The sequence below is a fragment of the Pleurodeles waltl genome, chromosome 8 (genome assembly GCF_031143425.1).
Source record: "Pleurodeles waltl isolate 20211129_DDA chromosome 8, aPleWal1.hap1.20221129, whole genome shotgun sequence".
NCBI classification, from domain to species: domain Eukaryota; kingdom Metazoa; phylum Chordata; class Amphibia; order Caudata; family Salamandridae; genus Pleurodeles; species Pleurodeles waltl.
Genome location: NC_090447.1, coordinates 1,080,475,940 through 1,080,548,028, shown reverse-complemented (window position 1 = coordinate 1,080,548,028; position 72,089 = coordinate 1,080,475,940).

Below are 72,089 nucleotides of genomic sequence, written 5' to 3'. Positions count from 1 at the left end.
TAACTTTGAGTTTTACTATAAATCCCTATATGAAAAACGTGCATTCAGTGGCCGAAATAAACAAAAAAACGACGATTACAGACCTCCCAGTCAAATCATTGCAACCCACAGAGCAGGCCAAGTTAGATTCACCTATAACAATGAAAGAAATCTGGGAGGTGTTGACAGGAATGCATTCTGGGGAAACATCGTGCCCCAATGACGTTCAGGGGGCATCTAAAAAAAAAAAAAGTGTCATCATTATTTAGTCTCTATCTGCACTGTTTGAGGCAATATCTTAAACATGCCTCAATAGCTGTCATTCCAAAGCCAGGGAACCCCCTGAGCAATGCTCATCACACCAGCCAATATTGTTTATTAACATGGAAATCAAAATCCTCAAAAAAATATTGTCAAACTGATTGGTGAAGGTGATAACCTCCCTGGTCTTTTGCAACCAGAATGTGCCAAGGCACAGTACCAGACATGGTCTCAAGGAACTGTATTTGGTCTTGGCCAAGAGACATATATCGGTTGGCCCCTACATTCTTTTCCTACTTGACTTGGAGAAGGCATTCAATTATAAACAGCTTGGCATTTTTGTTTCAGGTCCTCCAAAATGTCATCATAAGTTAGGTTCCTATTTTAGTCAGCATGGACACAAGTTAAAGTTAACTGAATTCTGTCAAACCCCTTTCTACTAGGGAGGAGCACCAGACGAGGGTGTGAGCTCCTAGCCAATGGATCAGGAAAGACATGTTAGTGGAAGCTTTTAGCACAAGGGGGCAACCGGAAGACTGTATCTCATTGCATGTGGACAACCTGCTTCTTTTCCCACACAACACCCTCACAATGAATACTTGCATAATTTAAATTCTAGATTTTTATGGGGACGCAGCAGGCCAGATGATTAACTGGAGTTAATCAATCCTAGTACCACTTTATGAAACATCTAAAGTGATGATTAGGTGACTAGGCCCAGACCCCCACTTACCTGTAATTGGTCCTATGACCACTTCAAGGCCCTCTTGGACTCACCTTTGCTGCCTCGAGGCACCAGCATCATTTCCTTCTGCTCTCTTTCACTCTCTCTCGCATCTTCCCTTTCTCTCATTCCTTGGTCATCTTTTCCCTTTTGCACTTCTCAGGTTTTTTTCAGACTCCTTTTTCAATTTAGCTTTTTTAAGCTTTCACCCTGTTTCTGCCTTCACTTTAGATCTTTGTAGCCCTTTGTGGTCTCTTGCTCAACTCCCTCTATTTAAGCCCATTTTTCATTATTCTGTAGCTCTTCTGCTTTCATCATGTTTTATGCTATTTTGCTTTAGCCCTTCTCAGTCAATTTTCTCTTCTGCTCAACCCTCTCTGTTTCAGACAGTTTCTACTTTTGCTGTAGTCTTTTCAGCCGTTTTGCTCTTTTACTCCTTCTCCCAGGTTTCTGCCTGTTTTGCTCTTTTTTTAAGCTCTTTTCTTCTTTCACCCCTTTATACTTTACTCCCATCTAAGTAATCTTAGTGCACCGCCATCCTCCTGTGCCTTTTTCCCAAGCCCTGACACACCCAATTTTTACCCACTTCATTTCTCCCACATCATCTTCCTAATCAGCTGCACAGCTCTGCCACTGCACCACGACCAGGACCTCATTAATAGTCGCCACTGCCTGTGGCCAGTGAGTAGATACCTATGCCCAACCCCTCCCCCAATTACCTGTGATCGGTCCTCCAACCAGTCAAAGGTCCTTTCTGACCCAGCTTTGCTGCCTCAAGGCTTTCTTGTCATCTCATTCACCTTTCTCTGCCCCTCTCTCTCTCCATCTTTCTCATCTCTTGACCAGCTTTTCCCTTTTGTACTTCTCAAGCTCTTTTCACATCAGCTCTTTTTGGCTTTCACCCATTTCTGCCTTTGCTTTAGCTCTTTGGAGCCTCTTTTGCTCTCTTGCCAAGCTCTCTCTATTTAAGCCTGTTTTTCCTTTTTACTTTAGCTCTTTTGCTTTCACCCCGTTTTCAGCTTTTTTGCTTTAGCTTTTTTCAGCCATTTTTCTCTTTTATTCCGCCTCCTCTGTTTCAGCCACTCTCTGCTTTTGCTTTAGGTCTTTTTAGCTGTTACATTCTTTCCATGGTTTTCTGCCCATTTTGCTATCTCAAGCTCTTTTTTGACTCTTCCGATCTCTTCGTCTGTGCAATCTTAGTCCCCCATGCCCTGCTGAGCCTTTTTCTGTGCTCCTGCTCCCCCACTCCATCCCTGATTCTTCTCTCCTGATTCTTCTTCTTGCTCTGCCATATAGACCTGCCCACTGCCTCTGCGCCCTTCTCAGGACCTACTAAATGGAGGCTACTGCATGTCCTCACAGCTGATGCACCTATGACACAGCAAAGGCAATTTGTTTTTGCTGTCTGTGCCTGGACAGTGCCCAGTGCCATAAATCCTAGCCCAACGACCCCCCCAGCGACACACTGCAGCACTCCTCTTTTTACTTGACCCAGGACACCTGTCCTCCCATTGCTGCCATGCTGCAGCACACCACAGTGGAAGCCTTCAGCTGCACTCAATGTTCTTTCACCGGCAGCAACGTACCCACAACCTCCACGCAAACACAAGCATGCACAACAACTCTCCCACCCAATACTTCACGCAACATCAAACCAGCACTCCAAAACTCACTCACATGCTTGCAACTCAACACCGCCTTGCTGAGCAAACACACAACAAAAATCGGAGACCTGCTGAGCAGTGACACACTGGCCTCCTCTTCCTCATGGAAACTTTCTCAACCCAACATCGGCACCCAACATCAAATCAAATTTGCACAACAGGACCACCATCAGAAGTCAGGAGAGGGACTGAAATCATCTACAAAGACGCAATAATTTGCTCAAGGGCCACAGAGAACACCACTCTGTTCATGGCTTCATGGCTCCAAAAACTTCACCCTAAATGGAGCCTTCATCTACTGGCCACCGGGACCCTGAGCTTCCTTCACAAATGTCATCACAGACTTCATCGCCCACACACCATTGACTCCAAAGCCTTCCTACTGCTCTGAGACCTCTATTTCCCATGGAAGACAGAACTGACCCTGTTCCACAACATTCTTAGAAAGCCTAAATAACATCCTACTAACCCAGCTCATCACACAATCTATATAGATCACTGAATACACACTGAACCCCATCTTCACCACCTTCAATGCCATCAACTTCAACTTAACCTCCCCGTCACATGGAACAACCACCTAATAATTGACTTCCTAATCAATACACTGCAGTCCAACACACTAACCAATGTCAGCCTCCCCAGCTTCAACTGGAGCAAAATCTCAGAAACAGAATGGCTCAACATCCTCCACATGGACCTACCCAACCCTGCGGACAACATCAACAAGGACATCGACAACTTTAACAACTGGATCAAGAACTGCGCAGACTCCCTCACACCCATCAAACTCATCATAAAGGAAAAGCCAGTTGGTACACAAAGGACACCTGGGGCATCAAAAAACAGTTTAAACAGTTAGAGAGAAAGTAGAAAGTCAGCCATGATGACACTGAGAAAACCACCTTCAAAGCTGCACTCAGTCAATACCACCAGCAACTAAGAGAAATGAAGAAAAGAGTGCTGGCTAAATGCATCGAAGGAAGCTCCAACAGCAACAAAGAAATCTTCTTAGTCACCAAAGATTTAACCACAGCCTCCGTCAGCAGCATCACCCCATCTCAAGAACTCTGCAATGAGCTATCCAACTTCTTCCATAGAAAAATCACAAACATCTACAGCAACGTCACATGCAAACAAGATCCCTGCAAACCCATCACCAACTTGCCTATCACCAATCAAGACAACCACCTGAACATCTGAAACAGCCACAATCATGAGAACCATCTACTCTGGGGCCCCGTCAAACCCTTTCCTCTGACCACATGTATAACATTGGTGCATTAACAGTCAGCACAGCACTCCCCTACATCCTGAACACCCCTACCCCCTCCATCACCTTCCTGGAATCCTGAAAGCATGCAGCAGTCAACACCATCCTCAATAAATCTTTGGTCAACCCAAGCTAACTGGCCAACTTCTAACCTTTTTCCCAGCTTAACTACTCAGCTAAAGTAATTGAAAAGGTCCTCAAAACACAAATCACAAACCACCTTTAGCTCCACTACTCATCGCAGCCACAGATGAGATCAGAACCAGCCACCCTCACTTTGCTCAACCTCTCCGAGTCATTTGACACAGTCTCCCACAATATACTCATTAGAAGACTCCACAAGTTGTGTATCCAAGGCCCAGTGCTCAACTGGATCTGCTCCTTCCTTACAGGAAGAACCCAAATAGTCAAACTGCAACCTTTCTCATCTGAAGCCAAGAAACCTGTATGCGGAGTCCCCCAGGGTTCAGCCCTCAGCCTGACTCCGTTCAATGTTTACATGGCTCCACTTGCCAACATCATCAGGTTTCAAGGCATCACCATCATCTCCTAAGAAAACAGCACCCAACTCATCCTCTTCCTGACCAACAAGACACCGACCACCAGAACAAACTTCAGCAGCTGCATGATGCTAGTAATAGAATGGATGAGAACAACCTTCTTGAAACTGAACTGCAACAAGACTGAAGTACTGATCTTTGGAAACAATAACTCCCCATGGGATGCCATCTGGTGGCCAACAGAACGTGAACCCACACCAACACTCACCGCCCACACCAGAAATCTGGGCATCATTCTAGGCAACAAGCTCAACATGACCGCACAAGTCAACGCAGTGGGCTCCGTCTGCTTCCACATCCTGTGATTGTTAGGAAAAATCTTCAACTGGTTTTCACAGTGCATCAGATGAACCACCACATAATCACTCAGCACAAGCCAACTCAACCATGCAATACACTGTACATTGGAACACCTAAGTAAACTCTGACCAGACTTCAGATATCTAGAATGCTGCGACAAGAATCATATTCAACCTTCCTTGCTGCACCCATACCTCACCTTATCTCAGTGAGCTTCACTAACTCCATATCCAGAAAAGCAGCCAATTTAAACTCCTCATGCACATCTAAAAAGCCCTACTCAACACTGGACCTGCATACCTCAACAGTTTCATACACTTTAACAACCCATCAAGATACCTACTCACTCTCACTATCACCCCACCACATTCACAAAAGCAGAGCACAAGGTCCTTGTTCTCTTACATGGCACCCAACACATGAAATGACCTGAGACAACACATCAGAGCCTCCTCGTTGCTACTTGAGTTTGCAAGAAGCTGAAGACCTGGCAATTTAAATAACTCTGTGGAATCTCACACCTACAAAGCATGCTCAATTGCCTGGATATCCTTGTGGTGCTCTCTACAAATCAACATAACATAACCTGGTCTCTACGTCCTTTCAAAAATCTTTATGTCTCTGGGGCTACACATAACATTGAATCAATAGCTAGAATGGGATCTTAACATACCTATCCTAATGATCAAGGCTAATTAAGAGTTATCTAAATGGGTGTCTCTTACGATAATTGCTAGGGTCAGACTGTCCAAGATGATTACCCTCTCCATATTTAAATGTGTTGCAACATTTCTTTCCCACCATTCCACAAAAATACTTTGAGAAATTAAAGGCCATGCTTAGGATGCACCTGTAGGCTGGCGAACATTCAAGAGTCTCCTTAGTCAAATGCACACAAATGTTTTTTGAGGGCGGACTAGACATGCCAGACATTCAACTCAATTACTATATGACCCACCTCATTAATATTAGTGACTGGGAGTTTTGAAGGGATAGAAGACCCACATGGACTAGAATTAGATATTTTTCAAGATGGAGGCCCCCTAAAATTCTTGTACCAGCTTATGATCCCCAAAACCCTTCCATGTGTCACAACACTGCCAATAACTGCCTGGCAGAAAGCACTGACTCATATTAGTTGGCACAAAAGAGCTCATGGAGGAAACACTCCTATGGATAGAAAACTGGCTTGCTTCTGCCACCAGGTTACTAAACTTTAAAGGTTAAGATTACATTTAAATCTCAAAACTGAGATATTTGGGACAGAGAGCAATGCAATATTAGAAAACTTATGTAGGAAATGCACAATGCAAATGTTTTAAAATTCCTTCATCTGAGACACATACTTATTCCACTCTGGGACCAATTGACAAAACTCCCAACGTTATCTCTGCAATATCTACTTTTCCCCAAAGAGGTTGTGGCAGACGGAAGCTAGGATCTCCCTAAAATGCACTAGATGTCAAGGTACTCTGATGCACATGATCTGGGATTGCCCCATCATCCAACTGCCCTGGAAGCAAGTATAGAAACCCTGATATGGCAATTGGAAACCCGGTACAACATACACCTAAAGTAGCCTTTTGAGAATCATGGACAAACTTGGTGGTAGTAAAGTAAGCCCTACATTTATCATTTTGGGCTACCCAATCGCCAGAAGGAACATAGAAAATAAATGGAGGGCCAAATCACCCCCACCAATATAAAAATGGGGCATGGCAAAAGTATGACATGATATGGAGGGCACATCGGAAAAAGTGTAGACTTCCAACAATCTACTATTTCATCACCCAATCAGGGGCCCGACCTACCCACCAGAAGCTTCCCTATCTACCTATGTGAAGGAGTTGCTCATTCTCCACTGCCTGGACAAATATCTGTGTAAGCCTGTGGACACAAAAATGTCAATGGGATTAGCTGAAATTATTTTATAATGTGTTTAAATGAAAGAGCAAGAGCTATGCCGTGTACTTTTACATTGTAAAAACGTTGTCTGCGTTTTCTGTTGCATGCTTGTAAAATGCAATGAACAGGTCCTGTAAAAAAGTGGTAGAATACTTTTTAAAATCTAGGCCAGTGAGATTATACGAACATAATCAGATACTTTTCAAAATGATAAAATTGTGTCTAACTGCAAACATCTTTTTACTGAAAAATTATATATTATATATATATATATAGACTATTAAAAGGAACAACTCTGGTTATCTATTTAGCATCCTTGTATGCAAATTTGTATATAGGCTCATGGGAGGAACAGGAGCTACAATTTAAATACCATAGATCATGGATCCTTTTAAGATGACCTCTTCACTATATGGAAAGGTACACAGGAATTTACATCTTTTTGTGAAGGGAATTAATATCAGTGATCTATACCTTAACCTTATGGGCACCATTAACAAAAAAGAAACTGTGTTTCTGGATGTGTGAATGAAAATCAGAAAGACAAAATAGAAATGTTCATTTTTTAGAAAAGAGACATCAGGGAATACCATCTTAAATGCTAACAGTTTCCATCTCCAAACTTTAAAACACAATATTCCATACCATTTGCTATTACAAGTTAAACACTTGCGCAGTAATTCAAAATCATACATAAAGAAGAGGGAACAGTAAGTAAAATACTCAGTGTAAGAGGCTACAACTGATTACTATACAAAGAGTGATACATATGACATATAGGGGGTTATTCTAACTTTGGAGGAGGTGTTAATCCGTCCCAAAAGTGACGGAAAAGTGACGGATTTACCACCAGCCGTATTACGAGTCCATTATATCCTATGGAACTCGTAATACGGCTGGTGGTATATCCGTCACTTTACCGTCACTTTTGGGACGGATTAACACTCCTCCAAAGTTAGAATAACCCCCATACTGTTAAAATGGAGGTTATGTTTTATGGCCAAAAAAAAGAAGTAGAAGGATGCTGATCATAGGGCGATATTGATCACTATATTTAGCACCCAACACAGTAGGGTCAGAAAGATTCTTAAAAAAAAAAAAAGTAATCTTATAACAGGTAATTCTATTATAGATGAGTTGGTATCAAAACTACTACCTATTAATTATAGGAAAGCCCAGTACATGGAAGATCAATCTCTTAGTAGCCCTTATAGAATATCTATAAGAGAATTAATAATGCCCAATAAAAGTTTCAAAGGATGCAAAAACTGTTTAGTAATTAAATATTGCCATCATTTTATACATTAAACATTCCTTCCCTAAAGCAACCAAGAATGATTAAACAAAATAATATGACTTTCAAAATCAAATGTGCAGCTTTCACGTTAACATCCCCCTACAATAAGGAAGATATTTGTAGCATGATTTTGAAAGCACACAAAAGGATATTACAACAGGTATTGGTCCTCAAAAATGTAGATAAGAATTATCTGCTTTTCATAAATATCACAAGATGAAATATTGAACAAAATAAATATTCTGTCATTGATTGTTTGGCAAAGCTGACAAGAGGGGGTGACAGAGAAAATGTATTAAGAAGATTAGAACGGAGATATAATATTTTACTAGATACCAAAGGACTCAAGGAATACATTTCAAAGAAGAAATGAATGTACACCTCTACTTGCTGCTAACTAAATCCTCTCAAGAGGGGACATAAACTGAGTGTATGTTTTTTATTTTTTTTTACATATGAGTGGATATCTCTCTCTCTGGAATATTTTTTCTCAGTAATTAGGCAATGCACATATTACATCCAATTTATTTTTTAGATTTGTGATATCGAAGAATTATAAAAAAGAGAAATTATGCTTGTTGAAAAATGGCATATCGAAACAATCATAAATAGAGATAGGATCCTTTTGATGTTTGCCCTACCTATAATCACATGGTTGTGTCACTTGATGTTATTTTTATATAGCACTGTGAAAACAAGGCATTTTACCATGAACAAGGCCTCAGTTAAGCTGAAATGCATAGGACTCTTTTTGGCAATTAAAAGCCCGAATTTATAATAAATGGCATAGCATCTAGTGAAGCACCACTTTTCTTGTACCTCTTAGCTCTTCCTAACGCCACAATGTGGCGCCACATTGAAAATACAGCGCACCGTAACAAGAGTCAGCGGGACTAGCGTCATAATTGTTTTACGCTAGTCTAGCACTTTCCAGGGCTAGCAGAAAACAATTATTACGCTAATCCTGCAAGGCGCCCACAGGCCCCTTGAACACAATGGGAGCCTCTTTTTAACGCCTGTACTTAACAGGCATTAAAAAATGCTAATAAAAATGCCGTAAAGGAATCTCATTGATTCCTTTGCAACATTTTTATGGCCCCACTAGCGCCAGAATGCTCAGGCTTAATGTGGCACAAGGAGTTACAAAGTAGTGCAATGCAATCATTGTGCCACTTTGTAAATATGGCACACTGTTTTTGCATGTCCAACGCCACATTAGCATCAAGAAAATAATGCTAATGTGGCGTTGGAAAGGCGATAGGCCACCATAAATCTGGGCCAAAGTTTTTCTGTGAAGCAACCCTTCTGCATGTGACCTTTTCTTCTGGAATACGGATATTTATCATATTTATCTAAATATGCACCCACGTAAATAGACGTATACAATGTGTGTTACATATGATGCCTTCATTGATGTGTATGGTCCTGATTTAGAATTCGAGGATGGGTAACTCCCTCGCAAGGGTCACGAACATCCTTTCCGTCGAAATCTAAATCCCATAGAGCATAATGTTATTTAGATTTCAGCAGTAGGAATATCCGTGACCATTGTGGTAGAATAACCCATCCGCCGAGTTTTAAGTCAAGGCCTGGGTATTTGTGTGCCTTATCACTGCAGTGCAGTGAATGTTTGGAGGGTATTCCACCTGAATACTATCTTTGTAATATTGCACTATTGGAATATCATGCCCAAAATATTGAGGACCATAATTTGGATCCTCTAATTTTTGCCCACAACATTCTGGTCGCATAATAATGAAATTGTATTCTGATACACAACTTTTTTGGAGCAATATGTGATCCTACATTTGAAGAATAATATTTCCATTTATAAACAGACATTGACATAGCATAAAATAATGAACAATTAAATACAAACTAGGAAATTGAGAGCGTATTTAAATGCTCTTATGATGATATTATTTATATTTTAAGTAGATGATATTGATACATTTAAAAACCCACTTTCATATGATAATTCATTACATGATGTTTCTGTCTGCCTATTTTTAGAAGAAGGCATCTGTAAAGCAATGCTATAAGAACTACAAAACAGAGATGGCAGTGCATCCAGGCCATTCCAACTAGCAGAAATGGCAGAAACAGTGGGTGATGCAAGCTGCAGTTTTATCTTTAGTGATACCTTGGGTCCTGGCACTTATTTATTGTTTAGAAATTAGGCAATGGCTTAAGTTAATGTTATGTAAAGCAAAAAAGAAAATACTTACTAACTGTTCCTTGTTAGTATGTGCAGAGGATTTCGTGCGTATACCATTTCATCATTAATATCTACTAATCCCTTTGCCAGTGACTTTGTCCCGTGTGGCATTCCTTTTGCAGAAAGTTAGCAAATATAAAATGGTTGTGGAACGCTGCTAAAAAAAATGGACGAATAAAATGACATAATCACCTTTTTAAAAATGCATAGTAAATCATTTTGACTCAAGTGTACCTAAGATTGGTTATTATTTATTTACCTACCTCTTTGAATAATGCGTTATCTGTTTTCAAAAATAATATATTATGCCCACACAGAAGCATAATATAGAATCATAACAGTACGCCTGGCTGTACATCCTACATTGTGGGGGTATATTTTATGTATCCTTAGACCTAATGGATTACAGTGCACGTAGAGCAATAAAGCCAAATGCCTAATACCCAACAGCAGATTTACGAGGTGAACAGCAAACAAAAACTTTCACCCTACATTTTTAAATAATGCTGCACTAATAGTTCTAATTTAGATTAGTACACACACACGCAGAGATTTGTCCATTACAATATAGGCAAGCATTTACAATGCAATAGGTTTGGTTTGTCCTTTATTAGGTATGCAGTAAATGTTAATTTTTTGAAGAATATGCTGTAGGAGAAGGATCTACTGATATATTTAGATTTAGCTGCACCTTATAGATGCCTATGTGTGAATACAGTAATAAAAGGGAATAGAAATAATAGAGCAGAATTGTAGGTCAATGAAAAGAAATTGACAACAAATTACGTTTTACTTTTTAATTTTTTTTTTTTTAATTTTAAAGATGGTTTTGCGCCATCTAATGCCACAATAGCGTAATTTTTGTTATGCTGATGTGGTGTTAGATTGCCAAAAATGCCATGCTATATCTAAAAAGTGATGCAATGCATGCATTGCGCCACAGTGCGCCCCTTTGCACCACATTATGCATGCACCATGCACAATGTATGCAAAGAAGGCGCTCCGGCACAAAGAGGCCCACCAAAAAATTGCAATGAAATCTACAAGATTTAATTGCGGCATTGTTTATGTCATTTTTAACACCTAGTGAAAGCAAGCGTTAAAAAGCACGCACCCATTGGAATCAATGGGCCTCCTTGCACTTTGCTCCATTAGCATCAGAATTTGTGATGCTAGTGGAGCAAAATGTTGACATTTTTGTCCCCAATACAGCCACTGTATGCCATAACCTAAATACGGTGCACACATGGTGGTGTTGGGGGGGTGCAAGAAAAGTGGCGCTTGACAATGTGAAGCGCCAGTTTTCTTAAATCTGGGCCTAAGTTTTACTTAAACATGTATTTGTTTAGTTAAGTTGTGCAAATCTGCATGTATGCTAATGAGGGTAGTGTGTTTGGTAGCTCTGACAAGCAGGAATGGTTGGTGTAGCAGGTATAGTTCGCAAGTATAGAAGGTAGGGATGGTAGAAAAGGCATGAATGATTAAATTAAATGGGTATGGTAAGTATGGTATGTAGATTAGTTTATAGGTATGGTACATACTGTTTACGTGGGGAGGTATGTTAGTTTAGGTGTGGTAGGCGTTCTGTCCATAATGCATTTATGGGATAAATTAAATGTGTGGTGACAGGGGTACTATTTTGATGTGATGTGGTTTCTCATGTACTGCAGTTGGAGGTGTAATAATAAATCCACACTGTTCCTTGATTGACATGAGAGGTATATATTCCTCTGGGGTGAAGCCAAAGCACAATCCATGTATATATTAAATTACTGGTAACAATGTGTCACTAATTAGTGAAAGCTTGTTAGCAAGACCTAAATATAAGCAGAGACTGTGGAAGAACAAAGTACAGAGTATATGATTCTCAAAGAACAAACGTTTTTATCTGCAGCTAGTTTGTTCTAAGATTAAGCTTTCAGATGATCTAAACAGCGAGGTGAGTGTATTTGCAGCGGATTTGTATGCCCACCTGTTAGAAATGGGGTCTTTGATTGGCAGTCAGGTTACCCCCCTGTCCAAGCAAGGAACCTCAGTCTGGTCAGGGTAAGTCAGACACAATCCAAATTATCCTGTGCCCACCCTCTGATACCTTGGCACTGAGCAGTCAGGCTTAACTTAGAAGGCAATGTGTAAAGTATTTGTGCAATAAGTCATACAATAACACAATATAGCACAACAAAAATCCACCATACAGTGTTTAGAAAAATATATAATATTTATCTGGATAAATGCAGGTCAAAACGATCAAAGATGCAATAAGTAATAGTAGAGATAACCCTGAAAAGTGATATAAAGTGTCTTAAGTCTTTTTTAAAGCAAACAAAGTCTCTTTCAAGCACAAAGTACCTGGTTTGCGTGAAAAATCTCCACAAAGAACTGCAGAGGAGAAGAAGCGTTGAAACTAAGGGGTGTGCATTGATTTTTTGGGCCGCACATGTCGATGCATCATTTAGTTTTCACGCAGGGACAGCTGTGCATTGATTTATGTCTCTTGGTCGTGGATCCTTTCGGGTCGCGGGGTTTACAGACATCCCGGGGACGATGCGTGGATTTCTTGCGCTGGTAGGACAAAGTCACAGGAGCTGCGTTGATCCGGTGGGCGTTGCGTCAAATTTTCTACCGCACGGCAGGCACTGCGTTGATTCCCCTCTGGAAGTTGGGCTGTGTCATTCCGGGTCAGCTGTGCATCGATCCAGTGGGTGGTGCATCAAATTTCTGGTCTCTGTGCTGGCACTGTGTCGATCTTCTCATGGCGAAGTCAGGCTGCCTTGTTCCGGTTCGGCATGCAGTGAAATTTTCACTGCGCTGCATGCTGTGCGTCATTTCTGGCAGGCTTTGTGTCGAAATGCACCACACATGGAGTCCTTCTTGAAGAGATGAAGTCTTTTTGGTCCTGAGACTTTAGGGAACAGGAGGCAAGCTCTAACCAAGCCCTTGGAGAGCAGTTCTTCACCTCAGCCAGGGAGCAGCAAGGCAGCAGGGCAACAGCAAGGCAGCAGTCCTTACCAGAAAGCAGTCAGGTGAGTCCTTTTAGCAGCCAGGCATTTCTTGGCAGGATGCAGGTTCTGGTTACAAGTTTCTTCTCCAGGAAGTGTCTGAGTTGATAGGGGCAGAGGCCCTGTGCCTCTGAAGTGGGGGAGACTTCAAAGAGTGGCTTAGAAGTGCACCAGGTCCCCTTTCAGTACAATCCTGTCTGCCAGGGTCCCAGTAGGGGGTGTGGCAGTCCTTTGTGTGAGAGCAGGCCCTCCACCCTACCAGCCCATGAAGACCCATTCAAAATGCAGATGAATGCAAGTGAGGTTGAGTATCCTGTGTTTGGGTTGTGTCTGAGTGAATGTACAAGGAACCATCAGCTAAAACCAGCCAGGCATGGATGGTAAGGCACAGAAAGACTTAAGTGCAGAGAAATGCTCACTTTCTAACTTTTTATTTTGTTTTGTGATGTCACTTTCTAAAAGTGGCATTTCTAAAATAGTAATATTAAATCCAACTTCACCAGTCAGCAGGACTTTATATTACCATTCTGGCCATGCTAAATATGACCTTCCTACTCCTTTCAGATCAGCAGCTACCACTCAATTAATGTATAAGGGCAGCCACAATGCTAGCCTATGAAGGGAGCAGGCCTCCCAATAGTATAAAAACTAATTTAGGGGTTTTACACTACCGGGACATGTAAACTACATAAGTACATGTCCTGACTTTTACCTACACAGCACCCTGCCCTATGGGTTACCTAGGGCTTACCTTAGGGGTGTCTTATATGTAGAAAATGGGGTGTTTTAGGCTTGGCAAGTACTTTTAAATGCCAAAGTCGAATTGGCAGTGAAACTGCACACCCAGGCCTTGCAATGGCAGGCCTGAGACAAAGTTAAGGGGCTACTGAAGTAGGTGGCACAAACAGTGCTGAAGGCCCACTAGTAGCATTTAATCTACAGGCCCTGGGCACATATAATGCATTGTACTAGGGACTTATTAGTACATTAAATAGTCCAGTTGGGTATGATCCAATGTTACCATGCTGAAAGAGAGAGAACATATGCACTTTAGCACTGGTTAGCAGTGGTAAAGTGTGCAGAGTCTAAAAACCAGCAAAAACAGTATCTAAAAAGTGGGGGAAGCAGGCAAAAACTTAGGGGTGACCACCCTAAGGCTGTCAGGTCTAAGAAAATATGAAGGTACAATGTGCTCCCAGCAGCAATGTAACCACCAGCCTTTAGTTAAGTTTGCACTGTTTGCAAAAGCAAATAATGTTTTAAAGCCACTCCTCAGTGCTGGCCCGCTACAGGTTTACACTCATTGAAATTATAGAAATAATGGTCAACATTGATGAAACTGTACTGATCCATATTGATGAAATTAAGATTTTTCTGGTGCAAATGTACAGTGACAGAATTCGTTTTTTTGTCAGTCTAACAAAAAGAATGAGACATTTATGATGTTTTCAGATGATATGACTGAAGTTCTAGCTGTCAAAATAGGATCACAGGATGCAGGAAAATCAACAGAAACCATTTTAAGAAATGTCCTGAAAGATTTAGATTTTGGTCTTAATGACAAATCTTGTGATGCCCCAGAGCTCCACAAATCATGGAAGTCAACAAGAATGCCTGATGTTGTCTCAGCATTTTTTACATCATTGTTTGATATCAGCAAAGCAAAACAGTTACAAACTAAAGTTCTTGAGTTCTGAACAGAAGCCAACAACATTGATGATGGGTTTGAAGATATAAACAAAGAAGTGGAATGCAATCCCATGAACCGACAGGCTTATGCTGTGCATATGTATTGTCTTTCCCAAATCATGTTTTATGAATTACATCACAGCAAAAAGAAAGCCCTGCTACACAGGATGACTGTCCACGCAATCTATGACAAGTGCAAAAGTAGAGAGGTAATCACTTCAATGAACATAACATAACAAGTTATAATGAAATAGTATGGGGCAGGAACTTGTAAGCAGCTGATGCAGTAAAATCTTGTGAATTCGACAGTTCACTACTTCCAAGGCACTTTATCAGAAAAGGATTTATGATTGCTGCTCTTGATAATTTTGATTTTGAAGTAAGCTCTTCTTTGTCTGGAGCATCCAACACACGGTTTGTCACTCTATGGGACATTTTACATTACGGGTGGCCACATTCCTCCATTCCCTAAAACCCCACAAAAAGCAAAAAAACTAGCAGCAGATGGGGCTTATCAGACTGACGTTGAAGAATGATAACTTCAACATCTGCAAATCATTACCTTATATTGTTTTCCACTGTCTTTGGTTTTAACAAGTACTTTTACAGCTGGAGGCTCTGTTGTTTTTCAACCTATAACATTTTTGTTTTCATCATCTCAAATGTCAAAACCTTAAATAATATACCTACTTAAAAGAAGTGTAGTTTAAGAAGATGGCAGACAGTTGGATTAACCTATTTACATTGTGCTTTTGACAGCATGATTATTTGTATATGATTATGTTGTCATTGCTCCATTTTATGAAAATGGAAACAGCTTAAGTTGTGCCCTTTCTTTTAGGTTTCAAATGTTAGAGAAATAAAACCAATATCAAGGAATGCATCCTCCTGCTCTCTAAATGCGGCATGTAATGTGAGGTATAGCCTGCAATTAGACAGCACAACACCACCTTAGCACCACCTCAGCATCAGAGCAGCACCACTTCAGCGTCAGTCTGCGTCCCTCGGCACCGCTTCAACAGCACCACCTGAGCATCACTCTGCAGCACCACCTCAGCCCCAGCACAGCACCACCTCAGCACCAGCGCATCACCTCAGCACCAGCAGAGCAGCACCTCTCCACCAATGCAGCACCATCTCACTACCAGCACAGCACTACTTCAGCATCAGAGTAGATTCACCACCTCAGCATCAGGACAGCACCGCACAGCACCACCATAGTATCACTCAACACCCCCTCAGCACCAGTGTAGCATCTCCTCAACATCACTCAATACCACCACAGCACGACCTCAGCACAGCACCACCTCTGCATCAGTGACCTACCACCAGAGTAGCACCAACTCAGCACCAGCACACCTGAGCATCACTCAGCAGCACCTGGGCACCACCACAACACCAGCACAGCACCACCTCAGCCCCAGTGCAGCACCATCTGGGCCCCAGCACAGGACCACCTCAGCACCAGCGCACCAACTCAGCACCAGCATAGCACCACCTCCCCACCAGTGGAGCACCATCTCACTACCAGCACAGCACTACTTCAGCATCAGTGTAGAATCACCACCTCAGCATCAGCACAGCACCCATACAGCATCATAAAATAAAATGTTACAACATACTGAAGAGTTTTGTTTCCATAGTCAACAAAATTGGTTTCTCGATGAGATCATATGAATAGGGTGTGAATTGTAGTCACTAGTCTCTATTTATAAAGCCTACAAATCATAAGCCTTCAGTTTGCAGCAACAACCCACACATTCCAAAACTGACACACATCTAGTATCAGAAACTGAAGAGGTAATTTATAACCAAATGTTTTAAACACCTCTGTGACCTGCAGGTTACGCAAGTTTACTTGACATAGTTTGCTTGCTTGAATTCAGAAATTCTACTTCAGTCCTGCTCTGATGAAATTACTTTATTTGTAATTGTTCCTAAGTTTAGTATACAATATGTGCAAGACTGTGTTAAGTAACGGCACAGTGGCAGTTTTAGGAGGGAGGGGGGCCGGCCAGAAGCACACTCACATTCATTCATTCACACACGCACGCACATCCATTCACAACACTCATCAACATTCAAAAATACACGCATGCACCAAACATTCATTTAAAAAACACGCACACACACACACTTACCTTCAGCTCAGAGGTCCCAGGAGGGTTGGGACTGCTGCCTTCCCTCACTGGCTGACCTTGCGTCAGTTAGTGAGGGAAGGCAGCAGTCCCAACTTCGTCACAGAGTGGGATGGGGTCAGTGAGACTGCTGACCCTTCCCCACTCTGTGATGAGGTGTCACTGATTGACACTTGCCCTGGGCACTTCAGGGCTTAAACATGAAGCGCCCAGGTCGAAGTCAATGGGTGACGTTTACCCTCGTCACCGAGGGAAGGGCCTCGAGGCACCTTTGCTGAGCCGGGGAGGTAACGCCCATAGGAGCTGTGACCTCTTCAGACCAGCAAAGTTCAGCTCAGGCAGCCAGGAGTCTGCGTAAATCGTTCATGTCTCGCTCCTGGCTGCCTGAGCTGAACATGAAGTATGTCTGTCAGGCTGACCTTAACTCAGCCTGACAGCCACTCTTCAAGAGGGGCAAAAGATGGGGGGATGTGGCCCCTCAGCCCTAAAGGACGGGCCGCGCCTGTAACGGTATACTAGGATGTGGGAAAACCAGTGTTACACACACACATACCTCTATTTCATTTTGTAGCACATATTTTAGTGAAATTACTAGATGCAGCAAAACAGCGCTCTGAGTATAGTTTCAAATTATTGATATTATTCATACATATTCCAAACTTAATTGTGCCTGAGGTGTAGGCTACTTCAGTTGGAAAAAGGTGATACAATAAATCAGCAGCAAACACCTCCAAATTAAGGTTCAACCTGTCCCTAAGTAGAGGAGCCCCATGAAAAATATATCATTAATTCTACTGTCAAATATAGTTTGGAGAGGTAGAAAGTGCACCCCCATAGACAAGAATATAGAGCTGAATCAGTGAATTGGCTTTTGAAGTATGTCACAATGCTGATATGCTTAACCTAATCAATATTGTCAATAATTTAGTGATCCTGAAATAATTAAAACCTCAAAACACAACACAATGAAGATCCAACAAGCAACTCTTAAAAATAGAGAACATTTTAATAAAACAAATAAAACACAAATGATTAAAATTAATCTTAAGAATATTAGGATGTTGTTTTTCTCTCCAGATCTGTCAGTAGTGGGCACAATGTTTAATTCTATGGCAGCCACCGAAAAAGGTGGAACAAAGCATTTCTTATATAAGTTTGGTGATCCCAAGTTTTTCAAGAAAGTGACATTGAAAATACTACAAGACGCTGCTAAGGTGTGGCTTGAGGTACGCCGAGTTGCAAAAATAGAATACTATAGTTTGGTGGCTCCGGTTTGGGACTCTCCAGGTACCCCTGAATGTTTAACAGATGTACTGGCTCGGCCTCTTGAAAGGGCAGGAATTGAAGTTTGGAGGGATCTGATTAATGGAGGGGCCTTGCTATCTTGAGACGAGCTTATAGAAATAACAGAGGGATCCCTTTCAAGACTAAAATATGTTCAATTAAGGAATTGGCTCGCTGAGCCTACAATTACTTTTGGCTCTGCAAATCAATTAGAAGACAGCTTGACAAGGAATCATGCACAATTACAAAAAGTTTCAAAATGGTATTGGGGAATGTTGGATGTCCTAGAGGGTGATTTTAGATTACCAGTTGCCCTTTGGGGGGAAGTGTTCCCTTTAGGCCAGGTGCAGAAATTGTGGGAGTTATCAATGCAAAGGGTGTTTAAGATTGTTAAACCTGTTTCATTGAGGAGGAACCATCTTTATACGTGGAATAGGGCTTTCTTCTCCCATAACAGGCTTTCCAAGATGAGGGGAGGTGAGAAAGTGTTTTGTGCAAAATGTGGCATGTCAGGTGCTTCTGATATTCACACATTTTTGGATTGTCCAGGGGTGTTCTGCTTCTGGCGAAAAGTATGTATATCTCTTTTGGGTATAATTCGGCAAAGTATTTATCCAACTCTATCCTTAGTTATTTTTATGGTACTGGAAGAGGACAAGATATTCAACAGAGAAATTAGAACAATACTTTTCTATGAAATACTTTTGGCTAGGAGGGAAATTTGTAGGAAGTGGATGGCTGCCTCTCCCCCTTCGTATATAGACTGGCTTAATGCCTTGATGGCAACCTCAAAAATTGGAAGTGGGAGCGAGTAAATCGAATAAGGAGAAGAAAACAAAGATGTGGTCACGCTTATGGGAGTGGAAGGGCACTTTAGTATAATGTACTATGTATATCTGTTAATAACTCTTGTCCTATGATTACAAACTCAGTTACTCTTGTGCTATTGACATTGACTGCGGTCGAAGTCTGAATGAGAGAGCTCTGTTTTTCCGTGGTGTCAGTTATCTCCATGTATGGTAAACATTACTAGGGTGATATGGAGTTGTTTGAAAGCCAGAGGTGGATGAGGACAAAAAAAAGAAAGAAAAAAAACATTTAAGGTCAGAAAATGAAGAGAAAATCTAAAATACTAATCAGAAGTCACTCTTTGTGGAGCTAGGCACAATTGCAGCCTGACTGCAATGGAATGGAGGTCAGATAGACCAAGTAGGTCATCCATGTCAAGAGTACTACCTTCAGAATTAGCCTCTTTTTTGGAGCTCAAAATTCTCAAGTGGGGCAAGCGTGAATCTGTTTCTAACAAAGTCATCAGGAAATCAAATATTTTTTCCATGAGATCCTTCAAAAGCTCAGGAGGTTTTGGAAGTCCAAAAATTTTAAAGGTTCCACTTTTTCAACTTTCTGGAGTAGTTCCTCTTGGTCTTTTATAAGGCTCTCATGACCTCAGAGATAGCACTTATGGACCAAGACGCACTCCAGCAGAAGCTACAAGCAGGTTCCAATTCAAATCCAGTACCTACTGGTCCGTTTATAACTCCAAGGAAAGGCCTCTCACAGGTTGCTGTACCCCTATAGCTACACAGTAGGTCAGCCAGCTGAGCCTTGGAATATACAAGTCCTGGTTACAAGTGGATGCAGGACCTGTCTATCAGGCCTCCATACAGTTAAAAAACAAGAGGCCCAGTCCTCTTCTGTTCTTCCATAGTCCCAGAATGTGTTCTGAGGAGCTGGGGGTAAGTTGCCCCTTTTTTAGAAAACACTAGCAGGTGTGAGAGGGTGACCCCTGATCACTTCCTATCTTCTGGGCAAAGTGTGTACACAAGGAAGCCTTACCATTATTGCAGCAAATCCTGCTTGCCTTACTGCAAGCTTTCATACAGTGTCCTATTTTAAGTAAATTAAAACATGGCAGTGTCCATCTGGCCACGGAGGAGGCTGGTAGCCCAGCTAGGGTTTTGTCTAGGGAAATAAGCAGTCACCTCCTCCTCAACTATTCCAAGCAGGCTATGGGACCTCCCCTGTGCGACTGAGGGGGTACCAAAATGGCCACACTGTGCCCTGAGATCCAAAGGCCTCTCTTCCCCAGGAATCACTTTATAAATATGAATAGGCAGACCTCACCCTCCTCTCTTTCAAATTAATGACATTTCTGAACTCTCCCCAACTGCCCTTCCTGAGATGAGTCTCCTATTTCACTTCCAGGTTTTCCTACCAAAGTGCACAAGCCAATGTCTCCATTCTGCTTAGTAAGGACAAAGCACTGCCATGGGGCAACTGCTGGAAGACTAAGGCTAATTAGCTCACTGGAGCTCCTGCCAGGCATACTCAAATGTTTCAAAAGTTAGTTTTCCCCATATATTTGTCAATATACTTATTTTTAAAATCACAATTGAATAGGATTTCAATAAATATTAAAATAGTGATTAAATCATTTTTATAGCTCATCCCAAACCAAATTTAACAAAAATAGTATTTTAACTGCATGCTTTTGGAAAATGGTCATCTCTGAACGGTCACCCTAAACATTTTTCTTCCTCCTCCTCTTTTTCTAACTTCATTTTTATTGGCTTCAGGACTCTGGGCACTTTATCACTGCTAATCAGTGCTAAAGTGCATTTGCTCTCTCCCTAAAACATGGTAACATTGGCTCATACCCTTGTCCCCATTGAGGCCCTCAGCAAGGCTAGGCTGAGGAACTTCTGCAAGGATAGAGGACTGGCTGTGAAAAACATGGTCCACCAAGCAGGACCTGCAGGATGTCCTATATGCTTTTGAGGAAGCACACTGGCTGAAGGTTGCAGCAGAGGACTAAAATGGTGATGACCCTGAGAAGGATAATGAGGAGGAGGAGGCAAATGATTTAGCAGTAGCTCAAGCGGAGAGAGGGGAACTCATAGAGATGGGCCCCCCTGTTGGATCATATGAGGAAGCAGTGTCTCCTCCCACACCCTGTCCCCTGAGGAATTGAAGGGACCGGAGACTGCAGCTGGCTAAAGTGGCTGCAGAGGAGAAAAGAGCTGAGGCTGAAAAGCTCTTGTGGAGGAGAGGAGATGATCTGAGGCTAAAAGAGCCTGGGAAGAAAGAGAAATCTTGTTGGCTCATGAACTGAGTCTAAAGGAACTAGACTTAAAAAAGCAAGTAGAGTCCAGTGGTGGCAGCAAAACTACAAAGTCCATTGCTGAGGAAAAGGTGAACACACAGAGAGATTTAAGGCCTGGTATCATGGAGGGGGATGACATAACAGATAGTTTTAGGTGTATGAGGTCACTGTAGTAGTGCACAGAATCTCTGAGGAGGTTGGGGGGCTGTCCTATGAAGGCATATATGTGGTGGTAGGAGGGATACCCTGCTGGCCCTAGATGGGAGAGACAGGCTGAGGTATCCCACCATGAAGGAGACCCTTGCCTGGACATATGGCTTTACCCCAGAAGAGTACAGGTTGAGATTCAGATGCAGTAGGAAACTGTCTCACCAGTCCTGGGGGGATTTTTGGATCACTTTTGCAGAGAACTGGATGGTTGGATGAAGGGTAGTATGGTAAACACGTCTGAGGGACTGTACAATTTGATTGCCAGAGGACACATGTTCAGTCACTGTTTTACAGGGCTATGCAGACACCTGGTTCATTGTAAGTTCTCTGACCCCAGGGAGTTTGCAGAGGAGGCAGACCTTTGGGTGATTACCAGAATGTCTAAAAAGGCATTAGGGAGTGATCCTAAGGAGGGTGGTTCCCATCAACAGAGTGAGAGGGAGGTACAAAGAGACCCTGACAGGCCCCAGTATGGTAAGGGGGGAAGAGGGTCCCATGTCCCCTGTAAAATTAGGAGGAGAGATGAGGGTGGGCAGAAGCACAGGGCACCCTGTTTCAAGCTCCTACAAGGGACCTAAGAAGGGTAATCTAGGCTTTAGGCTGGATGGAGGTTGTGTTGGAAAATGACCCTCTCTGAAGGGTCAGCCCAAACATTTTGCCTTCCTCCTCCTCTTTTTCTGACTATATTTCTGTTGAATTTAGGACTCTGGGCACTTAACCACTGCTAATCAGTGCTAAAATGTGTGTTCTCTCACCCTAAACCATGGCAACATTGGCTCATACGCAATTGGCATATTTAATTTACCTAGAAGTCCCTATGTGCACAGGACCTGAAAATGAAATGCTACTAGTGGACCTGCAGCACTGATTGTGCAACCCACATAAGTAGCCCCTTAACCATGCCTCAGGCTTGCCATTTTGCAGTTTGACTGACAGTCTGACTTGGCATTTAAAACCACTTACCAAGCCTTAAACTCCCTTTCTATTATTTAGAAGTCACCCCCTAAGGTAGGCCCTAGATAGCCCATAGGGCAGCATGCTATTTAAGTAAAAGGTAGGAGATGTACTTGTAAGTTTTACATGTCCTGGTATTGAGAAACATTGAAAGTCATTTTTCACTATTGTGAAGCCTGGTCCTCTCACAGACCAGCATTTGAAATTCTCTTATGTACTTTTAAGTGGTAATTTCAGATCTAAAAAGGAGTGGCATTGCCATGTTTGGTATGGTTGGAACGGTAGTGAGAAATCCTACTTACTGGCGAAGTTGAATTTAACATTACTATTTTAGAAATTACACTTTTAGAGAGTAGGCATTTCTCTGCAGTTACTGCTCTCAGTGCTTTACAGTATGTCTTTAATCCATGTCTGGTCTGTGCTGGCTGACAGTTCTCCTGGTGCATTTCACCCACACAGCATAAACACAGGACACTCTGCTACATTCAACTGCATACTGATAAGTCTTCCTGTGTGGGAAGGGTGGTGGGGTTCTAACTTACACTTCAAAGGCTAGTGGCTTAACCCCACACAAAGGACTGATAACTCCCCACAGAACTTCTGGCAGCCAAGCCTGGGTTGAAAGGGAAACTGGTGCACTTCAAGACCACTCTTTGAAGTCTCCTCAACTTCAAAGGCAAATCAGACATTTCTAGACCCACAACCGGACTCTGTCAGAATGACCACAGTGCTTCCCAAAGGACTCATCTTGACTGCTTTTCTGGAAGGATTGCTTTCCTGCTTGTTTCCCTGCTGCTCCCAGACTCTGCTGGAAGGACATTGCTCCCCCCCCACAAGTGATCTCCAAGGGCTTGTCAGCTTGCCTCCTGTTAAGAAGTCTCAGGGCCATCAAAGACCTCACCTATGAGAGAAAATCCAACGCGCCGGAAAAATCAATGCAATGCCTGCAGACTCGACACAGTGCTTGTCTCACAGCGGAAAAAACAACGCAGCACCTGCAGAATTGATACAGCCTATTTCATCATCACACCCCATTTGGACTTTCCAAGCATTGTCTCCGTGCATCACTTTGTCATTAAACCCCAAACTGCATCAAGGAACCAAGGCTGTGTGCCTGTAATCGATGCATCACCTTCTTTTCGAGGAAAGAATCTATGCATCACCACGACTGCACCAGAAAAATCAATGCATTGCTTTATTTACCAATGCCTCACCTCCTTTGAGGGCTGCAGCACCTTTATTTTGACGCATCCCAGGTACTTTGCTCTAAAGAGATACCGCTATTGATTCCTATGGATTAAGACTTACTTAAACCTCTAAAAAGTGATATCTTGACTTGTGCATATTAGATTGTTGTCGTTTTGGTCTTGTTATACTCAGATAATATTTGTTTTTCTAAACTGATGTGGAGTACTTTGTGTGGTGTTTTTACTGTGTTACTATATGAGTTATTGCACAAATACTTTACACATTGCCTTCTAACTTAAGCCTGCCTGCTCTGTGCCAACTTACCGGAGGGTGAGCACAGAATAATTTAGGTTGTGTTGTGACTTACCCTTACTAGGATTGTGGTCCCTACTTGGAGAGGGTGCATACTTCTACCAACTATAGACCCAATTTCTAACACACACTATGGCCCAGATTGAAGACGGCCTAACTCCATTCCATTACCACATTAGTGTCATTTTTATGGCACTAATGTGGCGTTGGAAGGCCAAAAACACCACACCATATTTATAAAGTGTTGCAATGCTTGCATCGCGCCACTTTGTAACCCCTTATGTCACATTATGCCTGAACCAGGCACTGCTCAATGATACAGAGATCAAAGGCTCAGGCAACAGATATGCTGTGCCACATTTAATGCTCAGACTGCAGTGGTGATAATATCATGAAAACATTAGAACAATAGCTTGCATACTACCAGAATATTGAATTTTTTTATTGGCTTACAAAAATAGCGACTCCATAATTCAGATACCACTTTATTCACATTTGTTTTTCACTACTGTGAAACCTCCCTATCTAAAAGGACAACATTGGTAATTCCTTATTACATTAAAGAAAATGCAATTCCTGATTGAGAAGGAGTAGACCTCCCATATTTATCAATCAATCAATCAAAGGCATTTGTATAGCGCACTGCTCACCCGGAGGGTCTCAAGGCGCTGGGGGGGGGGGGGGGGAAACGCTACTGCTCGAACAGCCAGGTCTTGAGTTGCTTCCTGAAGGCGAGATGGTCTTGCGTTGTCCGGAGGTGGATGGGGAGGGAGTTCCATGTCTTGGCTGCCAGGTAGGAGAAGGATCTTCCTCCGGCGGTGGCTCTGCGGATGCGGGGGACGGTGGCGAGAGCGAGGCTGGCGGAGCGGAGCTGGCGGGTGGGCTTGTGGAAGGTCAGGCGGCTGTTGAGGAACTTGGGGCCCAGGTCGTGGAGGGCCTTGTGTGCGTGGGTGAGGAGTCGGAACGTGATTCTTTTGTTGACGGGGAGCCAGTGCAGGTCTCTCAGGTGTTCGGAGATGTGGCTGTGTCGGGGGATGTCCAGGATGAGTCGTGCTGAGGCGTTCTGGATCCGTTGGAGTTTCTTCTGGAGTTTGGCGGCGGTGCCGGCGTAGAGGGCGTTCCCGTAGTCCAGCCGACTGGTGACGAGGGCCTGGGTGACCGTCTTCCTGGTCTCGGTGGGGATCCACCGGAAGATCTTTCGAAGCATGCGCAGGGTGTTGAAGCATGAAGATGAGACGGCGTTGACTTGTCTGGTCATCGAGAGGGAGGAGTCCAGGATGAAGCCTAGGTTGCGAGCGTGGTCCGTTGGCTTGGGGGTGGCTCCCAGGGCGGGGGGCCACCAGGAGTCGTCCCAGGCGGATGGTGATGATCCCAGGATGAGGACCTCCGTCTTGTCTGAGTTCAGTTTCAGGCGGCTGTTCTTCATCCATTCGGCGACGTCTTTCATCCCTTCGTGTAGGCTGGCTCTGGCGGCGTCCGGGTCGCTGGTGAGGGAGAGGATCAGCTGGGTGTCGTCGGCGTAGGTGATGATCTTGAGGTTGTGTTGACGTGCGATGGTTGCGAGGGGGCTCATATAGACGTTGAAGAGGGTGGGGCTGAGCGATGACCCTTGTGTACCTATGGAATTGTAATAATACATCATCTTTAATGATTTATTGCTACAATTTTTAAAATGCCACTCTTAGAAAGTTAAAAGAATAATTGAAGGACGAAATGTCAAACATTCACCCCCAGTACAGATGCCTGGAGCTAAATCCATTATTTTTTTGCTACCCATTCCAGTTTGGACCCATCAATCGTAACTCCCCATGGGAACAGTCCAGCCCGAACTGCCAGGCCAGGTCCTCCCTGGACCAGAAACAAGCATCCTGGGACTGGTTTTGGGGTATCACCCTTCATCAGCCAGGCTTGCTTGACACCAGTGGCATGAGGAGCATGGGAACCACATCTTAGCACACTTGTCCCACTTTGGGCAACAAACGAAAAAAGAACAAGTGATGGACCGAATGCTGAACAATGTCAAACAAGCATCCCTGGACTGGAAACAAGCATTCAGGGATTGTTTTCAAGGTATCACCCCTCATCTGTCAGGCTAGTTTTACTCCAGTGGCATGAGGAGCATAGACTGGCCACTTAGGGCAATAAATGCAAAAAGAACAAAGGATGGGCAGAATGCTGAACAATATCCTAAGTGGGAACGGTATTTCCAGACATGCGTCCCCTGGTCACTGCACCACTGGACTCAACCTAGCCTGGCTGATGAGGCGTGATACCCTGAAGCCGGCCCAGAATGCTTCCGGTCCAGTAAGAACCTGGCCTCGCTGTTCGGACTGGACTTTTCATATGGGGAGCAAGGTCAAGACTGCTTTGCATATGGTTTGGTTCAAACTGGGGTGGCGTGATGGGCAACAAATTATGGATTAAACCAATATCTCTGTAAATGGGGGGGAATGTTTGCATTGTTCAGCATTCCTTTATTATCTGTTCTTTTCATTATCAAAAGTTGACTTTTTTTGCTCTTGGCCCTGTGTGCCTGCAGCCTGTCTCCAGTACACACCTGAACTGGGTGTCAGGTGGACTTTGTCCATTCCCTCCTGGACAAAGACACACAAAGGAAGCTTAGCATTGCATTGGTTGGAACGGACTCATCCCTTTCAGCGCCACCACTTCGCTGCTTGAGGACTTCGCATTGCCGCCTGTGCAGCTCGATGACAACACATCCCCTACATTGCTGAAGGACTTGCCAATGGAAAATCCCCAACTGCTTGTATCAGAACCAATCATCACCTGCATGTTACCTCCTCTGCTCTTTGCATCATGTCTTTAATGTTGACGCATCCTCCATCCAAAGGTACTTTTGCAGCGGGACAAGGCAGGCCCCTGTTTCCAACCCACGTCCCATCGTGGTGGGCTTGAGGTTTAAGATTTGACCTGGTCTAGCGTGACCAGATAGCCCCGGTTGGTGCTTTAAACTTCTAAGCACTATATTTGCAGATAATGTTTAAAAATTCATGTCTCAACTTCTACTTATTTGATTTTTGTCATTTTGGTCTGGATTTACTCATAGAATCATAATCTATTTTTCTAACTTGCTGTGGATCCTTTTTGTGATGTTTTCATTATGTTACTGTTTTAAGTATTGCACAAATACTTCACACATTGCCTCCTATGTTAAGACGGCCTGCTCTGTGCAAAGATACCGGAGGGTGAGCACAGGTTAATTTATGGTGTGTAAATGACTCACCCTAACTCAGACTGTCGTCCCTACTTGGACAGGATGCATGCCTTAGACACAGTTTCTAACATATAGTCATTCTGCAGTTGATATTGTTGACCTATATATAACCATCATCACAAGATAAATGGCTCCACACAAAGCAAAATCAAACATATGTCTCTCAAATCTAGGATTACCCCTTTATACATCAACTGTGTTATTTGTTGGCAGAAACACTAGATTATAGGACCTGGTGAATGCCACCACACCCACTAAATGTTAATAGATAGGTTGAAACATGCTGATGTTTCTCCTACAATTGAGTTGAAGGCTTTCCAATTTCACTTTTAATCCTATCCCTTGGGGATGCAATAAGGTAAATCTGAGCAATGCTGGAATCCGTGACAGAGCCCTGGATTGGTCACCTCCTTTCTCACCGGTCCCAGTCAACAAGAGAATCACCTTCACACTCCTCACCCACGCTCACAAAGCACTGCATAACACCAGACCAGACTAACTCAACAGATGATTCTCTTTTCTACACCCCGACCCGGCATCTCCACTTCGCCGACCTCGCCTTCGCAACCATCCCTCACGTCCACTGAACTACAACCATCGGTAGATCATTCTCGCACCTCACCATCAAAACATGGAACATTCTTCCCAACCAGCTGCGCCAGACGAAAGACCTCCTTACCTTCAGGAAACGTCTCAAGACCTGGCTGTTCGAGAAGTAACTGCACATCCCCCCCATGCTTCCCCTCGCCTCCTCAGCACCTTGAGACCCTCACAGGTGAGTAGTGTGCTTTACATATTCCTCATTGATTGATTGATTGATTTAACTGGGATTGCGGAAACGTAAATGACAGGAGCATACCACACATAAAGAATATGTATGTTTGTAAGTTGGCAGTATGGTGGGAAGGAAAGGTAGAGGGGATAACCTCTACGGAATTCACTCTGTTGGGTACAGGATCTCTTTTTGATGTGTGGTGAGTGAGTGTGCATGGGTAAATGGGTCTCCCTGTAGTATCATCTGGTCAGTCTAAGGTGGGAGCAGATTCAGGCTGTCAAACAATTTGAGAACATAGTTATCCCTCATTTTTGTGGCTCCATACCCCCTCAGGATCTGTGTTCGTGGACATTGGAGTCTGCCTCTGCTACGGCCCATTTGTGGATCTGCTGAAGCCAGCACTCAATCATAGGCGGGTGAGGAGCCTTTCAGGCCATGGCAATTAAGCGCTTAAAAAGGACTAGCACTAGATCAATCAGCTTTGGATAGTGTTTAGTGTTTTAGTGTGTTTTGTGATCCCTAAGAGAAAGAGGAGTGGGTTCGGTGGTAACTGGACAGCAATTACTGTCAATATATATGTTCCATTACCTCAATCCATGTGTACATCAGCAGTGGGCATTCCCATACCATGTGCATAAATGTGGCGTCTGCGTGGCCACATCTCAGGCATTGCTGTGGTGTGAGGTAGGAATGATGCAGGTAGTTAAATTGTGTGAATTTTAGTCGGGCATTGCGCAAAACTCACTTCACCCACTCTAAGGCCATGGTCCACTGTTTAGTGGTCAATTCTGTGCCTAGACAGGTGTCCCATTTGGACTTGCTCCGGGTTAAAACATCTTTGAATCCCCCATGTTATGCTGCATCTATCACCTAGATTGCCTGTCGGCCTAGTCTGTGCATTAGGAGGCACTGTAAGCCCAGGTGTACTGGCAGCTGGGCTTCTCCTGTTGCCCACATGTTCTCGATTGCTGCCAAAATTGCATAATATGCAAGTAAAAGGTCCACTCCAAGCTCGACAACTTCCTGCAGACCTTGAAAAGAAGCACAGCGATATCACTGTATAGGTCACCCAGTTGGGTGAGCCCGGCTCCAGGTCCAAAATCCAGAGTCCCCCATCCAGCATGGGACACAGAAGCATGGAAATGGAGACCAGTTTCTGCCCAGGCCCCCAGCCAGCTCAGACTATAGGCTTTTCAGAGTCCTAAAAAAGGATCTGGTCAGTATCACCGCAAAGCCACAAAGAAATATAATAGTCTCGGAAGAACAAGAATCTGCCCAGGGGCTAAAGGGTAGTCGAGTCCAGAAGTGCATGGACTGGTGGATCGAAGCCAGGGCCCTGAGTATTTCTATCTCACTCTATTGGTTGTGGTGTGAGGAGAAACCCTATGATGAAGTATGCCAGCTAATGGTGAGTCATGTTTTCAGTTCTAAACAAACTACTGCATTTGAACGACAGAGACAGATAATTACACTTCAGATGGGTACCACTCCGCCCCCTGTGTAATAGACTCTAATTATGCTGTGTTCTTTGTGACTCCATACAGCCACATGTGGGTTATGATGCCAAGCCCCAGCTCCTAACTATAGATAGGGCTTTGCACCAATAATTTACACTCCTATTGGTATCCATAAATTTGTAGAAAGTTTTGTTCTGCAAACATTTTTATTTTCTGTAAACATTTTAAACATTGTGTGTGTCCTAAACAGTACAACACACAAAAGTCGGAAATGTTTTAAACTACGTATAAGCATAGTACGTTGTACTGGAAATATTCCCTTAATGTACAAATCCTATGCTAGATATCACACAGACATCCTTGCACTGTGGGACAAAGGTGTGTATATAGAGCAACATAAAGTGCACCATCGCTGGGGGGAGGGCAACAGCACCATATTTTAATGAATATATCCCTTTACTGGTCTTTTCCCTTCATACAAGGCAGTCACATATGTGATATCTAAGTAAACGTCTAAATACACTTGCCCATTACATTTTAACATAAATGTATTCATATAATGCACCCATTCTCTGAATGAAATCCCGTGTTGGTCTATTCCCCATGCCTCGCCAATAGCTGAGCCTGATTTGGGTCTGTACACGTTATCCTGGTATGAACCAATGTGCTGTGTGGGCCTCAGTTGACATCTTTGTTAGCTCAGTGGAAACCTCCAGGCTTTTGGGATGCTTCTCAATTTTTTCCAAGTGGTTTCCACTTTGGTTTGCATCACTAACTTCACTCCTGATAATAGAGTGGTCTGGCTTCTTCCTTGCACTTCTGCACTAAAATTGAGTATTTTTATATGTACTGTTTCTAGGGTGGCTTAGATAAACCCCTTGCTGCCCCTCTTTTTACTGGTTGAGATTTGGCTGCTACTCATGCCATTGACTTGGCTGAAATTACTGTGCCATTTTTGTCTCCACTGAGCGTGGTCCCTTTGCTCCTCCTTAGGTGTAGGACTTGTGTTTGGGTGGCCCTGTTTCTTTTGGTGTCTATTCCTGGCGTCTCTCCTCAAATGTGTGTTACATTCTGGGTGCTGTGGAGGTGAGGTCATGTTACCTCCATGGATATTGCTACTTTTATTTCATGGGCCTTACCTACTCCAGTTTATTATAGCATGTGGATAAGTGATGGGATGTTTCATGAGCTCCAGGTTTGAGCCTTATCCTCCGGTATGACACTTTTACCTCTTGGGGGTGGTTCCTGTGCTCTCTTGTGGGCAGACCATCTCTATGTTCCCCTAAGAAGTTTTTGCTATGGGTTGTTCCTCAAATCCTTCATTATTGGGGGTGTTGGACCCTTCTGTGTTAATCATTGTGACCGCTACACTGTTCCTATGACAAGCTTGGGAATGCTACACATTTTCCCATTGCTGTTTGCCTCTTCTCCATTCTGTTGTGGGGTCTCTGAGCAGGTTTAGTCCATTCCTCATTCATTGTGCCCTTGCATATCTATTTTGGCACTAGAACCTTTTCTCTCTCACATTAGAAATAATCTTTGATTTCTGGTTTCCGCTATGACGATAATCAACTGAAAGTAACAGCTTATGCTGATGATATCCTTCTTTCATCTTGAATCCAAAAATTTCTCTACTCACCTAATTGGACAACTTACTATGTTTTCTGCTGTTTCAAGTCTTAAGATTAGTGTGGATAAAGTGGAAATCCTCCTCTTAATACAATTTTGTATCAGATCTCTATTTGAGCTTCCTGGTTTTATTTAGAATTCTTAAAAAATAACATATGTAGTTTACTAATTGTAGTTCTGTTAATTCTATTATGCAAGAATTTCATGTTAAAATTAAATCTACTCTTTTTTCCCTGAATCCTTTCTTGTTGTCTTGGTGGGAGTAGTTGGATTTCATAAAGATGATATCACTTTATATGCAATGCTCATTTTTCAAGACAATTAATTCAATTCTTTCTATATTTTTCAGGGGAAGGAAGAAGTCTAGAATCTCCTTATTTTCACTCAAAAATATTAAACAAGAGGGTGATGTCAATTTTCCAGACCTTAGACATTATCATAAAGCATTTTGTCTTTGGCAGGCATCCTTTTGGCTAAGGTACAATTCCTCTTCTTTCTCTCCTCTGTGGCCTTCTTTCAAGGAACTTGTTTTCTTTCCTTAATAACGCTCAGTCTAATGTCTCAGTCTTCAAACAGAGTTGTAAATTGTTGAGACTGTATTTTCCTCATACAAATATCTGTTATGTTAATTTTCTTAATATGCCGTTATGGCATAATAAATATGGTAGACTTACTACCAGAACGATTTATTGGAAAACATGTAGAGACTGGGACATAACATGGGTTAATACGTTATTTGAGAAGCATGCCCCTTTCTTGATCCCTCAAATTCAATTAAAATATCCTTGCCCTGATTCTTTTAAATCTTGTTTTGACTCTTTGGTTAATATTATTTTCGGTACACTTTCTACGATTCAAGAGATTCAAGGATCTTCTTCCGCTTGCTCACCCTGTCTTCCTCTATTGTTATCAATCCCAAAGTCAGCATTTGTCTATATAGTTTGTTCTATTTCAGGTCCCCTTAGGCCTAACACTATGATAACATTGTCCTGAGGGAAGGACCAAGGCCAGTTTTGTCCTGTTCTTTTGGGGAATTAAATTTGGTCAAGAATACAGAAACCCTCTGGAGCTGCTAACACATCTCAGCCATATGTTATGCCTGCTTTGCTCACCAAACTTTCTGAAAACTCTGCTAGCACTTGTGGTCTTGTACCCACTCTAATAGTCACTTACAATATATTCTGTTTTGGTGTCGTAATAGTTTAGCTTCTTGAAATAAAGTTTAAAAGACAACTAATTACATTGTTTTTAACTTTCTTGCCCTTTAATGTAGTGTTAGCCATTTTGGCAATATGTCAGTCAGTCAGTCAGTCAAAATAACTTTATTCGGCGTGTTGCCATAAAAGTACACATGCATACATAGAAATCATCATAAAATACAGTACTTATTACATAATTCGAAGGCAAATCTATAAGATCTAAGCTTACCGCCTAAGCTTACTAAATCGGTTTAAAATAATAAATACTTATAAAATCGTATATAACAATAAGACAATATCTGGTTTCTCTTAATAAATAGTCACATTACCAATTCATATTGGTTTCTAATGGTGATAGCGGATTTAATAAAACTAAGAATAGAACTGCACATTTGTTTGGATGAAAGGCTTTGAATGCCAATCAATCCTTCTTTATAAGAAAAAGTGTGCAAATTACGCAAAATAGGTAGTAGAAAGGTTTTCCTAGGAGATGAGTAAAGTGTAGAAAATAAAATAAAGTGGCAAGTACTTTGTTTTGAAAAGTTATCACAAGGGCATGGCGGTAATGTTTTTTCCCACACGCATTTTGTCGGAAACGCCACTCTAAAATGGATCATGTTAAATCTAAAAAGTACGAGTAAAGAATATAGAGAAGGGATCAGGAACCAAACAAAATAAGGTTCTAACAAGTCAGATGATGGAATTTGTACATATGAATTAAAAGAACTCAATATCTCTGCCACTTGATATCTAAGGTTCATAACATGCTCTTTGTGTCGGAGTTTAACAATTTCTTTCGCATTGGCGGGCAAAAGCTCTGGTTTGAAATACATAAACTCCAAGTCCAAGTTTCGAAGACCATTGTGAACAAAATTTAGCCATGGAATTTTGTTGCGATTTGCTAATGAAATATAATCTTTTACACAATCGTGTGTTAAAGTAGCCGCCGGATTTGACCATACTTTTATCCATAACAGAAGGGGGGCAATATCTATCAAATCTGTAATGTAGCGGATTCCCAGCTCCTCATGGCATAAAATATTCGCTGCGTTCTTAGGTACCATAAGTAACCGATGAAGGAATTTATTCTCTTCCAGTTGTAAAATGCTTGGACTGGTATATCCCCAGAGGCCACCCCCATAAATCGCCGCCGAGACACATTTAGAATTGTAGAGCGTGATGATCTGGTGGACCGGTCTATGCCCTAATCTACGGGCAAAGCGGAAGATTGCCTCAACATTTCTTTCCAATCGTTGGAGCTTAAAATTCAAATGGGATTTCCATGACAGAGTGGAACTTAGGTACAGGCCTAGATAGCAAAAGTCTTTTACCTTTGTTAAGGTGTTCCCCCCCATTGTAAAACATTTGGTGCGTGTGTTTTTAGGGCCGCAAGTCATGACGTGTGACTTTTTAAACTTGACTTTCAAATCAAGCTCTCGTGTATGTGTTAAAAAAGATCCAAAAGGGTCTGTAGACCATTGGCCGTGCGGGCAATTAAAACAGCGTCATTGGCATATAATAAAATTGGCAATTGTCTAAAACTCATCCTTGGAAAATCCTTACCATTTTGGGCTAAATAACTATGCAAGCCATTTATGTACAGCAGAAATAAAAAAGGTGCCAGAGTGCAGCTCTGTCTAACACCCCGATTGGATGCAAGGGGATGAGACCTTTCGCCATGTTGTCCAAACTGAATTATAATAGAAAGGTCAGAGTATAAGCGTTTAATCAAATCCAACAAATCTTGCTCATCCCCATTGTATCCATTATATCCCACAGTTTTGCTCTATTCACCATATCAAATGCACTGGACAGATCTATGAAGGCTAAGTGGATAGGTTCCCTTTTTGCAATAACATATTTGCTAAGAATAAGATGTAAGCTTAGGGCAGGATCCACTGTGCCTAATCCAGGCCTAAACCCATATTAAATTGGCGATAGAATGTTTGTTCTTACAACCCACTCCTCGAGCCGGGTCAAAATGACACTCCCCAGAATCTTTGCCGTGGAGTCAATGAGAGAGATGGGTCTATAGCCCTATTACCCTTTTTAAATATCGGGACGATTGTTGCCGTTAACCATGAAGAGGGGATAGCACTTTGAATAGCACTGTTCAGAACATTTGTGATTAGTGGAACCCACAAATCAGGTAAAGATTTGAATAAGTCCACCGGAACCCCATCGGGGCCAGGGGCTTTCCTTAGTTTCATTTTAGTTATTGCTGCACTGATCTCATGTGCCTCAAGTGAAATGCCGCTCTTGATTGGGATAGGAGTAGCCGAACGTAGGAGGACACGTGCCTCCCCTCCATAGTTAGAATTGTTTGCGGACTGAAATACAGATGAAAAATGGTCTACCCAAACCCCCTCTGGTATCAGACAGTCATCGTCTCTATTTACCTTTCCTGAGAAATATGGGTGATTAACCACCTTCCAAAATTGAGAGGGATCCCGTAATTCCGTGGCTGCCATGAGATCTTCCCATGCGCTAGTGCGTATTTCATTCTTTCTTTCTTCAAGGACTGACTTGTATCGTCCCCTGGCCTGTTTAACTAAATCACGACTGAATGGAATAGTTTTAATGGCTGTCTTTAAATCTCTGTGGGCAGCCGTACAGGCCGAATTAAACCACCGTTGAGGTTTTACGCCTTTGGGATATTGGGCACATGTCAGTGCCTCAGATATAGCACAGCTTAAAGACTCAAAAGCAGTTATAAGGTGGACGGAAGTGGATTGCAGGGACAAGCAAGTATTGATGTGGACCTTATTTTGAGTTATAAGGTCCTCATGAAAAGTGTTAGGGTTTACTCTCTCCCATCTCATGCGGGGCCAGAATTTCTTTTAGAGACCTCTTTCCCTTTATGTACAATCCTAGGTAAAATTACCCTAGTTTTGAGAGATAATTTTATGCTCAAGGGATTATGGTCACTGGCACAGTGAGATTTAATTTTAAAATCCACTATTGAACGTGAAAGTGAAGAACTGATAAGAATAAAGTCAATAATGTTACCATTCGTACTCCCTGTATAGGTGGGTATTTCCCTTATCCGACTGTTTTCCATATCCCTTGCAAAGGCAAGATCAAATTTATAAATAAGGGTATTCAAGGCATTTCCTAAATTAGAGTGGATAAAAGGAGTAAGTGACTCTCTGCCTTCTGTAGCAGCAACACATAAGTGAGGTAATTCATGCTTACATAACTGAACATTAAAATCTCCAACCCAGATCATATCAAATTCCCTGTCCTGGAGTTTCCCAGCAGAGTCTAGCAAATCTGTGAGCTCTTCGAGGCTTCCTGGCAGGGCGGCACTTGGAATGTTATTATAAAAATTTAAGAGTAGGATATCTTTCCGCCTGGTCATTGATAATAAAACTACCAAGAAGAAAGCAGAAAACCGAATCAAGGAAACCTCAATTTTTGGAAGTAATAATGACACAAGTACCAGGAGACCACCACTTGCTCTGCCTGCTCTGGATGGAATAGCTGGCTGAGACACGGAATAGTAGCCATCTAAATAAAAGGGTGCCGTATGCCAAGTTTCTTGAAAACAAATGATATCAAATGTAGATATGAACTCCAACCATTCTAAGTTTTCAGCTTTAGAACGAAGCCCAGCAATATTCCAACTAATTAAAGATAAAAATGCATTACTTTGCTGGGACGTTATCCCAGACTCCTTAATTATGGCCGTATCTGTTATAATGTGTGAGAAGCTAACTGGCTCATCAGACCCTGTGGGTGATTCCAAAGGTGTATGCCCTCCCATCAACTCAATTTCCTGTAAACAATCATTTGGGAGCCCCAAACCCTCCAATTGTCAATCAATTGCATCAAGGGAGGAGTGATTCTGGGTGGGGTTCCGTAGAAGTGCCTTTGGCGAAACAATATTTTGTCAATATGTCTAATGATTGGGTTGCTGGTGTGGGAGCAAAATCGTAACCAAAATTTGGACACTCCAAAATGTTATACCACATAATTCTACCTCATCCTGTTCTCCCACAGGTTGGAATGTGAGGTAAAGCATCTCTTAAACATTGATTAGCAGAGTAAACCTCTTCAGAAAAGTAATGGGGCCTATTCAAAAATGGAGTTCTAGATCAGTAAAAAGTTAAAGGGTTTTATTACAAAATCACAAACAAGTGATACAGGATAAATGCCATGAAGGCTCTCATATTCAAAGTATACAAAGTGTGCAAAAACAGAATAATTTTAAGCCCAAATGAACAGCCAAATCAAAAAGAAGTTGGACAGCATTCCTAGTAGAATAGGAAAGTCTTCTGGCTCACCTTCAAAATCATGGGGTACTTTTACATCATTTTTAGATAATAAATTAGGAACATTGTGAGATCATCATGTTGTAAATACAAAAGCAAATTGGAACACAAGGAAAGATATGTCATTACCTTAACACATATGCACTATATAATTTACCAAAAACATATTCAACACCCTAGTGCTCACACCTTCGGGAGATGTTCAAACTAATATGAAAGATTTAAACAATGTACCTTTCAGTAAATGAATGGACAAGCATGCACAACAGAAGACAGTGAAAGAGCCCTTAGTAATGTTTCTAGTCATAAGGAACAGGAGAAAGTTAATTGAAAGCAATTTAATCATAACAGTGAAAAAAAACATAACAAGTCAGCCTGACTGTGATCCACAGAACCTATGGGGAGAAGATGCAGGCAGGGGAAGGAGGAAGCAGAAATGAGAGACAGAGATGGCATTCATCTTGTCTAAGATGGTGTCTAGCAGGAAAATGTGTTATAACTATAGCTATCCTATCAAAGCAAGACGGTATCTTATAATTTTCACCCCCTGAGTATTCTAGGTGGTAAATTGTAAGATCTTCGAATCGCCTTGATTTTTAGTATGATCCTCACCCACGGGTACCCCCAGTGGCATGCTTCATTATTGGATTCCCACCCAATGCACCTAGTGTGAGTGGGTGGACTTGAGAAACTTTGTATGTGGATTAATTACTATAAAGGGATTTTACATATTTTACAGATATATTTTACAGATTTTATATATATGTGTGTATTCTTGACGGCTGACTGAGTAATCTTAACTGAAGATCCCCCTAAGAGATATGCCACTGAGACTTAGGGGCTCATTCTGACCCCGGCGGGCGGTGGTTGCCGCCCGCCTGGAGGGAACCGCCATTCGGCCGCCCCGCGGTCAAAAGACCGCTGGGGCCATTCCAACTTTCCCGCTGGGCCGGCGGGCACTACCTAAGGTAGCGCCCGCCAGCCCAGCGGGAAAGGGGCCTGCAACACAGAAGCCGGCTCCGAATGGAGCCGGCGGTGTTGCAGGTGTGCAACGGGTGCAGTTGCACCCGTCGCGCTTTTCACTGTCTGCTAGGCAGACAGTGAAAAGCAGGCTGGGGCCCTGTTAGGGGGCCCCTGCACTGCCCATTCCTGTGGCATGGGCAGTGCAGGGGCCCCCAGGGGCCCCAGGACACCCGTTCCCGCCATCCTGTTCCTGGTGGTAAAAGCCGCCAGAAACAGGCTGGCGGGAAGGGGGTCGGAATCCCCTGGGCAGCGCTGCTTGCAGTGCTGCCCTGGAGGGTTCTCCCAGCCAGGGGAAATCCGGCGGGAAACCGCCAGACCCGGCTGGGCGACCGCAGCTGTACCGCCGCGGTCGGAATGACGAATGAAGCACCGCCAGCCTGTTGGCGGTGCTTCCGTCGTCCCCGGCCCTAGCGGTCTTTGACCGGCAGGGTCGGAATGAGGGCCTTAGTTTGTCAAGAGTTCTCATCTTGCAGACTACCTAGTCGGTGTCCTCCAAGCCTTGCATCTTCTCAGTTACAGGAAGGGTTCTCGTTTACATAGTCATAGTGCAGCCATGTTTCAGCCTGCACTGATGTGCTTTCTTGAAATTGTAGTGCAAGTCATATAACAGTGCTCTCCAATGTGCAGCTGGCTCCGTCTGGCTCAATTGAGCCAGCACTGAAGTGCAACACTTTCTGGGAAATGGAGTCCCACACTTCAAAGTTACTGTTACTTAATCTCACAATTTACCACCTACATTACTCAGGGGCAAAATAATATAGGATAACCCTCTCACTTTAATAAGATTTGATCAGATTGTGAATCTGATGGCATCATTGATTTCCGACTTCTCACTCCCCTTTAGTTATAGATAGGACAAGCAGCTTGCAGCTGTTGGAGTAAGGGTATTTACTGTACCCCAGATGGACCAACCAGAACCAGTGGAAGTACCACTTGGATATTAGACTGGTACCACTTCTTCACCATTGTGATCCCGCAGACTACTTCATGACACCGCAGCAATCACACACAGTAATCAACAGCATTAAAAATGGCTGAAAATGAAGCTTCACCTACAAGAAAGAAGATGCTAAACTGATTTTCTCTGGGCCATCAATCCTTTCAGATTTGAACATAGCACACACTATTGCCCATACTCGGGACTGGGATTCATTGACTGAATTAAAGAGAAACTGCATTACAACCATTTACATGCAGTGATAATAACGGAGTATCTTAGGGCTAATGCACCCCAAGAGGCCTATGGGTAACCAATGCCCCACGGATATTCTAAAAGATGCCACATTCAGGAAAGTGTGGGTTCAAATATCCTGGCACTGTACCAGAGATTGACTGATTTTGGTTATAAAAACAGTCAAGAGGTAGATAGAATAGATATCCAAGTCAGTGAAAAACATTTAAAGACAACAGTAACTGCCTCAAAGAAGAGGTTTTGAGAGAATGTCATCACTTAGGCCCCATCTGTGCTTGAATAGTCTATATATCAGTGTTGTTCTCTATCATAGTGGATTGTTGCTATATGTATATTGTCCCCATCTAGATGCTCAATCACTACCCATCTGAGGTCTTTAATTGTGTGTCCCTTGGAAATAAAATCTTGTGTCATTTTTCTGGTATTTTGCTTGTGGAGTATGTTACTCCTGTGCTCGCATATTTTATTTTTAACTTTGAATTGCAGATAGTGTCTCCGAATCTGCCAGGGGGTTGGTAAGCCTAGATCAATTTCCTTGGTGGGAGATCTAAGAAGACAAATACTGCATTGTCCCCAAGAGTAATGTCCCACTTCTGCTGGGAGATCCAATTGTGTGTGTATGGTGTTTGTGGTTGTTTTTTGGTTTGTCTAGGTCTAGTGTGTACTACAGTGTCCCTATGGCTTCTTGCCTGTTTGTGGGAAAAAGAGGTAGTCACATTTCTCGGTTGGTCACACCAGATAGAGCCAGCCGCTCATCTCACCACCCAGCTATATGACAGCATTACGATTTCAAGAAAGCACATCAGTGCACACCAAAACACACCGCACTATGAATATATGTAAACGAGAGCCCTCCCAGTAACCAGCAAGATGCGAGGCTCGGAGGACACAGCAAGGTAGTATGCAGTGTGAGAACTCTTGATGAAGTAAGTCTTGGGGCATATCTCTTATGTAGATCTTCATTTAAGATTACTTAGTCAGTGGTCGAGTACCTAATTATACCAGCATATGTTTCTCTATTGACAGACTTTATGTGGCCTAAATATACCCTTCTGCAGTGTAGGTCTCAGTACTAGTTGTTCCTGGATTCAAGTGTGTATGACACCTTACAACACACCTTGTGTTCTGTTTTTATTCTTGGTAAAAGCTTCCATTTGAGCGTGTCTATTACAGCAAGTGGTAGAATAACAGGGTTTCACTTGTGTGCACGACTTGACACATGCAAACTTTATGGTGACAAACATTGAATAAGGAATAAGACTGCACATCCCGGTGCCAAGAGATGGAGAATGATAAATGCATCTTTCTCCTTTTTTCGGTCCAGACAGTGCAGTATGGTTTGTACTTAAATGCATGTTTCTGATATTGCCACACTGTTAGACTGAATGAAAGGTTGGTGAAAAAAAAAACAGAACCTAGGGATTAGATACAATATTTTCCTAAAGAACACCCAATGACCCTGATGGACAATAAGTAGGACTGAAAAATGTTGAACTGACTTTTGATGTTTGGGTCATAAACCCCAGTAACATAACTGTATATCAATGTTTTTAACCAAAGGTACACATAATACAGAAGAACACTGAGAAACCCTCAGGCAATTTCACTAGTAAAATCCCTTGATAGTAAGTACTTCACTTACAGTGGTTCGAGCCCACCCACTCACACTAAGTGCAGTGGGTAAAGGTCCGATGATTAAGGATGCAATGGTGGTACCTGTGGGTGAGAATCCTACTAAAAAATCTAAGGGATTCCAGGGTCCCACAATTTACCACCACAGCACTCGGGATGAAAATGATAAGATAACCCTCTTCGGATTAGTACTGATTGGAAAGCTGACGACATCCTTGATTTCTGGCTTCACGCTCCCCTTTAGTGATATATATTTATAACTATGTCTATGACACATTAATCAATACACTTCTATGCATCTTATAAAATTTGTTTCAACTGTAATCATGTTAATTCAACCTACATATGCAGAATCAATCATAAAAAGGCACATTAAATGTTATTGTTAATGTACAAAACATAAACCTCGAAAAAATAATCTGATTCCTCAAATAATAAACTGTTAGATCTTTCATTGGCCATTTCTTTTCAGCACATAATTGTTAATTGGAAACGCTTCTCAAATATCTCTTCAAGGCTTAATGACAGACCTGACAGGGCTCATATTGGTCCATCTATTCTTTCCTCTTATAGAACAAACAGTGGCTACCACTAACTATTTATCTTAATAATTTAAACAAAAATGTTTTATTCACTCATAAGGTCTCTTCATTTTTACATATGTTACTCTTATTATTCATATTTAGGATACCTACTTATATTATTATTTGATCTTCAATATACTATAATATTTTCTATATAACTGCTTTGAATGTTTTTTATAATTATCTTCATTATTGATTCCCCACTTGTTCTCCGATTCCCTCACTCCTTCCTTGGTCTTTCCCTTTCCCTTTACTTTCTTCCTTTATTATCTCACCTGTTTACATGAAATGGAAAGAGATATGTAAAAAGCTTTGTTTGTCCTAGTTATCCCTAGGTTTGTCATTATCCTTCTCAAATTAGAGTTCTCTTATTACTATTATTATTTGTTCATATTTACAAATTCTTATCTCAGTTTGTGAATCATACTTTTCTGAAGTATATTTATGATGTTTCCCATAATTTTCATGTAATATTGTATTATTTCTCCCTTTAAATAAATATTTTTAACTGAAAAATCGCATTTACTCTAATGTGTTTGTATAATCTGATTTTCGGTATAATTTCTCTCTACAGACACGCCATTTGCATAACATAAATAGAGTGCCTGCCTCTCCCAACCCCTCTCCTCCAACAGAACATGGTGAGAGCCCCCTGAGACTTCCCATACCTCACAGAGATGCGTAGACCTTAGGTTGCATGGGATCCACCTGCCTACGTTACACCCCTAACTGCCACACTTCAGTGTACGTAAGTCTGTGGCCTTTTTACACTGCAACACATTCCTACAGGGGTTATTGTCCTTTTTTCTGTTTCTAAAACTGCACACGGCAGACCCTGAAATCTGAAAAACCTTTCCATCCTACAGAGTGGGCCACAGTGCGTGGCTTAGCTAGTACATTTACATAATGTTCATATTTTGAGCCCATGGCATTTCTGGAAATGTGAACATCACTGAATGATAGCTTCTGTTGATGGCCAAAACAGAGTCTAACACAGTACAGCACTTAAGCTGTATAGATTTGAAATGTGCAGATTGGTACATCTCAGCCCTATTGTTCAGATTTTCAACCCCTTTACTTAAATGCTTTTGTCCTGGGCATTCCGGACTAGGACTTAATAGTGCCTAAAGGGGCACACATCACCACCTCATTTATCTGCTCACAAATACCTCTAGCAATATAGATTAGTCTGATGCATGCAGAGTTATGAGCTTTAATACTTGCCCATTACTGCCAGTGGGGCAGCCTCATCTACAGCTGGGCTCTGTAGAGCAATGGCTATATTCTGAACTGCAAGACCGACACATAATTGGGAATTTAAGAGATACGCATTGCCCAAGTGTAAGAAGTACTTTAGTTTGTTCTTCAATCTTTTTCTCTTCACTTACAAAAACGAAAGAAAATTAAAAATCAATAACAAAAAAGACATCTTTAAAAGCAGTTAAAGTAGAGTAAAACTGGAAAAAATGAGGTTCCAGTGCTTTGGTGTATAAAAGAAAATCAATTTGCAATGACCTTGGGAGATGACAGCCCTGTGGCAAGAGAAGGAAAAAGGGTAATATACATACAAGTCATGTTTCCTTCTTCATAGTTGTTCCAAGTGGAAGATTGAAAAAACACACTTGAAACTTCTATTTATGTCGCCTAACACGGACATTTGTACAAGTATATCCCACAAAACCAATGTATGTTGTGTTTAAAGTTCATTTACTACATACATATGAAGGTTTCTACTTAGGAATTCGAAAGAAACCATAAACATTACTTTGATGTTCGAATCATGTGACAGTTAAAATTGAGTGTGTCTTCGGCAGTCCATATTCACTTTGGTTCTATGATGGCTGCACGTGCAGCCCAGCAGTATGAGTTTGCAGTGTGGTTTACGTTGTTTTTCTCCACTTTTTTCTTTGAATGGAAGACTGCTGCATGTGAAGGAAACACTGTGGAATGCGATCGTGGATAGGAACCCCCTGAATAATGTCCTGATCGGGTGGACTTGCCGGATCAGAGGTCAGAGCCAGAGTTCAGCCTCTTCGACAGCTAGTGCCTGTGGTGAAACTAGACCAGCGGTATACTATTGCACCTCAGCACACAATAGGTACTCGAATTCGGCAGTCCAGATAATAGCAGAAGGATCGAATGAACAGAGTGTACCACAATGAAATGGAGAAAGAGGTTGAGTTAACTCTGTTTTAACACTTGGTGGCTGACATGCTTTCCCCTTATATCTTTTTCTTTCTGCATATGGGACCTGATTCTGCAAACCCAAGATGTCACCCAGTAAGAGGGAGAGGAAGGAACGACCCATGCGAGTCCGACTTGATCACCCACACAGTCTTTAATGGTGGGCTTAGTTGGGTTATTGGTGTTTTGGCAGGAATTGGGGAGGTGATGAAGTTGGTGGTGGCAGTAATTGTTGTATGGTGGTAGTAGTAGTGGTAATGGTGGTGGCAGTATTGGTGATGGTTGTAATGGCGGTTATAATGATGATGGTGGCAGTAATGGTGGTGGTAGTAATGCTGATTGTAATGATGTTGTGGTAATAGCGGTGGTGGCAGTGATGGAAATTGTACTGATGATGGCAATGGTAATGGTGGTGGGAGTGGCAATGGTAATTGTGGTAATTGTAATGGTGGTGGCACTGGTAATAATGGTGGTGACAAAGATTGTCAGTGGTTGTGATGGTGGTTTGTAATGCTAATGGTGACTGTGGTAGTAGTAGGGTTGTGATGGCAGTAGTAGTTGTAAAGATGGTTGGGGTAATGCTGGTGACAGTTATGATCATGGGGGTGAAGGCAATGGTAATAATACTGGTAATAGTAGTTGTGATAATTTCAGTTAGTGGGGGATAATGGTGATAACAATGATACTGGTAATTGTAATGACTGGGCAGCTAATGTGGTGGTAGTTCTGTTGGGGAATGGCGGTGGTAACTGTAGAGGTGTTGGTGGTATTAGTGGTCACAGAAATTATGATGGTAGTGATAATAGTGGTGGTAATAGCTTGTGGTAATAGTGATAATGGTGATAAAGGTGGGGGCTTTATGTTCATAATGGTGATGCTGCTGGTAACATGAATGGTGTTGGTAATGATAGTTGTAATAGTGATAATATTAGTTGGATGATGGTGGAGCTGGTAATAGTAGAGAGGGTGATAATGGTAGTAGCACTAATTGTGGTGAGGGTGACAATGTTAATGGTAATAGTGCTGCTAATGGTGATAGCAGCAACAATGGTTGTGGCTGTAGTAGTGGTGTACTGGTGGTGGTATTGTGGTAATGCTGATGGATCTGGTAATGGTAGTGGTAATGTCAGTGGTGGACATTACAATGGTGGTAGCAATGGTAATTGTGGTGATAGCAGTGGCAAAGTTGGTGGAGTGTTAGTCTTAATGGTGATGGTTATGGTGGCCATGGTACTACAGGTGATGGTGGTGATGATGTTGATAGCAATGGTGTTAATGGTGGAGAAAGTGGTAATGGTAATTCTCATTGTGATAATGTGGTGGTGATGGCAATGGCAAAAATGGTGATGTAATGGTGGTGTGTGTTTGGTAACCGTAGTGTAAATGATAAGGTAATGTGGTAGTGGTAACAATGATAATGGTAGTATCAGTGGCAGTGTTAGTAAAGATGGTAGTAATGGTGAAAGTGGTAGTTTTGTGAACAATGATGCTAATGGTGGTGGTAATAGTTGTGGAGATTATGATAATAATGAATTTGACAGTAATTACAGTGGTAATGATGGAAGTAATCATAATAATAATAATAGTGGTAGTGGTAATGCTGGTGATAAGGTAGGGATGGTAAGGCTTTTATAGTCTAATAGTGAATCATTAGCCCTATAGGCTTGGCACCAAAGATCTATGGAAAGTTGCTCCTCATGGGTGTTGATGATTGGTTCAATTATAATAACATTTATAGTTAATAACATTCAAAGTTGTGAAAAGGTAGGGGCATCCTTGATCAGGTTGTTGTGTTACATGTCCTAGAAACAAACTATGGTACATTAAAAAACAACCAGAATATAGTGCATTTGTTGACATCAGGATTGAATGTCATAGAGCCCCAAGAGCAGACTTTTGGCCAATATTGAAGGAAACAAGGGCTCTTTGCAAGGCGTGAATGTCAACAAATGGCTGCATGTATGGTGGAAATCCTGCAATGATCTTATGGGGGTCTACAAGAAAGCTAACATGCATTCCATGCCTCTAGAGGTGTTTATTGAGGTTGAGTTCTTCCTGCATCCTACTTTACTTCTTTTTTGTTGTGGTCTGGCTGCTGGTTTAGCTTTTATAAAAGCAAATTCCTCTTCATGGGGAAGGAAAGCTGTACCCATAACACTTTCTGCACATGAGGCAGTTTTGCCTTTTCAAACGCATATCATTGTATATAGCACTCTTGAAAGGTTTGTTAAGTTCAGCAGAACATAAGCAAGACCATGAATATGCCAAATATAACATAATATTCATATCTTAATGTGTCCCTACAAGAAAGGATTTTTGATTTCCATTTCCTGGCTGTGCATCCTTTATACAACCCTAAATGGCACTAAGAAATCACTATGAGATTACTTTTATTAACCAACAAAATGAGATCCATGAAGAAATGTAAAGCTGCCTCAGTGAAAAGAAGTGAGACAGTCAGTTTATAATGTAGTGGTGGGATGATGTACCTGCTTGTTTCTGATAAATAAAACAATCACTGTCTATGGTGTGCTAGGAGTTGTCTCCAAGTGCACTGGGGAAATGTTTGCATTTTTCCTGCATGGTGCTCATGGTGGACTCAAACAGGATAAAAGTCAATCAACATTACATTACAGTGGGTACTCTTTCAAAGGGGCTAATCTAATGGCAGGGCAAGTGGCACTCTACCGTGTGGAAAACTGTCATCACCCCCTCTCAATGAGGTGAAAAAAGTGAGAGTTGGGGTCTCTCTTTCTGGTGAGTGTCTCATTACTATCAAGCTCTGACAGAGACCCATAGTCTAAATTATAGGGTGAGTGTCAAATGACTTAGAGAGTTATAAGAACAGGTTGAAGGAAACCCTTCATGACAGAAGGGATAAGGCATACCCTTAGTGTCCATCTATCTGTTTGGCTCTAACTGCTTTACACTTTAGTGAACACCTTAGTCCACATCAAAGAGTGTTATAACCAAGTTCAAAGAGGACTTCTGGTTGTCCAGCACAGTGAATATAAAATTCTTAAGAGAGTTCATTGCCACAGTTGTTCTTTTTTGTTAACTTTTCATTGGCGATCACACCATACCATGATCAAATTGTACCATTCTTGACCAGATTGTGCATGTGAAATTGCAGTTAAGGATCTTTCCATTAGCGTTCTTTACAAATAAATGGATTACTTCTATTTTTTTCTTTTCATTTTTGTAACATTTATACAAAATATAGGCAGCCTTGTTTATGTAAGTTCTCCTGAAATATCTCACGCTTTGTAGAATTCATCACAATATGTGGCTTTCTCTATTTTTCCTTTTCACTGTCTGATTGTTATTGCCAGCCATTTAGTTGGTTCTTTAAGTATAATGCACACTGACCTTGTGTGGTGAATTGATTTCTAATTTACAACTGTACTCCATTTTTGAATGAACACATACTTTATGACCTGTGCTGAATCTTTTTAGGTTTGATTCATAGTTCTGGTTTATCATTTTTTAATTTGTATTGTTTGGAATAATAATACACAAAAGTGCATGACATATATGTCGAGAGGGGTGTTCAGTTGGCACCTTCAGTCACTCCTTGCTGGAAGTATTTTTTTATTTTTGCATCAGCCTGTTGGAAAGCTTACATACAGTTTGACAACAGGTCAAACCCTTCCACCATTGCTTAGTAGGAGCATCATTACATTTTGGATCAGCCAACAGTATCAGTGTTTGGGGTCTCAATCATCAGAAGAGATGAGGATCTTTCTATTAAGTCTGATTCACCAGTTGTAAATGGTGGCCATTGACACAAAGTTTGTTTCTGGCCTTTACCACTGTGCACCATACAATGACTCTTCAAGGAGCTGTAAGATTTTATTTTCAGGTACAAGAATTAAGGTTGGAGAAGGACTGTGAACTCTGTGCAGAAAAGATGACTGAAGCAGAATCTGAGGTATCTGGAATGACATCAGAGGCCTCCTTCACGGTTTAGTTGCTCATTGATCAACCAGTTGATGCATGTCATGTGAATTTTCCTGCTTTTGGACCACAGGGAAAATTACTGGATTTGAATTTAGTCATTTAAAATGTAATTAGTCCACTGGGACAAAACCTTTGATTTTGATTGCAGTTGGCTTTTGAAATAAAATTAATTCTCTGATAAAATTGTTTTGAATTCACAGACACTTGACATCATTGAGTGGTGAATTGCCTATATGGGTGTTATTTAAGGGTTGGCTTTCAATGCATCCTTTATATTATTTATTTAGTTAATTTATTTTTATTGGTAAATAATATCAATTTAAAAATTAAAGCAGTTCTTCATATGTTAACTGTATACACAAATGTTAACATTCTGTTTCATCTCGATGTCTGTGGGGAACTAGGCTTTTACTCTGCCTGTCTGGTCCTGACCACTATTTGCAATACATATGAGTGCCTCCTGCCGTACATTATAAGTATATTGCAAGGCACCAAGGAGTACTGTGATTACATAGAGGAATGGGGCTGTAGGCCCAGTACATTTATAATATCATAATATAATATGAAGTGACTTGAAATATCCTTTATAATGCACGGCATGCAGTACTTTATTCCTTAAAATACATTGTCATACTATCACCTTTCCTTCAAACCACTTGAATCCTTGGTGGCGTCCTCTTTCATATGAAAGGGATAGGATGTTTGTAAACATGAATAATAAATTAAAATCTCTTATATAGAATTAAACATGCCAAAAAGCAGTTTGATACTTGTGGCAAAAAATATTAGAATCGTGAAGAAATGGTGTAGCTCAGAATCTGTGGAAACATGCAGAAAGATTCTATTTTTTTATTTTTACTTAAAGCATAGAAAGGATAAGCATGTTACAATATGATTTCCTATCTGCTTATCACTGGTCATCTAGAAAACCTGAGCAGAAGAGGAAAAGGCCACATATCCTTTCATTCTTAAAGACCAGCTTTAATAATGCTCTGTGACCTGCCTTTCTCCTCAGCTGCGGGCTGCAGGTATTGTGATGTCAGGACTAAACTCTGATAATGTAATAAGTCAAGTTACTTTTTATAGGTGACTAGGGACCTCATATGTTGTATGTAATAAAGAAATTAGAGATGGGATTGTTTACAGACGATTGCAGGCTCCCATTTGTTATACCTTGGTAAAGACTTTTCATGATTTGAAATGCATCGATAGACACCACAATAAACACTTTGTTTAGTATTCGCTAGAGTGTATGTCTCTTCTTGGTGGAGGAAATTTGATTCTGCACTATTCTATTTGTTTATTTAGAAAAATATTTCTAATATGTAAAACATGTAAAAAATATTTTAATGTTATTTAAAATTAAGTGAATTAATTAAATATAGTTTATTCAATGGAGTGTTTTTTACACTTAAACACAGTTTTTGAATTTTTTATATACTATGGGGCATATTCACAAGAAAGTGGCACATCGGTTCAGATGCGCCACTTTTCTTGCGTCACCCCTGCCCCTCCTAACGACACCATGGTTGTGCCGTATATACAATACAGCGCACTGTGGCGGTCATTAGGACAATACCATCAATTTTTTTGATGCTACTGTGGCGCTTTGCTGCACTACCGTCAAAAATGTTGCCGCTTGTGCAGCAAAGTACAGGGAGTCCCATTGATTAAAATGGGTGCATCATTTTAACACCTGTTCTGTGCAGGCGTTAAAAATGATCGAAAAAATAGTGCAGTGAAATGTTGTAAATTTCACTGAACCATTTTTTCAGACCTCCGTGCATCGGAACAACCCCTTGCATATATAATGCCTGGGGCAGGCATAATGTGGCACAAGGGTTTACAAAATGGCGCAATGCAAGCATTGTGCCACTTTGTAAATACGGCAAGGGAGAAAGGCCAGCTTAACTCTGACTTAGCATAAAGAAATTATGCTAGGGTGGTGCAAGGTGGCGCTAGGGACTTGTAACTATGCCACTATGTTTCTGAAAATTATATAGTTACGTCTATTTAAAAATATTCTATTTTTTGTTGTCGAATTGTGGTAGTAGATATGGATGCATTCACTATTATTTTACTGACACTAGTTTGGTTGTCACTTACTTTCTAGGTGCTAAGTATATCACAATTTGTATTGAAATTTTTGACAGTATTTTTGTGTTAGAATACTTTTACAGAGATAAGTGCATCTTGCAATGATTGATCTTGTGTTGTGAAACAGGTATTGTCTTCTGTAACAGAACACGGAAGTGTCTGAAAGTGTTTTCGATTGCCTTTTCAGACTGAAACTGATGAAAGAGCATATTGTTTTGAACATCGTTGCACAGTGTGGGCATTAACTCCTTGCTGAAATCAGGAATTTACATGTTGAGATTGTGGGGGTTATTCTAACTTTGGAGGAGTGTTAATCCGTCCCAAAAGTGACGGTAACGTGACGGATATACCACCAGCCGTATTACGAGTTCCATAGGATATAATGGACTCGTAATACGGCTGGTGGTAAATCCGTCACTTTTCAGTCACTTTTGGGACGGATTAACACCTCCTCCAAAGTTAAAATAACCCCCTGTGTCTTGTGGTAAACCTTTGCTTTTGGGCATGGATACAATGAATTAATGCAACATTGTGTTTATGGTATTGTATTATCCGTTATTTGTTCCATTCTGCCATTCTTCTCTTGTTAGCCCATCATGTACTGCCTCACTGTGTGCACTGGCTATTGGACAACTGTTCGGGCCCGACAATGGCATTCACTCTTAGGCAGAATATCTGTGGCATGGCATGAAGGCTCAACATCCTTTTGGAGGAGCTTAACTGACTTCTACATTGGTGGTGTGAGGTTCAGCAGTGGTTCCTCCGCTATGACAGAGGAGTCTCACCTCCCCCCCGAGAGCAGCAGCAGCTGCAAGCCTTTAACAATGAAATGATAATAAACAGAGTTTATTATCGTTTCATTGTTAAAGGGGCATTGGGGATGAAGGGGACGAGGGGAGTGCACTGTGCACTCCCCTCATTGTGTATGTGTTTGGTGGGCCTTCCCAGACAGGCCAAACACACATGCGCACTGTGCTCTCTTCAGCCGGGTATTGTGTTGCTGGGATGGAGAGAGCAGGCAATCTGCCCGGGAACACCACGGCTGGGCACTCCAGCCAAACCTAACGCTGCTCTGAGCAGAGTCAGGATTGGCTACAAGGCAGGCTGGGTACGCGTGCCTACAGTGACCAGGAAAAAGGGAAAGAGGAACGCACGGCGTCAGAGCAGGTACATTTATTTTTTATTAAATGAATTTGTTTCACCTCTCCGTGTGCCACCCCGCCCCCTTAGCGCACAGGGAGCCGCAACTGGTGAGGTTCTGCTTGTATGTAATCTTGCACTTTGCTTCTGATTGCCTTTTATGCTGCAACCACCTGGTCTTGAATTTCACTAAGTAAAAGCTTTTGATGGTAACTTTTCTCTGTGCTGGCATGGCGCATCAGCAACACACCTGATCTCAGTGGCAGCAATTATATAGTTGGTTTATTTCCCCTTTACTATTGTTGAGGAAGAGTGAACATGTATCAATGGTTAAAGTTTTTCAGTGGATGTATGGCTCTCTGTTCCTTCTTACACAAATTATATGACAGTAAGTACAAAGTTGTATGGGAATATAAGATGGGGAACATCATTTTTGCACTGATAAAAGTCACTGGCATGTATTTCAGAGTGAGTCAGATTGGCCGGACTCAACTGTACAATCTAGTTACTATGTCGATTGTGTTATATTAAGCTACGAGTTTGATGATGAGACAAAATTTGACCCCATGGACACATACAGACCCATCAAAACATTTGTTTTTGGTATCCGTTCTCTTTTGGTCTTGCTATGTGCACCAATACAGAGACTTTTAACATGTAGATACGATGACCGCAGGCAAAAAAATTGTCATGGCATGGGTGAGTTTTAAGAAAACATTGACTTATAATTTACCTGACCTGGCATCACAAGTACAGTTTCTGATGGTTACTAATTAAAGGGTATGCCAGTTGCTGCTCTATTTTTCTGTCTTTCCCCGCCAGCAGGAAGAGTCCTGTGTCCCACATAGTTTTATATGAAATCTTAGTAAGGATTGCACTGAATAGTATTTAGTGGGGCAGCAGCTTTGTAATCCCAGGTGTTGTGCAATTTTGCATACTCTGGTACACCCACTATGAGAATGTAGAAAGATACAGCTGCGCTCTTATTCTGTGGCTCTATGGGTGTGTCCAATCCTATAAGCTTGTTAAAGCTTGCATTCCAAGATTATATACGATTTGGAATGGAAAGTGTATGGACACTTAAATAGAATGTAAGTATTTTGTGAGGACAAACATGCCCTTCCATTAACTCCTACAATGCGGTCGTCGGCCACTGGCTGACACCTACACTGCCTCCCTCGTGCAGGTCACGATCAGTGGGCGACATCATTAAGGGGGTTAAAAAATCCTCGGGTGGAAGATCTTCCGTGTCTCCCCCGGCCCCCCACCTGCCCGTTTGTGACGTCAGCACGCCGCGAGGTACGCTGACGTCACTGTTTTGTTTCCTGCATTGTAGCAGGAAGCGGCTGCTCCAATGGGGAACACAGCCCCAAATGGCCTTCCGGATGTTCAAGAAGGCCTCGTTTGAAAGGGGAGACCCCACTAGACACCAGGGATTTGACTTGGGGGGGTCGGCCCCCTCTTCAAAAAGGTAGGTGTCCCCTGGGGTGGCACGATTGCGCCTGATCGCTATCCCTCCCCCCCCCAGTGGCTAAATATATATATTTTTTTTAATAAATTGGCAGGGGGTCGTCCGTGAGTAGGGCAACCCCCTGTGGGGGCAATAATTTTTTTTGTAGTTGTATAGTTTCCCTGGGGGCCACTATGGACCCCAAGGAAACCATACAGCTACTAAAAAAAATATAGATCCATATATATATAGATCTACATATATATATATAGATATATATATCTATGTACATAGATATAGCTATCTCTATAGGTAATGTTAGAAATGGGGTCTTTGGTTGGCAGTAAGGTTAACCCCTGTCCAAGCAAGGACCCTCACTCTACGTAGTCAGGGAAAGTCACACACAATCCAAATTATCCTGTGCCCACACTCTGGTAGCTTGGCACTGAGCTGTCAGGCTTAACTTAGAAGGCAATGTGTAAAGTATTTGTGCAATAACTCATGCAATAACACAGTATAGCACCACAAAAATACACCACACACTGTTTGGTAAAATACATAATATTTATCTGATAAGATGCAGGTCAAATAAATTAAAATGCGATAAGTATATGTTGAGATATCACTGTAAAAGTGATATAAAGGCCCTCATTCTGACCTTGGCGGGCGGCGGAGGCCGCCCGCCAAAGTCCCACCGTCAGCTTACCGTTCCGCGGTCGAAAGACCGCAGCGGTAATTCTGACTTTCCCGCTGGGCTGGCGGGCGGTCGCCTTCAGGCCGCCCGCCAGCCCAGCGGGAAAGAGGCTTCCACGATGAAGCCGGCTCGGAATCGAGCCGGCGGAGTGGAAGCTGTGCGACGGGTGCAGTTGCACCCGTCGCGTATTTCACTGTCTGCGCAGCAGACAGTGAAATAAATTTAGGGGCCCTCTTACGGGGGCCCCTGCAATGCCCATGCCAATGGCATGGGCACTGCAGGGGCCCCCAGGGGCCCCGCGACCCCCCCTACCGCCATCCGGATCCCGGCGGTCGGACCGCCGGGATGTGGATGGCGGTAGGGGGGGTCGGAATCCCCTCGGCGGCGCAGCAAGCTGCGCCGCCTTGGAGGATTCAATGGGGCGGCGGTACACTGGCGGGAGCCCGCCAGTGTTGCCGGTCCGACCGCGGCTTTACCGCCGCGGTCGGAATCCCCATTGGAGCACCGCCGGCCTGTAGGCGGTGCTCCCGCGGTCCTCCGCCCTGGCGGTCTTTGACCGCCAGGGTCAGAATGACCGCCAAAGTGTCTTAAGTCTTTTAAAAGCAATCAGAGTCTCTTTCAAGCACAAAGTACCTGGTTTGCGTGCAAAATCTCCGCAAAGAACTGCAGAGGAGGAGATGCGTGGAAACAAAGGGGTGTGCGTCTATTTCTCGGGCTGCACACTGCATTAGTTTAGTTTTCATGCAGAGACCGCTGTGCCTCGATGTCTGACGCTCGGTTGTGGATCCTCTTCAGGTTGCGGGGTTTTCTGACGCCCCGGGGATGATGCGTGAATTTCCTGCGCTGGCACGATGAAGTCACAGGAGCTGCATCAATTAGGTGACCGTTGCTTCTAATTTTCAACCGCACAGCAGGCTCTGTGTCGATTCCTCTCTGGAAGTCCGGCTGCGTCATTCCGGTTCAGCTGTGCGTCGATCCGGTGGGCTGTGCATCGAATTTCCGGTCACTACGCTGGCGCTGCGTCGATCTTCTTGATGCAAAGTCAGGCTGCGTCATTCCTGTTTGGCGTGCAGGGAATGTTTCTCCGTGCTGCAGGCTGTGCATCGTTTCTGGCAGGCTATGCATCGAATTCCGTCACACAAGGAGTCCTTCTAGTAGAGATGAAGTCTTTTTGGTCCTGACGCTTCAGGGAACAGGAGGCAAGCTCTATCCAAGACCTTGGAGAGCATTTCTTCACCTCAGCCAGAGAGCAGCAAGGCAGAAGGGAAACAGCAAGGCGGCAGTCCTTCACAGAAAGCAGACAGGTGAGTCCTTTGGGCAGCCAGGCAGTTCTTCTTGGCAGGATGCAGGTTCTTGTTCAAGTTTCTTCTCCAGGAAGTGTCTGAGTTGGTAGGGGCAGAGGTCCTGTTTAAATACCCAAATGTGCCTTTGAAGTGGGGGTGATTTCAAAGAGTGGCTTAGAAAGGTCCCCTTTCATTTTAATCCTGTCTGCCAGGGTCCCATTAGGGGATGTGGCAGTCCTTTGTGTCAGGCCCTCCACCCTCCCAGCCCAGGAAGACCCATTCAAAATGCAGATGTATGCAAGTGAGGCTGAGTATCCTGTGTTTGGGGTGTGTCTGAGTGAATGCACAAGGGAGCTGTCAACTAAACCAAACCAGACGTGAATTGTAAGGCACAGAAGGATTTAAGTGCAGAGAAATGCCCACTTTCTAAAAGTGGCATTTCTAAAATAGTAATATTAAATCCAACTTCACCAGTCAGCATGATTTTGTATCACCATTCTGGCCATACTAAATATGACCTTCCTACTCCTTTCAGATCAGCAGCTACCACTCAAACAATGTATGAGGGCAGCCCCAATGTTAGCCTATGAAGGGAGCAGGCCTTCCAGCAGTGTAAAAATGAATTTAGGAGTATTACACTACCGGGACATGTAAACTACACAGGTACATGTCCTGCCTTTTGCCTACACAACACACTGCCCTATGGGTTACCTAGGGCATACCTTAGGGGTGACTTATGTGTCGAAAAATTGGAGTTTTAGGCTTGGCAAGTAATTTTAAATGCCAAGTCGAATTGGCAGTGAAACTGCACACACAGGCCTTGTAATGGCAGGCCTGAGACAAGGTTAAGGAGCCACTTAAGTGGGTGGTACAACCAGTGCTGCAGGCCCACTAGTGGCATTTAATCTACAGGCCCTAGGCACATATAGTGCACTCTACTAGGCACTTAAAAGTAAATTAAATAGTCCAATTGGGTATGATCCAATGTTACCATGTTTAAAGGGAGAGAGCATATGCACTTTAGCGCTGGTTAGCAGTGGTAAAGTGCGCAGAGTCTTAAAACCAGCAAAAACAGTATCTAAAAAGTGGAGGGAGGCAGGCAAAAAGTTCGGTGTGACACCCTAAGGCTGTCAGGTCTAACAGATATATATATATATATATATATATATATATATATCACTTTTGTCAATGCTTGTGTGGTTTCCCTGGGGGCTGCAATTGGCCCCCAGGAAACCCAAACCCACATATAAAAGTGGTATATATATATATATATATATATATATATATATATATATATATATATATAGATAGATATATACACACACACACATATATATATATATATATATACACACACACACACATATATACACATATGTGTGTATTTATTTATATATATATATATATATATATATATATATATATATATATATATACACATGTATATACACACATATATATATATATATATATATATATATATATATATATATATATATATATATATATATACATTCACCACCAGTTTTCTTGCAGTTGCAGCTTGTGTCTTCAAATCAATTCACATGCTGCAACTGACGAGTTTCAACTGTAACTTTTAGGCAGCAATAAAAAAGTCAAGTAAGTCTTGTGATTAGGTTTCTGCTACAAAAGGATCAAACTTTTGTTTAGTGGCAGTTTTGATGTCATAAAGTAGCGCAGAGGGTTTATGTGCCTACTGAAAAGAGCAAATCTGTATTTTATTTAAATAGCTGAGTACATTAGTAAAGCCAGCCATTACCCGCGCTGTAATACAAATGAAATGTATGTGCGGGGGACTATGGAGAGATGAAGGACACTTTTGCTGGGTGGTAGTAAGGGAATCCGAGGAGGAGGTCATTGGAGTGGGAGCACCATAAAGATTGTTGGACTGGGCGCTAGAGGTGCTAAAGACTGTGACGATTGGTATGTGACAAGGTGTTTTTTCAGTGTCTTGAAGGAACGTGGGTATTGAGGGAAAGAGCAAAGGTAAGGTGACCTCTACTGTTGCACGTATCACACACACACACCCACCAGCAATTTTGTGACTGTCTACTTAGGCTAGTGTTTTAGAGCAACAGTTTAGCCAGTAGGAGAGATGGCATTTCGTTGGATGACTGCTGCTCAAGCCCTCACTATGGTTATAGAGGATGCCTCTGATGTAGGATCAGACACTGAGACAGCAGATACTGAGGCAGCATCTGAGGGATAAGACAATGGCGCAGACTCTGGGAGTGATTTTTCAGTTGGAGGGGTCCTTTTCGATAGCTCCTCTTCCAGTAATTATGAGGGAGGTGATGAGGACAGTCCTGCTGTCCCTTTGCAAGCACAGTCTGTGCAACAGGACAATAACGGGTTAGCCCAGCCCAGAGAGCAGGTGCATGCTTCGGCAAGCACAGAGAGAGAATGCTCTCTTGGGAGCTCCCCATTTTAGTTCAGCTCCAAATTCCACTGCCCAAATCGTATTGTGGAGACATCAATATTATCTATCACAAAATACACTGATTTTGTAAGGCAGACACCTGTGTTTTTGGTCCTGGGCTCGGCGGCCATATAGGGAAACATACTAAACCCAGACATTTCTGGAAACTAGACATCTGGGGGAGTGCACAGAGGTGTGACTTGTGTGGATTTCCCAACGTTTTCTTACCTAGAATGCCCTGCAAAGCTGAAATGTTGAATAAAACTCTATTTTGTCTTTCATTTCTGTCACACAAACTACAGGAATATGCTGGGTTCCACAAAATTCCTACCACCCAGTGTTTCCCCACCTGTCCTGATGAAAACAATACCCCACTTGAGTGCCTGTTCCTAGTGCCTGTGTCAGGAATGGATCACCCCAGGGTCAACAGTTGCCCTCATGTAAGGACCAACATAGTGTGATCTATTCCTGTCACGGGCACTAATCCTACCCACACAAGTGAGGTACTATTTTTATCGGGAGACTTGGGGGAGTGCTGGGTGGAAGGAAATTTGTGGCTCCTCTCAGATTCCAGAACTTTCTCTCACTGAAATGCGAGGAAAAAATGATTTTTTTGCCAAATATTGAGGTTTGCAAAGGATTATGGGTAACATAACCTGGTGAGAGCCCCACAAGTCACCCCATCTTGGATTACTCTAGGTGTCTAGTTTTAAAAAAATGCACAGGTTTGGTAGGTTTCCCTAGGTGCTGGCTGAGCTAGAGACCAAAATCCATAGTCAGGCACTTTGCAAAAAACAGCTCTGTTTTCTTTTGGAAAATGTGATAAGTCCATGTTGTGTTTTGGGGCATTTCCTGTCTGGGGCACTAGGCCTACCCACACAAGTGAGGTATTATTTTTATCGGGAGACTTGGGGGAACACTAGGTGGAAGGAAATTTGTGGCTCCTCTCAGATTCCAGGACTTTCTGTTACTGAAATATGAGGAAAAAGTGTTTATTGACCAAATGTTTAGGTTTGCAAAGGCTTTTGGGTAACAGAACTGGTGAGAGCCCCACAAGTCACCTCATCTTGGATTTCCCTAGGTGTCTAGTTTCTACAAAATGTACAGGTTTGGTAGGTTTCCTTACGTGCCGGCTGAGCTAGAAGCCAAAATCCACAGCTAGGCACTTTGCAAAAAACAGCTCTGTTTTCTTTGGGAAAATGTGATGTGTCCATGTTGTGTTTTGGGCCATTTCCTGTTGTGGGCATGAGGCCTACCCACACAAGTGAGGTACCATTTCTATCAGGAGACTTGGTGAAATGCTGGGTGGAAAGAAATTCGTGGCTCCTCTCAGATTCCAGAACTTTCTGTCACCGAAATGTGAGGGAAAAGTGTTTTTTTTAATAAATATTGAGGTTTGCGAAGGATTCTGGGTAACAGAACCTGGTGAGAGCACCACAAGTCACCCCTTCTTGGATTCCCCTAGGTGTCTAGTTTTAAAAAATGCACAGGTTTGGTAGGTTTCCTTAGGTGCCGACTGTGCTAGAAGCCAAAATCCACAGCTAGGCCCTTTCCAAAAAACACGTTACTTTTCAATGTAAAGCAGCTAAGGGGTTAAGGAGCAGTATAGTTAACAATCATGTTGCTACAGAAAGAAAAGATGACTGTAAATAACTGCAGATCATATATCCAGTGTAGGATAGATATATTTACAAAGGGTCCGATTCACAAATTGCATTGAGTAGCTAGATGGATGGACAGATAGATACAAAGATAGATAGATTTTTTTTTTTAAATAAATGATTACAACAGAAATCTTTTACATGTTTTTAAAACATTAAAAGTTCTTAAATGTTAAAAATATATAGTAAAATTCATTTTTTTTGCGTTTAAAGAATCTAAATATTGACAGGGCTGTTGCAAAAAAACATGTTGGTGTGCTAGGGATAGAGTAAATAAAGATATTTTAAGAATCGGGTTAAAAAGCAAGATTGTTTTTTTCTACAGTGGTAAATCGAGGTAAAATATGGACTATTCAGAAGTGATTATAGAGAGTATTCTGGCAGATGTAGTAAATATAGGAAAACGAATTAACAATGATTCGGAGAAAACTGAAAGTATGGGGAGAAAAACGAAGTTGTGCAAAGAGACAAAATGATATTAAAAAGAGGCATGAAACCCAAACAAAATTAAAATGGAAAAATCCAGAAAGGCGATTGAAAACTGGAATTAAACATGGATGAAACTGCATTTAATTGAGCAGTTCCTCTTTTCAGAAAACATACAGCATGGGTGTAGAGCTCCCTGAATGTGTCTTTCAAGGACTTACTTTTAATTATTTTGATGCTTTTTAAAGAGAATATGATCGAATTTGAACTTCATTGATTTGTGACAAACCAACAGACCATTAAAGGCTACTATGGATACCAGCAGATCTACATTGTCAAGCTCCAGTGGAGTGAAGGGCAGTCTTTGAATGACCGAAGCTAACTAGGTTTTTGGACCCTTCGAATTATCACACAATTCTAAAAAATAAAGTATAGGCTGGTTGTAAAGGTTCCTATAAAATATGTTTCATGTCAAGCTGGAACACACGACTTTGAGACAAAAGAGGATGACTCCTTTAAATGTTTAATTGTGCCTTTGAAAGTACAAAAGATTATCAGAGTGAGACAGAGGGTTTGAATAATTTTAGCATCTGAACCACAAGCAGATGTATAATTGCGCGAATGAAGACTTGATAACATGTTTGTGCTGAAGACAAAAGAATGGAATAGTATAATTAGGCCCAAAATAACAACCTATTCTTTGCTTAGGTCTGTGTTCTGAGCCGTGACTGTAAAACCCATGCATAAGAGGAAAACTAATTTCTCTAAAGCAAACAGCAATAGTGCATTCCTTAAAATATTTCGAAAGAACTCGCCACTATGTTCTGAAAAGTTATCTTAAAAAAACGTATAGTTGAGGTTCCGCAATATATATAGCTTTAAATCATGCATTCAACAGGTAGAAAATCGACTTCAGTTACATACATTTTTAGGGAAGTAGTATATGGAAAATAGGCCTTTTCCGCAGGATTAAGCATCACTTAACCCATTTTCTATAAGGCAGCCACAAAATGAAATATATAAGGTATAAAGTACCCCCTGCCAGACATTATAATCATATTGTAAGCCTCCAACGACTTCCATAACCATAAAGAGGAACAAGGCCGAAGGCCAAGTTCTTTTATAATGGTATGGAACGCAAAGATGACTTGCAACATCCTTATCATTTTCGCCTGAGTGTACTTTATCCCATAAAATACATGGTCACACCATCAACTTTCCTACAAACCGCTTAAAGCCTTGTTGTATGAAAGAGCAAGCACGTTTAGAAACATGAAGAATAAATATAAAACATGTATTGGAAAATTAAGATCATCAAAACCTGTTAGATATGTGTTGCAGATATTAGAAACAGTTCAATACAAGCCATTAAAAAAAAGAGCTACAGTAGTTTGCAATGTGTAGAAACATGCAGAAAGATTTTAGCTTTTCTCTACCTAAGGAGTGCAAAAAACAAACATTTTCTCTCTGTTTGTCATTGTAAGCTATTAAAATGGAGCAGAAGAAAGAAAAACAATGTTCCATTATCTTTGCTCCAAACAGATGCCTCGGTTGCTGGTTCTGGCAGAAATGCATTGCGACATCAGAACTCCACTGTAGTAATCAGTCGAGTTCCGATGTTTTTTCTTCGTAATCGGTGACTGTGTGCATCACTAGTCACGATTATAAAGAAATTCAAGATGTGCATTTATACAGGGATTACTGAAACACATTTATTATAATTGTATTTCATGAATAAAAATACCAAGTTGGAATAGTGAAAGAGGTTGGAAACCGATACATATTGTGGTGCTGAGGCTCTGAATTAAAATAGCCATTCATTAAGAGGCATTTGACTCTCATTCTGGGGCAATATGAAGGGTTAAACATCAATGCTCTATATATTTCAATATAGGATTTTCATTTATCTACCTGGCTTGTTCCTTTATGTTTCATAAACACCACTCCCAGCCCTTACAATTATTCACTCATTCCTTTACCAGTTTTTTTCTTTTACTCTTTCTCGGTTCTTTTTCTGTCACCCAACCCCCCTTTAATTTTTTTCTGCTGACATCACCATATCGTGTTGCATCATTTTTATAGTGCATAGTACATCTGTGTGCGACACTGAAGCACTTTCCTACATCATGTATGGTATATGGTTTGAAGTGAGTTGTCTTTTTTGCTGATCCTATGCCATGTGATAAGCTCTGTGGTGAGGATGCATTTTATATGATGCAGTGCTTGGCAGTGTGACCGATAAAGTAGTGTGAGAGGGAGGCACACAGTTTATGGTTTTCAATAAGCTGGCAACTTTGAACAACACTGCTGATCCCTGTATGGTATTTCTTATGCTCATAATCTATTTGGAAATCAATTCTGAGACGTTTTGTTTAAAGTGCATGGTACTGAACAGTCATAGCTTGGGAGAAGGAATGGATTTTGGTAATATCATCCCATAATTAATTGTCAGTGTGAAATGTCGAGAAGTGCCATGCTTTGCTGAGTTTGCCTTGTCTCTCGCTGTGGACTTTCATATTTTCCATCTTGATAGGATTGGCAGGAAAGGCAACAGGGTTGCTGTCCTTCCCTTTGAATGACCCTTGAGCAGTATGAAGAGGTGGGCTTCTCTTTAACATTACCCTTAATTTTCGTCTTTCGGGCCGTTATTTCTGACGCTCCTGGGCTAGGAGTCATATTTGTTGGTTCTGTTGGTGAGGCTCTGGCCTCTTTTAGTGCTAAAGCTGTGCCATTTTAACTTTCATGCAGACACTCCTAATGATACTCAGGTTGTGACTCCTAATGATACCCAGGCTGTGACTCCTGCATGTACTAGTATGTTTGTGCTGCAAGATCAATACTTTTTAAAAGTGGCTGTATTTTAATAAATTATGATGCTCTCATATCATTGAAAGACTTGCCCTCAGGTGTCCATTTTTCAACTTGTATGGAAAACAATGAAATTGCTTCTCATTTTCCAAATTAAACCCCAGAAAAGGTAATCACATACACATTTTTTGGGATGTTTAATTATTTGCAGTTTCCCATATAAATGTATGCTGAAGTAAGATATGCAGGGTTTACTAGTGCTACAATAATCCTACTAAATGCTATAAAATCTATTCACAACCAACAAGTGTAAATTCTCACCTCCCCTATCTTTTCTATGGGGAGATCCTGACACATGTATGTTTAATACATAGTAATACATGTAGGAGGTACCAGTGGGAGAGTTTGAAAAATGGGGTACTTACAACTAAATATATGGGGTTTGATACAGAGGGGTTGAGGGAGGATTAAGGAGGTGTTTGGGGAAGGACCTACACCCACCCACAAAAGAGTAAGCTCATTGCTATTTACAAACTGAACTTATAAATCTACAAGAGCTAAAATAGTCCCAAAACAAGAGTAAATGTACTCAAACTCAGACCTGTAATTAAACATTTTTTAACTGTTCTAATTGTTTACGTTAAAAAAAAATCATTTTTTACATGTATGTTAAATAATTAAATAATTGTTATTTATTCTCTGCAAAACCTTTAAATGTAGGAAAATTGACTGTAGGTGCAATATTTGTAGGAAAAATATTTAAATAAATACATATTAAGTTATTAAATTATTCAGAAATAGATATTTGTGTAAAATTAAGCTTAACAAACCAGTCCATCCTATTTAATTGTTCTAGGTTAAAAATACATTTGTACTTTTACTTTACAAGCATTTTAAACATAAAAGTATAATGAATAACCTTTTGTTCAAGTTCAATAAGCATTTAAACTTTTCCCTATACTTTACTGTTGGGAGTACTCCGCCAAGCGTGTGGAATCATTGAACACAATTGTTAAGTTTCTATTAGTAAACCTGTGGTTGTAAATTCGGCTCCACCCTTGGTTCTTGGGGTGGAGACATGTAAATCTAAATTTTTTAGTAACTATACTCTGAAATGGTGAATACTAGAAAGCAGTATATGTATTCAAAAGTGTAGGAGTAAATGTACACTGTAGATTTACCAATGTGTAAGTTTACCTTTGTGAATAGCCCTACTTTCTTTTACTCACTTTATGCACCACATGTTCATTCACATTTTGCTTTGTGATAGAATATTTATTTAAACCACCTTCCTGCCATTTATAAATTAGAAATCACACATAAAAAAAACACACTGCTCTCTTTATTGCCCTCTTGCTTACCACCAAGTTGTCTTTATGTAAACTTGTGTATGCTGCTATGTTTAGACATTTAGACTCACAGTTATACTTTTTTTGTGCCACATTTGCGTCCCTTTTTGACGCACAAAGCGGTGCAAACTTACAAAATATAATTGTATTTTGTAAGCTTGCTCTGCTTTCGCGTCAAAAAGTGACGCAAATGCGGCGCAAAACAAGTATAAATATGGGCCTTAATTCATCTACATTTTTAATGTTATGAAATTCTTCACAACTCTTCTGAAGCCACAGCTGAAAGATTTATAGGATTACGCAGTATGTTAATGCACCAGCTGCCAAGTTTCTCACAGCTCCCCTAAATCATGCAGGTATTACCTCTTCATCCACCTTTCCAGTCCTAGTCCTTACTCCATGATTTGAGAGGTTCTCAATCTAGTTCTACTTTTCAATTTGCTTTATTTTATTTCAAGTTGTTTCTAGCTAGCAGCGTGAAGATATAAAAAGTGATTTATGGTGGTGAGGGCTCTTTTATAGATGCAATGGACCACTGCGCATGGGCTGTACCTCTGAGCAGCGATGGGTTGGCCATATACCATTGCATTCAGCCAAGCCCAAATCACCTGTGGGCACCCAACTCCCAGAGGGTTCACCACAGGACCTGGCCTCTGGCCAGACCCCGCAACTAACATCTCCATGGTCAGCCAACCCACCCATTAGCCGTACCTTCACAATTAAACTACAATCACAAAATATACCCTAAATGCCACTGAACCACTGGAAAGAATCGTATATATGCGTGTGAATGTATTTATGCACATACATGCACACACATACAATGCTGAATGTGAAATACCGAACATCAGAATATTGCAGCCCCACAGGATCCCATCCAATACATTGTTGAAGTGGAATCATTGTTTCTGGGTTACTAACAATCCCTAAACCAGGTTCTGGGGCATAGTGGTAAAGGAAACAAATCTATTTCCTTCTTCACAATATCACACACACACAAATGGTACTTAGAAATATGGACACTTGTAACTAAAATCATGTATTGTAAGAGGGCAAACCTGTTTCACAGCACATCAAAACAAACATACACAATATAATAAAAAGCACTGAAACTGCATGTTGGGGACAACAAGAATAAAATGAAAATGTATAACACAGTTAACATGTCATTTAAAAACTAACACCCTAAAATCAACTCCTCTGCTCTACAGTAAGAGAGCATGGAAAGTAGAACTTGAAACCTTGACTTTCTTAGGTAGAAGCAACACACTGCATACCTTGTTGACAGCACAAGCTTTGGTTATCAGAGAGGTGTGAAGGCAGTGTTCCTGCGAAAGGAGAACACACTCCATGCCAAGGTCCTATCTCCTGGACTCGTTATCCATATCAAGTGTGATGTAGCATCTTCGTGGTGTGCTTGCAGCAGTCAACACCAACTCCGGCAGAATCCTGTGTGATGATCTGGGTTAAAGACCTTTTCTGACAAGTGCTCAAGTGATAGTTCTTTTACACTATCTCTTATCAAGGATTGACATTTCTGACATAAGTTTAGGTAGTTTTTTTTTACATAGATTATTTGCATCAAGGTGCTTTTCCTAGATATATCCTGGTAGTCACATAAGGTAAATGGACATTAATTCACACTACACTGTTTTGAATATTCATCTGTATTTGCTCTTATCTGGCCATGACATTGTTATAATAAGGCACCTGCCCCAGACTGATGTCACAACATTTGTTTTATCTATGTCATTACCTGAATGACTTGACACTTTCACACTTCTTTCAAAGATAAGGTCAGATGACATCAGCATCAACCACAGACATGACAATTATTCAGCAGAAATAAAGATGATGGAGACTTGGTTTTCCTAAAATGGAGTTGGAGCCTACCCAGATGGAGTCAGGCTTTATGAAATTTACATCATCCTTGGCTTGTACATCTGAATTGGGACAATATTGAGGCTTGATAATGTGTAGAGATGTATCTAATGTACAAGGAAATACATGCTTAAGACATAAATTCTATATCTGAAACATATGAAATCTTATGCCTACAATGTGTCATAACAGAAAGCATCTTATTTAATAAATACAGGATTACATAACACTATAAAAATTGTGGAATAAGAGGAGCATGAAAAGGTTCTCATAAGACTTACTATTAGAAATGGGTCTTTGGTTGGCAGTCAGGTTACCCCCTGTCCAAGCAAGGACCCTCACTCTAGTCAGGGTAAAAGAGAATCACCCTCAGCTAACCCCTGCTTACCCCCTTGGTAGCTTGGCACGAGCAGTAGGCGTTACTTCAGAGTGCTAGGTGTAAAGCATTTGTACCAACACACACAATAACTTAATGAAAACCTTCCAAAATTAGAGAATATTTATCTAAACAAAACAAGACCAAAAGGACAAAAATTCACAATACACAAGTCAAGTTATCAATTTAAAAGCAAAAAGAGTCTTCATATAGTTTTAAACATACACTAACACTGTTAGCGTGAAAATGTACCTTGGATGCATCAAAAATAACCCTGCTCGGGTGAGTGTGAGTGTAAAAAAGGCTTGTGATGCGTCGATTTCACTCACGAGCGAGTCCTTGGGTCCTTTCTCCTTTCATCGTGTCAGGCACGTTTCTTCTCTCCGCAGGAGAGCGATGCGTCGATCCGGTCAGCACTCTTGGGTCCGGCAAGGCCTTGCGTTGTTTTTACACGGCCAGTGGTGTTTGCGTCAGAAATCCAGCCGCATGATGATCCGAAAACCACGCAGCATGGGTTGTGATCTCACCAGCCTCCGTCAGCGATGGTGCACGTTGTTTCTCCAGCTCCGTGCATCAATTCTTTGGTCACGTTGCAGGCGAGCGTCCATTTTCAGCTGCGAAGCCGGCAGCGCATCACTTTTCCAGCCGCATATCAGAGTTGTATCAATCTTTTCCCCGCATGGTGTTCTGTGTGTGTATTTCTTCCTCTTAGGCTGCCAGCTTAACCTTTCAGGGTCCCAGGCTGGCTGGGCACAACTTGGCAGAGCAGGAGTCTCTCCAGAGACTCCAGGTGCTGGCAGAGAGAAGCCTTTGCTGTCCCTGAGACTTCAAACAATAGGAGGCAATCTCTAAATCAAGCCCTTGGAGATCTTCACAAGATGGAAGACACAGAAAGTCCAGTCTTTGCCCTCTTACTCTGGCAGAAGCAGCAACACCAGGATATCTCCATAAAGCACAGGCAGGGCAGCTCTTCTTCCTCAGCTCTTCAGCTCTTCTCCAGGCAGAGGTTCCTCTTGGTTTCCATACGTGTTCTAAAATCTGTGGTTTTGGGTGCCCTCCTTATTCCCACTTTCTCCTTTGAAGTAGACTTACGTCAATGAAAAGTTTCTCCTGAATGTGAAATCCTGCCTTGCCCAGGCCAGGCCCCAGACACTCACCAGGGGGTTGGAGACTGCATTGTGTGAGGGCAGGCACAGCCCTTTCAGGTGTGAGTGACAACCCCTCCCCTCCCTCCTAGCACAGATGGCTCATCAAGAAATGCAGACTACACCCCAGCTCCCTTTGTGTCACTGTCTAGTGTGAGGTGCAACCAGCCCAACTGTCAAACTGACCCAGACAGGGAATCCACAAACAGGCAGAGCCACAGAAATGATATAAGCAAGAAAATGCTCACTTTCTAAAAGTGGCATTTTCAAACACACAATCTTGAAGTCAACTTTACTAAAAGATGTATTTTTAAATTGTGAGCTCAGAGACCCCAAACTCCACATGTCCATCCACTCCCAAAAGGAATCTACACTTCAATCAGATTTAAAGGTAGCCCTCATGTTAACCTATGAGAGGGACAGGCATTGCAACAGTGAAAAACTAATTTAGCAATATTTCACGGTTAGGACATATAAAACACATTACTACATGTCCTACCATAACCATATACTGCAACCTGCCCTTAGGGCTACCTAGGGCCTACCTTAGGCGTGCCTTACATGTAAGGAAAGGGAAGGTTTAGGCCTTGCAAGTGGGTACCCTTGCCATGTCGAATTTATAGTTAAAAACTGCACACACAGACACTGCAGTGGCAGGTCTGAGACATTATTACAGAGCTACTTATGTGGGTGGCACAACCAGTGCTGCAGGCCCACTGGTAGCATTTGATTTACAGGCCCTGGGAACCTCTAGTGCACTGTACTAGGAACTTACTAATAAATCAAATATGCCAATCATGAATAAACCAATTACATGCACATTTTGTAAAGGAGCACTTGCACTTTAGCACTGGTTAGCAGAGGTAAATTGCCCAGAGTAACATAAACAGCAAAATCAGAGTCCAGCAAACATCAACAACCTGGAAAACAGAGACAAAAAGTTAAGGGAGACCATGGCAAGGATGAAAAGTCTAACAGGTGTCCTCCCCAGCTGAAAGTTAGGAGCAACTACCCAACCTCATGGGAGTTCTCATCACTAAGGCGGAAGAACCTGGACAGACCATCAGCATTGGCGTGCTCTGTACCAGGACTGTGTTCACCGTAAAGTCCGTCCCCTGTAGGGAAATGGACCACCTCAACAGTTTTGGATTCTCACCCCGCATCTGCATTAACCATCTGAGGGGCCTGTGGTCGGTCTGAACTCAGAAGTGAGTCCCAAACAAGTAGGGTATTAGCTTCTTCAGTTCCCAGACCACAGCAAACGCTTCACGTTCTATGGCACTCCACCTACTTTCCCTGGGTAGTAACCTCCTGCTAATGGAGGCTACGGGTTGATCTAGGCCCTCTTCACTAAGCTGTGAGAGTATTGCTGCAATACCGTGCTCTGAGGTGTATGTTTGCACAACAAAATCCTTGTAGTAGTCAGGTGCCTTCAGCACAGGTGCTGTGCACATGACAGCCTTCAGGGCATCAAAAGCGTTCTGGCAAGCCTCTGTCCAGATCTCTTTCCTGGGTTGTGTCTCAGAAATCAACTCAGTCAAGGGGGGAACAATGATACCATACCCCTTGACAAACCTCCTGTAGTATCCTGTGAGACATAAGAAGGTTCTCACGTCAGTCGGGGACTTGGGAGGCTGCCAAGACAGAATGGTATCGATCTTAGGCTGTAGGGATGCCACCTTGCCACTCAGTCTGTAGTCTCAGTCTCAGTCCTAAGTACACCACAGAACCCTGCCCTATTTGGCACTTGCTTGGCTTAATAGTGAGGCATGCCTTCTGCAGGGCCTCTAACACTCTCCAGAGGTGTTGCAAGTGTTCCTCCCATGTGGAACTAAACACAGCAACGTCATCCAGGTAGGCGGCCCTGAACTCATCCAGCCCAGCCAACACCTGGTTGACCAACCTCTGAAAGGTGGCAGGGGCATTCTTCATCCCAAATAGCATCACTTTAAATTGAAAGTGTCCATCTGGGATAGAGAATGCTGACCTCTCCTTAGCCCCCTCCGTTAAGGCAATCTGCCAGTTCCCAGATGTTAAGTAAAACGTACTGAGGTACTTGGCAGCTCCTAACCGATCAATGAGCTCATCATCTCGGGCGATGGGGTGTGCGTCAGTCTTGATGACCGCATTGAGTCCCCGGTAGTCTACACAGAACCTGAGTACTGGAGTGGCACCATGTGCAGCAGACTTTGGGACCAATACCACAGGGCCGGCCCAAGGACTGCTGGAGTGCTCAATAACCCCTAGGGTAAGCATTTTGCATACTTCATCCTTAATGCGTGCCCTGACCATGTCAGTCACTCTGCAAACCTTCTGTTTAATGGGTGTACTGTCCCCAGTGTCCACATCATGTGTGCACAAGTGTGTGACTCCTGGGATCAGGGAAAACAGTGAGGCAAACTGCCCCAGCACGTGACGACAGTCACCTTGCTGCTCCTCAGTCAGGGTTGGGGAGAGGATCACTCCCTCCACTGACCCATCTTTTTCTCCTGCAGACAGGAGGTCAGGAAGAGGCTCACTCTCCTCCTCCACCCTGTCATCTGTTGCAAGGAGCATGGACAGTTCAGTCCGCTCAAAGTGAGGTTTGAGGCGGTTGAGATGCAGGACCCTTAAAGGGTTCCTTGGAGACTGCAAGTCCACCAGGTAGGTGACTTCACTCTTGCACTCCACCACCTCAAATGCCCCAGTCCACTTATCTTGGAGCACCCTAGGCTCCACTGGTGCCATCACCCGCACTTTTTGTCCAGGTTGAAACTCGACCAGAGTGGCATTCCACTCATACCACTATTTCATATCCTCCTGGCTTGCTTCTAGGTTTTCCTGGGCGAGACTCCTGATGCGGGCAGTCTGGTTTCTCAAAGCCAGCATGTAGCTAAATACATCCTTGGGGGGGTTTACTGGGAGCTTTCTCCAAAGCTTCCTTCACCAGACTCATAGGTCCCCTCACAGGGTGGCCATAGATGAGCTCAAAGGCACTACTGTAAACCCAAGTGCCTTTTGAGGAACCTCCCTGTAGGCGAACAGAGGGCATGACAAGAGGAAGTCCCACTGCCTCAAGGGCTCTTAGAGGCCCATGATCATGCCTTTCAAGGTGCGGTTGAATCTCTCAACCAGACCATTACTTTGGGGGTGGTAAGGAGTGGTGAACTTGTAGGCCACCCCACACACTTTCCACAGAGACTTCATATACGTGGATATGAAGTTGGTACCCCTATAAGATACCACTTCCTTGGGGAACCCCATGCGGGTAAAAGCCCCCATCAGTGCACGACCCACCACAGGGGAAGTGACTGACCTCAGAGGAATGGCTTCTGGGTACCGGGTGAGTGAACCAGTTGCCCAAGGCTGTCGGGTCCAGAGGCCCCACAATGTCAATACCTACCCTCTCAAAGGGAGTACTAACCACAGGTAAAGGTTGGAGGGAAGCCTTACATTTCCCCCCACTCTTGCCACTTGACTGGCAAGCTGGGCAAGACCTACAGTGTGCAGCAGAAAGCTTGCTCATCTGGGGCCAATAGAAGTAGGAGACAAGTCTCTTATAGGTCTTGTCCTGCCCCATATGTCCTGCCAAAGGCACAACATGGGCCAACTCCAGCAGGAAGGCCCAGAAGCAGTGGGGTACCACCAGCATACGAGCTGTCCCAGGCTCAGGAACCTTAGGCTTACTATAAGGGAGGCCATCCTCCTAATAGATCAGATGAGTGCTGGACTCCTCGCCAGCCCCCTGGGCTGCAGCCTGCTGCTGCAGTCCCTCAAGAGTAGGGCAATTTTTTTGTGCTTCACAGAATGCCTCCCTGGTGGGTCCCCCTTCCTGCTGCCACTGCGACAGCTCAGGGACCTCCCCCAATTCAGCCACCTGCTCCCCTGTAGGCTCCCAGGTGTCACCCTCAGGCTCCACCTCCTCACAGACCGTGGGAACTTCTGGGGCCGGTTTCCCGTGCCCCATGCCCTTCCTCCCGCCGGATATCCGGGCAATGCCATAGCATATGGTCCAGGTCTGCATCTAGTTCGTTGCATCTGGGGCATGTTCTGGGGTCTCCCCCATAAATGATGTTTAGTCTATGCGGTGTGAGGTATGTTCTGTGCAAATAATTAAATTGTATATATCTTAGACGTGTGTTCCTAGTTACTGTCCTAGGGTATGCCATTGCTTTCTTCCACTCAGCCTCTGTCAGAGTATTACCCAGTGCCTTTTCCCATCTCTCACGAAGGGCTTGGAGGGGGGTCAGAGTTCACTCATTTTGGGCCCTGTACAGTTTTGCGACCAGGTGGGTATCCTCGCCCATGGTCAGGAGGATATGTATGATATTGTGTGTCTCTGGTTCTGCATTGATCGTTCCCCAGTTTATTTTAATACGGTGAGTCAGGTGCTGGTAGGTTAAGAACTGCCCAGTCGGTATTTGATTCCTTTCGACCAGATCCGTGAATGATCTCAGTATTCCTCCCTGAAAGAAGTCTCCAAGCGTTCCAACCCCTTTACTCGCCCAAATCCCTAGTCCACCACAAGTCCTTGATCCGTCTAATGGGTCAAGCACTAGCCACTGTAATGGAAGGGCCGGGGAATATGGTGTACCTATTCCCGTTCTGCGTGAGCATCTCTTCCAGCATTCTAACGCAGTTTTCAGTAATGTACTCTCTACTTTGCACTTCACTGTTCGGGCTAGCATGAACGCCAGCATCCGATTTCCGCCACTCCCCCGCCAGCGGTGAGCTCCTCCACTGCAACTGACAGGCCAAATAATAGGATTCAAAATCTGCCACCTCGAGGCCCCCCACGATCACCGGCCTACAGAGGACAGGGAGCGAGGCGCGTCTGCGGCCTCCATCCCATAAAAGCTCTCTGAGTAGGGTGTTTAACTCGCGGAACCAAGTTGAGGGAATCACTACTGGCAGATTAGTAAAGAAATACAGTATGCGTGGGAGCATTATCATTTTTGATAGGGATATCCTAGCTGATATGGTCAGTTTCAGAGATCTCCAAAATCCCACTGAGGAGCGGACCGCCTGGACTGCCTTACCTATGTTACCCTCACATAAGTCTCTTAGGTCATGGAACACCTGGATGCCCAGATATTTAAAGGTGCGTGGGGCCCACACAACGTCCGGAGGACACGTCGATGGGCGTACTCCGCCTGATTCCATTGGGAAGACAAAGGTCTTACTTCTATTTAATCGGAGCCCTGAAAGGGCTCCGAAATTATCTAGCGCCTCTAATGCCCAGGGCAGGCCTGTCTCGCCCTCCCTCAAATATATTAGGACATCATCTGCATAAAGTGAGATAATATTTTCAGTTTGTCCTAGCATTACAACCTCGCCCAAGCCGGCGGAGCGAAACTGGGCGGCCAGGGGCTCAATAGCCAGGGCGAACAACAGAGGGGACAGAGGACATCCCTGTCTACTGCCCCTGTAAACTGGATATGCCTCCGAGACCGATTTTCCGGTCTTCACTCTCGCAAGTGGGGATGCATATAATAGGTCCACCCAGCGCACCCAGTTGGTTCCCAGCCCCATTCTGAGCATCACTGTCCGTTGGAAATCCCATCTTAGGGAGTCAAATGCCTTCTGGAAGTCTATTGCCAGCAGGGTTGCACCCGGGGGCTTCTCAGTGTGTGGCATGTGTAATATGGAGACAGGCGCCTCAGATTTAGGGATGTGTTCCGTGCTGGAATAAAACCATTTTGTTCCTGGTGTATCAGATTAGGGATATGTTGAAGGATCCGATTGGCCATAAGCTTACTGAGGATTTTGAAGTCACAATTTAGAATTGACAATGGGCGGAAGTCGGTCACCCATAGTTCGCCTGTTTCTCGCTTAGGCAGGGGGACTGCCAGTGCTTCCCTCATAGAGCCGGGAAGTATACCCCGTTGGAATGCCTCTGTGAATGTTTCTACCAGTCTGGGAGCTAGCAGTGAAAAGTACTTTTTATAGAAGTCCATCGGCAGCCCATCAGTACCTGGGGTTTTCCCAGCTGCTAACTGTGATATGGCTTCTTGTACTTCCTCCAGGGACACCGGGCCCCCCAAGACATCCCTGACGCTATCTGTCAGTGTGGATGGTGGTAACGGGTGTAAGTATGCATGGACCTGCTCTAGTTCGATTGGGTCTGGCTGCCTGTATAAAAAGGTATAGTACTCTAG